Genomic DNA, 72089 nt, shown 5'->3' with positions numbered 1-72089 from the left:
CAACTGTCTGATATCTATTGAAAACTTACTATAAATTATTATAAATGTAATAATGCAGGTAGGTTGAAAATTTAAAAAAAAAATAAAGATATGTGAAAAATAATCAAAATAATTTGAGTGTCTATATTAGTGTTAAATAATATAGTAAAATTAAGAACAAACAACATACCAGATAAAAAAAGAATTTCTTTTAAAATGAAAGGATTAATATATCAAGAACATGTATATTACTCCTTATAGGAATGCGGACAGTGCCTCATTTGGAGTTTCTTCTTCCTGCCAAGGAAGGTGTAAGCCACCTGAGAAATTAAAGTCTATAATAATTATTAAAGAACAAAAGATAAAGTCAAAAAGATAGTTTTAAAAGAGGAGTTCCTGATAGGTCCAGCCCACACAGAAGAGGGAGCTGAACAACTAGAAAATGGCTCCCATGGTTCATTTAAGGGGTGCATCAAAGGTGGGGGTATGGTTTTAAGGGTGGAGTTTTGCTTCCTGATGTCTTGGAATCAACAGGTTGATTGGCATCTTGGCAGGTCATACCCTTCTCAGAGGCACTGTGCAGCTACAGCAGGTCACCCCATCTCCGGTGCTGTGTGGGATTTTGGGGAGAGCTGAGGGAGAAGTTCACCTGCATCAGGTGGTCTATCCCTGTCGGGGTGCCTCAGGAAGTTCCCAATGCCAGACCTAGCCCCTCACTGGCTGCAATGCACAACACAGTGCACATACAACTCACACATGGCTCTCAATAACTCCTAAATATGCAATGCATCAAAGAACAGAGCTCTAAAATATGTGAAGGCAAAATTTCAAGAATTAGAAGAAACAGACAAATTCATAATTATTCTTGGAGACTCATTCAATGCTTGATGCCAAAACTAGAAAGAAAATTCACATGGATATATAAAAACTGAAAAGTAACATTTTCTTACAGGTTTTATAAAAAAAGTATAGAAAAAAGTATAGAGAAATGTACCCACCTAGGGGAGAGTATGCTTCTTTTAAATTATACAAAATAGGCAACATCCTGGATTATAAATCATATTTTAGCATACCAGTATTACAATTTAAAATAAAATCATAGAATCCTGGTTCACAACAAAATAAATATGTAATGCACATACATTTTTCAAGTGTTATAAATTCATATAAGAAGAAAAATTTACATATTTACCAAGACTGATACAAGATCCAAATAGAAAGCAACCATGTTATCATGTTCTTGAACAGGAGTACTTAATATGCAGATCATCCCTAAAATAATTTTGTAGATTTAGTGAAAATCCAAATAAATTATCTTGCAATTTTGGGAATATTAGAGTCATTCCATAGTTTATCTAGATTTATAACTGTGGAACATAATTAAGAGATTACAAATCAAGTATGGAAATCCAGGCCTATAATTCTTTTTTTAAAACACTGTTTGAAAACATGGTTCCTATCTATTCAAGTCTTGTTTGCTTTTTCATAAATGTAAGATTTTTATATAAATTTACAATGTTTTAAATGGGTATGTGTATTGTGTATTTATTCTATTGTGAGCCAAATTTTCCAGAAATGGACATCATGTTAAAACATTAACTCTGGCCAGTTGATTACTCCTAAAAGTGAAACATTTTCTCCTTGGCATCATGATGACTCATTCTCCTATTTTTTTCTTACTTATCTCTTTATCTAGTCTCTTTAGTATATTTATAGTGTTCTAATTCATCTTTAATCTTAGTTCCATGTAATCTTATAGCTTCACTGCCATTGATATACTGACAAATAAAACAACAAAAAAATAACATTTATCAGCCTGTTTAAGACCTAATTGTCACAATTTATAATAATGTAATTATTGACTAGTATTTGCTCCTATTCCTTTTCATTAATTATAATGTTTTTAAAATCAGTATATGTTCAACTATAAATACTTCGTCACAGCAAGTTTAAATAAAGCACAGAGAAGAGACTGAATTTAAGTATAAATTGTCACATGCAAACTGAAATTCAGTATAGTGATATCAAATACTAATTGAAGATTGCAATGGAAGTCATGACAGCATTTGAAATTACCTGTCAAAATACTAGATTTAAAAAAAAGAATTGACAAATTACCACACTTTGGCACATCATAATCTACCCCATGCCAATAAATTGTGGGCTACACATCAAGCTGTGTATTGGTATTGGTCTGATAACAAAAGATAACAAAAATCTGACAACTGTTCTACAGTTATCAAAACAGCTGCACCCATTTATTTATGTACTAAGAGCACTTTCAGGCTACAATGGCAGAATTCAGCTGTCAAAAGAGACCTTATGAATCACAAAGCATAAATATTTGTCATTTGGCTGTTTAAAGACAAAGTTTGCAAATTCCTCTGTTACATGAAAAAAACTTTAGGCAAAACTCAGAAAAAAAAAAACAATCTTTTTGTGAATGAGAAGTAGCCACCATAAAGGAAGATGAAAGAAGATAGTGAATAGAAATTAATATATCAATGACTTAAAGAAAGCCAGAGGAAGATCTTATTTTAGGAAATAGTGGATATCAACATCAGGTAAGCTCTGCAAGTATAAGCAGTGTTCACTGAATCAATCAACATTCTGTCATTCAATACCATAGAGACAGCCAGTATAATGCAATGGATAAAGGAGATGGCCATTAATTGATTCCTGCTTCACTAGGGTAGATGTGACTGAAATTGCATTTAAAATGAGTTGAGAAGAAATTATATTCAATTTAATCACATTTTAACTTGATTTTCTCATCTTAAAAAATGTGGGAGAGGGTACCAATAACAATGCCTTTGGACAGTCATAGAAATAATAAAATTCTTTTCAAGGATATGTTATAGTGTCTAACATTATAAATTTTCTTAATAAAAGTTCATTAATAGCCTAGCATGATAGTGTGTGCTTATAATCTATCTGCTAGGGAGGCTAAAGTGGAAATTTCACTTGAGCTCACAGTCGGAGATCAGTCAGAGCAACATAGAAACATCCATCCCCCAAAAAGTTATTGTTTCTTTTTTTCTTTCTCCTCCTCCTTCTCCCCCTCTTCTTCTCCTCCTCTTCCTCCTCCTTTTTTATTATTGTTATTAATATTTATCTAAAGTGAGTAAAATGTGACAAAATGCCTGATACCATACAAACACTAATTGCAAAAGAAAAAACTGCATTAAATAATATTTTTACATAAAATGCATAGCATATATTTTGTTTTTTTCAGACTAATGTGTATTCAACAATTCAAATTTCTTTTTATAATGTGTCATATCTACTTATTAATTAATATTAAGGGACACTACTTAATATGCTCCAAGAGACTCATCTCATAGAAAAAGATATCCAAACACTACAGGTTTAAGGTTGGTAAAAATCATACAACTCACATGGACTGTGGAAGCAAGTAGGGGTTTCCATCCTCATATCAAACGAAGTAGACTTAAAGCTAAAGTTAATCAAATGGTATAAAAAAGAACACTACATACTGCTCAAGGGAACCATACACCAACAAAACATAACAATAATAAATATATATGCCCCAAACAATGGAGCAACTACGTGCATGAAACAAACACTTCTCAAGTTCAAGAGTCAAATAGACCACAACATGATAATTCTAGGTGACTTTAATGCACCTCTTCCACCACTGAATAGATCTTCCAAACAAAAGCTGAACAAAGAAACTATAAATCTCAATAATACAATCAATAACTTATTCTTAACTGACATATATAGAGTATTACATCCTTCAATAAGCAAATACACTTTCTTCTCAGCAGCACATGGATCCTTCTCCAAAAGAGACCATATATTATTCCACAAAGCAACTTTTAGTACATACAAAAAAGTAGAGATACTACCCTACATTCTATGAGATAATAATGGAAAGAAACTAGAAATCAATGATAAAATAAAAAATAAAAGCTACTCCAACAACTGGAGACTAAATAATATGCTACTGAATGAACAATGGGTTGCAAAAGTTATCAAGGAGGAGATTTAAAAATTCTTGGAGGTAAATGAGAACACTGATAAAACATATGAAATTTCAGGGACACTATGAAGGCATTACTAAGAGGAAAGTTCATTGCATGAAGTTCATTCCTTAAAAGAAGAAAAAGTCAATAAATAAATGACCTAACATTACAGCTCAAAAAAAAAAAGAAAAAAAGAAAAAGAAGAAAAAACACACCAAAAGCAGTAGAAGACAGGAAATAATTTAAATAAGAGCTGAATAAATGAAATTGAAACAAAAGAAACAATTGAAAACATTGACAAAACAAAAATTTGATTCTTTAGAAAAATAAACAAAATTGACAAAACTTTAGCCATGCTAACAAAAAGAAGGACTAAGAAAACTCAAATTAGTAACATACATGATGAAAAAGGAAATATCACAACAGATACTACAGCAATATGAAAGGTAATTTGAAATTATTTTGAAAACTTGTACTCCAATAAAATAGAAAATATTAAAGGCATCGACAAACTTCTAGAGCTATATGATTTTTACTAATTAAATCAGGATGATACACAATTTAAACAGATCAAATTCAAGCAATGAAATAGAAGATGCCATAAGAAGCTTACCAACCAAGAAAAGCTTAGGACTGAATTGGTACACATCAGAGTTCTACAATACCATTAAAGAAAAACTAATACCAATACTCTTCAATTTATTTCAGTATATAGAAAAAGAGGGAGCACTTTCAAACTCGTTCTATGAGGTCAATATCACCCTGATTCCAAAACCAGGCAAAGAAACACCAAAGGAAAAAACTTCAGATCAATATCAATGAACATAGATGCCAAAATTCTCAATAAAATTCTGGCAAATAAAATACAAAAACATATCAAAAAGATCATGCACCACAGTCAAGTGGGGTTTATCCCAGGGACACAAGGTTGGTTCAACATACAGAAATCAATAAATGTAATTCATCACATCAATAGACTTAAAGATAAAAAGCTTATGATCATCTCAATAGATGCAAATAAAGCATTTGACAAAATACAGCATCTCTTCATATTGAAGACACTAGAAAAACTAGGGATGACAGGAACATATCTGAACATCACAAAATATATCTATGCTAAGCCCTAAGCCAACATCATTCTAAATGGAGAAAAATTGAAGGCATTCCCTCTAAAAACCCGAACAAGACAGGGATGCTGTCTTTCACCACTTCTATTTAACATAATTCTTGAAATATTGGCCTAAGCAATTAGGCAGGTGAAATAAATTAAAGGGATAGAGAGACGAAAAGAAGAACTCAAATTGGCACTATTTGTTGATGATATAGTTCTATATCTAGAATACCCCCAAAATTCCACCAGAAAACTTCTAGAACTAATACATGAATTCAGCAAAGTAGCAGGATATAAAATAAAAAACCCATAAATCAGAGGCATTCCTGTATACTAGTGACAAATCCTCTGAAAAGTAAACAAGGAAAACTATTTTCTTTACAATAGCCTTAAAAATATTGGGAATCAACTTAATGAAAGAGGTGAAAGACTTCCACAATAAAAACTACAAAACACTAAAGAAAAAAAAAACAATGAAGAACTTAGAAGATGGAAAGATCTACCTTGTTCTTGGAGAGGCAGAATTGATATTGTCAAAAGGACCACACTACCAAAAGCACTATTGTAGGAGTTCTCTCTTTGGGATTGGGGTCTAACTTCATGATTATGACATGCTTGGTAACTAGGAAGTTTCTGTCCAAAGACACAGAATGCCTGGCTGCTAGGAAGTTTCTGAGCAAGACAAGGAATACCTGGCTACTGGGAAACTCCTATGCAAAAGCATACAATGCCTGGCTGCGATAGCTATGTTCTTCATGAGTTACCCTATTTCCCAGGCTTGAAATGCCCAGAAATTTCCCCTTGAAGCTATAAGGATAACTAGGCAGGTGCACTACCTTGTTTCCATGGTAATTTCCTTAGAGGAAGGGGTCATGTGTTTGTATTAAACTGGACCTTATCTCAGTTAGATAGCATTCAGGGTTAAAGGGCTACTAGTTAGAATGTAGTCATGGTAATGGGCAATATGTAATTTGCGGGGGTGGTTAATAAACATGGCAGCAGAGAGGAGCAGCTATCTTTGTCTGACTGCTTCTACAATGTGTGCGTGTTTCTGTCCTTTGTTTGCCTCTTCACAGGTATTCTTTATACACTATGCAGATTTAATGCAATTGCAATCAAAATCCCAATGACATTCCTCATAGAAAAAAAAATCAGCATAAAATTTATCTGGAAAAATAAGAGACCCAGAATAGCTAAAGCAATCCTTAGCAAGAAAAGTGAAGCAGATGGCATCACCTTAAACTATACTAGAGACCTTAAACTATACTACAGAGCAATACTAACAAAAACAGCATGATATTGGCACCAAAATAGAATTGTAGACCAATAGTAAAGAATAGAGGACACACATACAAACCCACATAATTACAGTTATCTTATATTAGACAAAGGTGCAAAAAAACATATATTGGAGAAAAGATAGCCTCTTTAACAAATGGTGCTGGGAAAACTTGAAATCCATATGCAACAAAATAAAATTAAAACCCTATTTCTCACTATCCACAAAACTCAACTCAAAGTGAATCAAATACCTAGGAATTAAACCAGAGATATTGTGCCTAATAGAAAAAGTAGGCCCAAATCTCCATCATGTCAAATTAGGCATGGACTTGCTTAATAAGACACCTATAATGCAAGGACTAAAATCAAGAATTTGGATTTTAATGCGATGGATTCAAACTAAAAACTTCTTCTTAGCAAAAGAAGCAATCAGTGAGGTAAATGGAGATTCTACATTTTGGAAACAAATTTTTACTACACACACATTGGATACAGTGCTAATCTACAGGATATATAAAAAACTAAAAAATCTAAACACCAAAAAAAATTACCCAATCAATAAATGGGCTGAGGGACCGAACAGGCATTTCTCAGAAGACAATATACAATCAATCAACAAATAAGTGAAAAAATGTTCAATATCTTTAGCAATTAGAGAAATGCAAATCAAAACTACTCTAAGATTTCATTTCACTCCAGTCAGAATGGCAGCTGTTAAGAATACAAACAACAATAAGTGCTGGTGAGGATATGGGGGGAAAGGCACACTTATACATTGCTGGTGGGACTGCAAATTGGTGAAGGCAATATGGAAAGCAATATGGAGATTCCTTGGAAAACTGGGAATGGAACCACCATTTGACCCAGCTATCCCACTACTCAGTCTATACCCAAAAGACTTAAAAACAGCATACTACAGGGACACATCCACATTAACGTTTATAGCAAAACAATTTACAATAGCTATACTGTGGAAGAAACCTAAATGCTCTTCAATAGATGAATGGATAAAGAAAATGTGGTATGTATACAAAATGGAATATTATCCAGCATTAAAAGAGGACAAAATTATGGCATTTTCAGTTGAATGGATAGAGTTGGAGAATATTATACTAAGTTAGCCAATCCCAAAAAAACCAAATGTCAAATATTTTCTCTGATATAAGTAGCCTGATTCATAATGTGTTTGCGGCAGGGAACATGGGAGGATTTGACAAACACTAGATAGGGCAAAGGGATGGGAGGGAAAGGGAGGGGGCATGAGAGTAGGAAAAATGGTGGAATGAGATGGACATCATTACCTAATTACATGTATGAAGACATGAATGGTATGACTCTACTGTGTTTACAACCAGAGATATGAAAAATTGTGCTTTAAAAGTGTAATATGAATTGCAATGCATTCTGCTGTCATATAAAGCAAATTAGAATAAATTTTTAAAATGCTAAAAAAAAGAAAAGAATAGGGAGCTTTTTGACTTTTTTCATATTGTTCTCATATGGGAAGATACATTTGGAAATAATATTTTAGTACTTCAATATTAAAGAGCATTTAATCTCAATAGTTTGGCACTGGGTTTTAATAAAACTATCAGTCACAATCTGTCTATGCAAGGGCATAGTAGGGAATGTTGCAAATGCAACACCATAAAAATAAATAAATAAATAGATAGATAAATAGATAAATAACGAGCCTCTTACCTGTGCAGTTGAAATGGTCTACCTTCCTGGCACATAAATGTGTTCACCAGCATGGAAGCTTTTAGGTCCCTGTTGTTTGGGGGTTTTAATGAGATTCCATTGCATGGGCAAGATTGATGAAGTCACTGGCCTTTCGTGATTTAGCTCAATCTCCAGGCATCTGCTCTTGCTGGAGATCAGAAGGTAGAGCAATAAGTTCCAACTCTCTAATCACAGGGTTGGCTCCTCTGGCAACTAGTTCTCATCTTAAGTTAACTAAGGGCCCAACAAGAGTCATCTAAGAATAAAACAAAAAAATGTGTGCCTTTTCATAAGTAGTATTGATCTACTCTGTTCTTACTACCAGAGAACATGTACAATTAAACATACTCTAGGTTCAATTGGCCTATTTTTATGCATGCCTTGAATTTATCAACTCTTGCTAATGAAAAGTTATAGAAGTTAAATAGCTGTAAAATTAATAAAGACAAAACATTATATTTCAGTTATTCATTATTTTTAGACTCTCTCTTCAATGTCTATTTTAATTTCAAAGGAAAATAACACTGATTTGTGAAGAAGTGCTGAGTTTCCTTTGATTCATGGAAATGCATACAAACCAAAAATCTAATATACTAGTAGCATAATTTAAGTGTTAAACTTATCATAATTGTAAGCATTTATAATGTACTTTATTTTTATTATGGTGATTAATATAAAAAATTATTTTAAGTGCATCTTGGATATTTTAAATGCTATTTAATAAACAAATACAAAAATATAATATATTCAGACAACAGCTCTTTTTTACTTTTTGAAAGCCTCAAAACATAATATATGTTTAGGTATTAAGTTGGGACTTTAAAATTATCTTATACTTTTAAACAAGTATGTGATCAACTTTTAGTCTCCCTCAAGGGATTACATTGCTCTGCAAAAAAGTTAAAACATGTACTAATTATTTAAATTTACATGTTCAATACTTAACTTAGTTTGAGCAATTGGTTTTTTAAGCATTCATTCTTAATATTTTAGAATAGCTGTCTATCTATATTATCTACACTAATTAACACATACCCCATTACTAAGAACACTTTGAAATACTTTATATTTATTCCACATTTTTTCTAAATGTGTAAACAATTTGCATATAATTCTGATTTCCATGTTCTATAAATAAATTGCTTTTCAATATTGTTAACTTAATTAAATAATGTCAATTCCTCTTTCCTAAGTCACAGCAATCAACAGTTCTCCCCACAGACTAGAACTGAAATGTTTCTACAAATCCTATTCAAAATCTGAGTTACAAAGTTAAGATTTTTCTTTTTAAATTGGAACTTCACAAGTATAAATAATGTCTTCCAAATAGTTATGGGTGAGTATTTTTCAATACTCCTTAGATGAGAATTGAAGAAAATAAATTATTTCCATAGGTAAACATTTTTGCCTATTCCAGTCTCTGATATTGAGGTCAATCATGATGTTTTGTGTTAGAATGGAAAAAAATAATAATCAGAGCATTTTCTATAATCATTTCAGGACACTGAGTGGAATCAATGACCAGACTGGTCCTTTGTAAATGTGCTAACAATCAGACCTCCCTAAACACAAGTTAAAAGTATTTGCTAGAAGAAAGATATCCAGAAAATGCTGACTGAAATATTTTTGGTTAATGTCATTAATCTTTCTAATTGGCTTATTGCCCCACAATGGGAATGCATGCATTTATGGGACACAGCTGGATAAGAGCATGGGTGGGTTTACATAAGCATTTTTCTATGTAGTTAGTGGATTGTAATATTGAATAGTCTCAACACCGAATTGACTTTATGAACAATTGTTTCATGTGTATTGAATGAAACTTATCCTTTAATCTGAAACCAAAACCTGATTTAATGAAGCAGAAAAAAGGATCTTGAAAGCTATAGGAGGTACTATGGGCATCTTTCAGGAAAGGCGTCTGCATCTGGTGCTGGCCTCTATTCTTTCAGTCATTATTACAGTTGAAAGAGACTTTTTAGCAGTCTGTTTTGACATTTAAATTTTTGTGGCAAAATATATATATATATATATATATATATATATATATATATATATATATATATATACAGCAGTAAACCTAATTATCTGCCAGTAACAAAGAACATGATAGATGATGTGAAGCAAGTACCTGCACAACTATGTATGCTTATGTAAACTTGTTTAGGGTGGGACTACAAAAAGATTCAAAAAAGAGTAGCTAGACATCTACAAATGATGCTGGATTTGGGAAAGGATCGTACAAAAATGGCATCAGCCAGTTTCAACTCTTAAAGTTTCCTAAGAGCAATTGCTTTCATTATGAATAATATATTTTACAAAGGAAAATCTTGCCAGGTGCAATGGATCATGCCTGTAATCCCAGCAGCTTGGGAGGCTGAGGCAGGACAAGAGTTCAAATCTAGCCTCAGCAACTTAGTGAAGTCCTAAGCAACTCAGTGTGACCTGTCTTTAATAAATTATTAAAAAGGGCTGGGGATGTGGTTGGGTGGTTAACTGCCCCTGGGTTCAATCTCTGGTACCAAGGGAAAAAAAGAGGAAAATATTTAAGCGGAAAACTAAAGTTATCCCTTTGATAAAATCATAGAATATATAAAGGATTTACCAAAGAGCCAAAATATGTTTTCCCATCATCCCCTATAAGGAACCTGGAAATTTTGTGATGATCTGGTAGATGATATGAATAGATGATGATAAGAGTTTTAGGGAATATTTTTTAAGATTTTCATGTGAGTTTAAAGTATGATGAATAGAAAAGGAGATCATGATGATTAATTTTTTAGAGTGTGACTACATTTTAGTTGTATTTTTTTAATATTTATTTTTTTAATACTTATTTTTTAGTTGTAGTTGTACATAATACTTTTATTTTATTTATTTATTTATATGTGGTGATGAGGACCAAACCCAGGGCCTCTCACGTGCTAGGCAAGCACTCTACCACTGAGCCACTACCCCAGCCCTTTAGTTTTATTTTTAATTAACCAATAATTGTATATATTTATGTTGTAAAATGATGTTTCAATGCATGCATACATTGTACAATAATCAAATCAAAGTGATGTTCTTTTTTGTGTCTACAAGGAAGGTATTTTTCCGATGAGGCTAACATTTAAATTTGTGACCTTTGGATAAGGCAGATTACCCTCCCTAATGGGGGTGTCCCTCATTTAATCAATGAAAGACAGGAATAGAACACAAAGACCAATGTCCTCAAACAAGAGGAAATTCTTCAGCCTTCCAACCTTCAGACTGGAACAACAAGCTTGATCCTCCTCATCTCCAACCTGCCAACCCACCCTACAGATTTTGGACCCCATAAAATAATTAACTGAGCCAATTCCTTAATATAAATTTATGCCTATGGATATACACATTTAATTGTTTCTATTTTCTGGATAAACCCTGACTAATACAGGGAGAATGCTTACTAAATTATCCCCAACTGAAACTTGGAGGGAACAGAGATGCTATGGTGATGGGTATTAAAGTCATAATCAAGCCAGGAATAAAATATGTGATGGAAGAAGGTACTCTGTGGTTCTGTGTCTTGTGACCATTTTGCTCCATTATATAATTGTAATGAACAGTATTTACCATTGAGCATGGGGTCTCCTCCTGTATCCTTCTCACTGTGATATCAACTAATTCTTCCCTGGGTAAATTTTAATTGGGCATTTTAAATGAGATCCCTTGGAACTTCCCAAGGCTTCCTTTGTAGTAAATATTAAGAAATTTTGAGAGAGCAGTAAGAGATGATTGCTTTGATTAAGAAAATGGATAAAGCGAGAGTTTGCTTTTCACTAAGCCCCATTTCAATAATCATGCATGTGGATATATAGGCGAATTATGTCAATTAAAAAAAAAACAATAAGAGAGAGAAATGCTCCAAAGAGTGATTATATTTGTTTGGGAATAAAATAGAATGCAGTGGCAATATTTGTACCATAGTAAACTAGTAATATATTCAAAGAGGTTGAGGTAAGGAGAAGCCTATAAAAGTAAAATTACGAGGATCACATAATATAATTTAAAACAATAATACCTGGCCTAAAGGATTAATAAAAAGAATGATTCCAGACCAGTCTTGAACAGAGAATTGCTGAACTGATGTTCTTGCAGAAGTGCTTTTCTGTGTAAGGTTGTGGTATCCTTGCTGCAAGTTCTGGTCAGTATTTTTTATGCGACTGATTATGGTGATGATGTGTGAGAACCCTTCCTCTATAAACTTCTGGAGTTTTTAATTCATGATTTTGTAATACTGACATAAATTATTTCATTTTTATACTGAAATGTTCACAATTCATTCATAAAGATGAAGAGTAAATATTTGGTCTGCTGGGCTGCTATAATAAAGTACCAGATTTGAAATAGCTTTAAAATCAGAAATTTGTTTTCATAGCTCTGGAGGCTGGAAAACCCAGGTTCAAGTTCCAGTCAGGATTTGGATTCTGGTAAGTGCTTTTTTCTTGACTTGCAAATGGCTGCTGTGTCCTCACAGGATCCTTCTGTATGCATCTGTAAAGATCAAATTCTTCTGTCTCTTCTTATAAGGACATCAATCCTATCAGACTAAGACCCCACCCTTAACACCTCACTTAATCATTACTAACTTCTCCTGGATGCTGTTTCCAAACACAGCCACATGGGGAGTTTGGCTTCAATACAAGAATGGAGAGAGGCTGCAATTCATAGCAAAAGACTCCAAGAAGTAAACCAGGTGATGCTTTCGATTGCTTCAGTCATGCATCCTATTTTAAAACTGTTGTCAGGCTAAGGGTAGTTGGTGTACTACAGGAAACTTGGTGAATGTGTTCTTTTCCTTTTTTTAATCTCAGTATCCACTAGGGCACAATTTGCAGTTTCCTTGAATGACATTTAATATACATGTATGATTTTCCCTGAGCATATTTGAACTCATCCAAGTGTGGAAAAAAATGGGTATCTCAGAATTCCAATTTGGTAAGATTTAAAATTAATGTTTTGCAATATTTTGTGTCATAGACTGATCATATGATGGCAGCCTTCTTAGGAAGTAGTATAAGGGAAGTGAAATAACCTAGACACCCATGTTCACAGAGGCAAACACTTAAGTTAGGACTTCACAACAGTAAAAGCATTTTCATTACCAAGTTTCAGAGAAATTCCTATAATTTTTACTTGTCCAACTCTACAGCTTCATTGGAATGGACACATGTAAAACTCTGGCTGGACAAATGTTAAGGAATTTTTAAAATATATTTTAACTGATACATAAAAACATGAAAATTATACATATTCATGGGATATCGTATAACATTTCAATATATACATATTATAATATATTTAAGTTAGTTTAAACATATCTACCCCATCAAACATTTATCATTTATTTATGGTGAAAACTTTCAATATCCTTTCTACTAGATTTTGGAAATGGATACATAATTGTGATCTATATTCACCCTGCTGTGTATTAGCACCACAGAACTTCTTGTTCTTATCTATCTATAACTTTGTACCTACTGATCAACATTTTCCCCATCATTTTCACCACCAAACCCTCCCATGTTTCTGGTGACCACTATCCTACTCTTAAATTCTAATTTTTTGTGCTCCTCAACTTTCTGGGCCTAGCTTATTTCACATAATGTATTCCAATCCGTCTTCAAGTGTTAAGCTGTACATCTTCACAAATCAATTTCCACTCATATAGTGCCCATGTATGTGAGCACTAAAAGATGACAAATCCATAGCTACTAGGGAAATTCATACTTTCCTTCATGTTTCTGCTTAAATGGTATTTCCTCCAGATGAACTTTCCAGAGCTATTTATCCAGAATATCTTTCCTTTCTCCAAATCCCCATTGTCTTTTGTACTCATATGAGAACTTCAAATTAATGTTAATCTTCTTGTTCCATGAGACATGAAAAATGCTATACACCCACAGCAACCCATTCTGTATAATACTCATAATAAAAGATTGAATTATCAGAATTCAGTAATAGCTTCAAAACTCTTACTCTTCTTATTTAAATAGGATAAACTTGGTCACCTTGGCAAGTTAGTTGAGAAGAATTATCTTTATTTATCTTGTGAATTTAGAAAGTCAAGCATTACTGTTCTTGTTATTATTACCCACTTTTATTCTCTGAACAAAGAAGTTGCCCTATTCTGTCTTCTACTTGAAAAAGACCAGAAACACATATTTAACTTTAAGGAAAAAAAATGCCCTTTCAAAGAATAATATAAGCAATTGTTCTCCCTGTCACAAGCTTGTGTCTTTTCTATTATGTAGCACTTTGGTAATTATTTGGGATAATAATGGATTCGAGATATTACATTTTAACCTAGCATCATGAAAGACACGTAAGTAAGTAGGATAAAAAAATATTGATAATTTAACATCCAAATACTTTTCAACTCAAAACAGCAAGAGTTTCCTATCCAAAAGAGAATAAATTTTGTCCTAAATAACTTTTGAGATCTTTGAGAATTTGACATATTTCAAAGCCCATTTCAAATCATCAGTAATGTTATTAATTTTAACAATTTTCCTTGAAACTAACCATTATTCCTTATATGAAATATTGTGCACTTAGATCTATTCTGGTGGATTGTTCTTAAAAATCACGACAAGTAAATGTTATCATAGGTAGCTTTATGTTGCTGGGTGAGTTATTCCAATTCAATACAAAAGAAGAAAATAGAATAAGCATCATGCTTTTATTTCTTTTACATATATGTAAATTTTAATTTCTCAACCTGGAGGAGAATATTGATACATACATACTTAATATTAGATATAAAAGGGCAAATAGAAAACAAATACAAGATTGAGAACTCCATATTGTCTTATCTCCCATTTTTTGTTAAGAGTCCTAAGTGGTACACATGTCATTCCAGATAGATTTTACATTTCTTCTGTAATTGACTGCTCTGCTCATGTAAATTTTTGCCTTTTGGGAGAACTCTATTGCAGAGTTCTAAGACCATACTCCAAAGCATCCATGATCACTAGCTCTCTGGACTGAAATGTAGGTTGTTATTAATCCAGGTCACCCTGACCTCTTAGGTTGAATAACAAACTATTTGGTCACATATCGGTTCTAGTTGTTCTTACCAAATTGAGGGAGAATTTACTCTAAATTTCACCTAAACATGTGGTTAAACTCCCCTAAATGATACTTTTTTTTGTATCTTATTTTTGTTGTTGCTGTTTCCTAAAGTGGTGATACTACTGTACTATTAAGCATGATTAAATCTGTCCTCTTTCCTAAAAAGTGCAAGATAATTCTCCTTAGATAACATTGCACATTTTAATATTGTAATTTATACTTACAAATACACACAGGAAACACAAGGCCCAGAGTCTTAGAAACAGAGAGTTGAGGTCTTACTTCTTTTCCAGTCCTTGTCCCAATGTTTAAATTCCCCTTTATTGATACTCATACCAAAATGGTTAGAAGGCATAATCATGAAGTAGTTAAATCCAGGTTCAGAAGGAGGTCCTGTCAGTTCAAATGCAGCATATATTTCTTGTTAACATTTTGAGGCACATTCCTAGAAATTTAGGGGCCTAAATGCCCTTATTAGAAAATCTACATAATAAAAGATCAAACTTATAAAAATGACTTTTGACATAAAATGTGGTAAATCTGACATAATGCTCAATTAAATTGTATTATTTCCACTATCTCTAGGTTTAAGATGAAATCTAGTATTTACCATGCTTTTATATAAATTATCAATGAAATTTTTAATTGATCTGGTCATGGTGGTCCATGCCTATAATCCCAGTAACTTGGGAGGCTGAGAAAGGAGGATCACAAATTCAAGGCCAGCCTCAGCAAATTAGCAAGGCCCCAAGCAACATAATGAGACCCAGTCTCAAACTAAAAACTTTTACAAAAGGGAGGGAGATGTGGCACAGTACTTAAGTGCCCTGGGTTCAACTTCTAGTACCCCCCCAAAAAAAATTAATTAAATTTCCAACAGTGAGTTTTGTACTTTATTAGGCATCACCATTCCTTAAGAAGCTAAAAAGATAGAAAATGCCCCATGCTGTGCTTGGCATTATTAACTTGCCAGGATCAGCTAGGATGGTTTCATAGAATGAATTCAGCTCAAACATATTGCAACTCTGCAGGCTGCAGCACAAATCCTCCAGGTAGGATATGTGTGTACATTAAATGCCAGCAAGGTAACTGCCCACTTCCAATAGATTGGGTTATGGTAAAATCACTGGAGGCAGGGAAGATTGAAAAAACACATTCTAAAGATTCACTATAAGAGAATTTCAAGCAGGGACACTGGCTACTTGGAAATCACGTGTTTTGGTAGACCAATGGAGCAGGCAATTGCCATTGGAACCAAATGTTTCAAAGCTGATGAAAAAAGAAACAGCTTGCAAGAATAATAGGTTACACCAGGCATAACTCTTAGGAGACCAGTGAAGTGAGGAGCAAAACCAGGGCATGACATAGGTTATAAAGTCAAATGGACTGGACTCATTTTTAAGCATGATGTTACAAGTTACAGTCTTATGGCCCATTACAATTAGCAAAGAAATTCCTAACACTTACCCATTGGACCCTTATAATAATACTGAGAGTTACATGGGTAGCATTCTTATTTTGGAAATTGGGAAATGAAAGGTCAGAGAATTCAAGTTTGATGCTTAATCCAAAAGATATTAAGCAACCAAACTATGTCTAAAAATAGATTTAAAAATTTGTTCTTTAAGATTGTTTTTGTTACTCCAACTTTTATTTCAGGTAAGAAGAATAACTGAGTATGACTCTGATGATGAATGATACAGATAAGAAAAAGTAATAAAGACAGACAGAAAAAAATCAAGGCACCCAGAAAAGTGATAACTTAAAGTGTCTCAAAGTGAATCTTCATATATATTACCCTTAGTCAATGGAAATGATTTTATTTCAGCAAATAAAATAAATTAACCTACAATAAAATTGTCTCTACAGCTACCATACAAATGGTGTTGCTTATTTTTGACCAATTCAATTTCAAGAGTAGTCATTACATGATAATTAGGATGCTTAGTGCAATTTATGAATGGTTCAATCATGTTTACTTGTATAATTTATATGTTTGTCTATTATTTTTGTAAGAATCCTATTTTAACCCTTATATACAGTATATATATTATACTCTCTCTCTCTCTCTCTCTCTCTATATATATATATATATATATATATATATATATATGCCGTGTATAACCCTTATGTATGGATATTTCTTCTCTCATCTGAGAAATCATTTATAGTAGCTCTGTGTTCATAATCTTTGGACTGTATGCACAAGGGGCTATATACAGTCCCATAAACATTCACCAAAACAGGGCAGTGTTCCCAGATGTGTTCTATACTGTGGATATAAATTTCTTCCAGAATAAAAGTAATTATCAGTAATTTTCTGAACCATACCATTTAACTGCTGGAAAGAAAAACAACACAACTTTAGTCAAGTTTAGATTCAGCTTAAAGAGATAAACTTAATTGAGTTATTAACATACCTTACCAGGAATCAAACAACAGTTTTCTTTTTATTTCTCCTCAGCATGAACAGAGCTATAGCTTATGGAGCAGATTTTTTCCCCCTCTCTTCCTATTCCATCTCCTAGTAGAACCTTGACTTGCTCTTTTACCTGCCAAAGTGACAATCTGCCATTCTGAGAAATGTGAAGAGTTCTTTTAAAGTGTATTTTAAGTTTTTGAATGCAGATTTACAGATTGGATCATCTTTAAGGTTTGGAGAATTAATATGTAATCTATCACAAATATTTGGTTCAGTATCATTAAGTTAAATGAATTGACATTGTACTTCTTACAATTTTCTTTACTGCCATGATATTGCTTATTTTTATGGTTTGGATATGAGGAGTCTCCCAAAAGCTCATGTGTGAGTCAATGCAAGAAAGTCTAACCTAATCAGTGCCTTAATTCATGGATAGGGATTAACTGGTTGGTAACTGTAGGCCGGCAGGGTGTAGTTGAAGGAGCTAGGTTACCGGGAGTGTAACTTTGCGGTATATATTTTGTCCCTGGTGAGCCTGGAGTGCTCTTCCTGCTTCCTGGTGCCACCTGCAGGACTAATGTCCTACACCACACCTTTCTGCCATCATGTTCTCTCACCTCAAGCTTAGTTTGTCCTCTGAAACTGTGAGTACCAAGTAAACTTTTCTTCCTCTAAAATTGCTCTTGTCAGGTCTTTCTGTTACAGTGACAGAAAAGCTGAACAAAACTCTTATCATGGCAGAGTAACACTTTCAAAATAGACTTACAGATTTCTGATTGTCCTTTCAAAGCTAAAGCTCAAGTGTTTTTGATTATAAAATGGATACAGTCTCCTAAATATCTCCATAGAAAAGAGCTCTTAGCTTCATTTGTAGCAACTGTAGACTGGATAGAATTTCAGTGCAACTGTGTCCTTTATTTTTTCCATTTCTCTTTCCTACACCATATGGCACATATCATATACCTCTATAGGATTGCTACTTCTTTGTTTATAGGAATTTTGATGAAAAACAATAAAACTAATTTTAAATGTCAAGAATTTTCATTGATACCTTTCCACACTTTTTTGCACTCTTTCTTCCCTCTTCTGAATTGTGAGATCATAGATGCTGCATTTTATAATTAATTTTTCAATTTATTTTGTATGCTCAAAACTGTTTTCAGATTGATTTTTGACATTGTATTTATATTACACATTAATTTAGGAAAATAAGCATTATTTCACTCATCATTCTTCCCCTACAGGAATATAAAGAATCTAAGACTTTATTACAATGTCTTATGTTCTGAAGGCTTTATTTTATCTCTCAATTATTTAAAAAAATATATGTTCCAATTTACTTTTGTTAAAGTTTATCCTTAAGCATTTAAAATATTATTTTTAGTGTAAATAGAATATATTTTTACTTATCGTTTTAGTCAGCTTTTTTGCTGCTGTGATTAAAGGACCCAACTAGGAAAGGTTTATTTGGGGACTTACAGTTTCAGAAGTTTCAGGCCATAAGAGGCTGGCGCCATCCCTCAGGGCTTAAGGTGAGGTAGGAGGGCTCAAGGTGAGGTAGGAGGGCTCAAGGTGAGGTAGGAGGGAGGGCTCAAGGTGAGGTAGGAGGGAGGGCTCAAGGTGAGGTAGGAGGGCTCAAGGTGAGGTAGGACATTATGGCAGAAGAGTGAGGCAGAGGTAAGCAGCTCACAGGATGATCAGAGAGCAGAGAGAGAGAGACTCCACTAGCCAGATACATATATATAGTATATACCCCCAAAACACACCCCCAATTCCCACCTCCTTCAGCCACAACCTACCATTTCAGTTACTACTCAATGAATCCCTATCAGGGGATTAATTCAGTGATTGGGTTAAGGCTCTCACCACCTAATCATTTCTGTTCTGAACCCTCTCACATTGTTTCACATGTGAGCTTTTGGGGAGCATCACATCTAAACCATAACACTTACATTTTTTTATTGGTTGTTTCATGACTTTTAAATAATTGTTTTTAAGAGTTGTCTGTGCCCTTAGTTTTATTAATTTGTTTATTTCATTAAGTTTTCTAAGCAATTCTATAAGGCATTTATATATTATATTATATACTATATATATAATATATATATTATATATTACATATATTCTGAAAGTTCTAATAAACTTTCAGACATACACACCCATATGTATGTATGTGTGTATGTGATATATAAATATGAATATTTATTAGAACTTTCAGAACAATTTTAAGTAATAATGGCCCCCCAAATTTTATATCTGTCAAATTCCTAACTACAGTGGGAATGTCCATAGATTTTCCCAGGAAAAATGTTGCCTATTGTCATTAAATAAGATTTTATTCATTCTAAAACATTTAATTAGAATCAACTATTTGCCAGTTACTAAGCAGAGCACATGGGATAGGGTAACTTCTGAAGAAAAAAAAAATCCAAGAATAAATAGTCAATTGGACAGAACTTCACTTCTCCTCAGAACAATGTTAGGTGGGCTAGCAGTCAGTCATTAATCATCATTCACATGTGACTTCAAAGTCCCTCTGAAGATTGAAACCATGTCATGTAACCTGGAAGTTATCAGAGCAAAGAGTAGTGGTACTAGGAAGTTTTAAGAGGCTAGGTCTTGAAATGGTGCATCATTTTGCTTACATTCTGAGGAGTATAGTTCCATCACAGTTTTCACACTTTACTGTGGGGCAGTTGGATGGCCAGTAATAATAGACTATGAACTTGGAGAGCAGTTATCAGATTCTTCCACAGAAGCCAATAAAGGGACCACCAGAAGTGATGCTGTGTGAATTTGCGACTAAGTCTTAAAGGGTACAATTTCACCTATGTCTTTTTCTTCCTCTTTTTCCTGTGTCACTCAGGTCATATGGAAAGATCACAAGTAGATAGTCTGGCTGATTACTGGCTTTCTCAGCTGACAGCCAGCATTTTTCTTAAATTACTCACTTCACCCATAACTTCTAAAAATTATTTTTGAAATGTTTAATTTCACTTCAGCATAAAACTTTTGAACCTTTGAAACAATTTTGGCAATAAGACCTTGTATTACCACCCAATTTTCAATTTGAGTTTCAAATACACACTTCTGCAAGTGTTAAATGAAGTCATACTCATAAGATCTTTTGGTTAGTTTACTTAAACATGGTAGGCACTTAGTAGTTACTACCAATAATATTAATGTAGAGTAATCCTCAAAATACATACAGACTTAACTCCAGGATTGTTTCCCTATTTAAGAACTATATGTTCAAATTCCTGAAACATAAACTTTATGGAATGACAATAAAAACATTTTGATAAAGTTGTGAAATACATATATCATTCTAATGTTACCGTCTTTTGTATATCAACATTTTAAACCTCAGAGCCAATTTCAAGTTTCCTCTTTATGAGAAGCCTACTGGCATAATTTATGCTTATAGTAAAAATAAAATTATATTTATTTGGTACATATTTGAAAAAAATTGACAGTAAACTTAAATGTTTCTCCAACCGAGATAGAATCAGTTTGAACAGAAAGAAGCAACTCTTAGACAATAAGTCATTAGATCCAACATTGGGTCTCAAAGGGTCAATAAAATCTTAAAAGATAAACTTTCCAACTGAGAATTGTTTTTGAAAATTCAATGATAAAATCTCAAATGTCAGACCATTCCAATGTCAAGACACAAACAAAAAAAAAAAGTCTGTTTTATTAAAGTATGACAGATTCCACGTGGTGTCAGCTGAATAATCTCCAGAATATCACCGTCCTCTAGCATGGTGACCTTTCTCTCTCAGAAATCTTTCATAGAATGTTTTTAAAAAACACTTCCATCTGTCTTGAAGCCCCTGACATATTTTTTCTACAGTTTTTTTGTACTCCTTGTTCCATGCAGATGAATTAAAATGCAACTGGGCCTATGTAATCTAATAACAATGAGATGAAGTATGCATTCGTGTGAGGGATCCAAAGAGTTGCCTACATAGGAGGTAAACATCTGGTAGCTTGGAGGCAATAAAAAATAAGATATATTCCATATATGTACAATATGTCAAAATATACTCTACTGTCATGTATATCTAAAAAGAACAATTTTTTTAAAAAATAGAATGAAGTAGAGAGAATAAAATCATGGCATTTGCAGGTAAATGGATGGAGTTAGAGAAGATAATGCCAAGTGAAGTTAGCCAATCCCAAACAACCAAATGCCAAATGTTTTCTTTGATATAAGGAGGCTGATTCATAGTGAGAGAAGGAAGGGAGCATGGGAGGAATAGATGAACTCTAGATAGGACAGAAGGGTTGGAGGGGAAAGGAGGGGGCATAGGGTTAGAAATGATGGTGGAAGGTGAAGATCATTATTATCTAAAGTACATGTATGAAGACACAAATCGGTTTGAATATACTTTCTATACAATCAGAGATATGAAAAATGGTGCTCTATATGTGTAATAAGAATTGCATTCTGTTGTCATATATATATAAAAAATAGAAGAAATTTTTAAAAAGTGAACTCACCAAAAAAGAGAAAGTTTCTCAACATATGAGACTAATATATGTATAAAAGAGTCTCATATATATATATATATATATATATATATATATATATAATCAGCAAATCTTCCCTTGTATTCAGGAGTTCCTCATCAGTAATTTCAATGATTTTTTTTTCTTCCTCCTTCTCATTTTGCTCTCTTGGCATATAATTGACAAAGTATAAACACTATGAGCAGCTTATATTGAAAGAGTCCAACTAGATAACTGGTGCTATATGTACATACTCATGAAATCATGATCACAATTAATGTAGGGAGTACATCCATCACTCTAATTTCTACAGGTGCCTTTGTGATTGCTTCTTCCTTCCTGTGACTCTTACTGCCTGGCTTTCCTGAAATTCACTGGTAGATTTCCCGTCCGTGTAGATTAGTTGTCATTTTCTAAAAATTTTTATAAATGAAATCATATATCACATACTATTTTTATGGACTTCTTTCACTCAGCATAATTATTGAGGTTCTTTTATATTGCATTTATCAATAGTCCTATTCTTTGATTAATAAATGTATTCCATTGCATTGATATATTTTAATTTGTGAATCCATTCACCAATTGGACATCATTTCTTATTTTAGCTGCTGTACATGCAAGTTTCTATATTTTTATACACCTTAATTTACTTTAAGCAAAAACTAGAGTAGAATGGTAAGATCACAAACAGGTGTTTGTCTTAAGTTTTAAAGGAATTGTTGTGCTTGCTCAACTTCTCTGTACTGTTTTTCATTTCCAACAGATGTTTATATGAAAATTCCAATTCCTTCATATCTTCAGATATATTGGTAGGATTAGCCTTTATGGTTGTTACATATAGTGATATCTCATTGTGGTTCTAACTGCATTTCCCTCAGTACTTATGGTATTTATGTGCTTATTTGTTATTGCTATATTTTCTTAGGTTAAATCTCACTGCAAATATTTTTTCCAATTTTAAGTAGATCACACATTTCTTTGTTTTGGCACTATGAGAATTTATTATATTTGGATACAAGTCCCTGTTTTCTCTTATATTACAAATATTATTTAGCTATTCTGCATCATTTTCCACATGAATATTAGATAAGCTAATCAATTTTCTGAGATTTTATTTTGGCTTCTGTTGAATCTACAAATTAATTCAGAGAATTAACATTTTAGTAATTTGAATCATCCAACCCATGAATACTGCATCTCTCAATTTATGTTGTCTTCATTTCTCTCTTCCATGATTTTTGGTTCCCAGTTTGCATACTTTGGACATTTTTGTCAAATTATTCTAATGTATTTAATATTTTGGTACTATGGTAAATTATGTTTTTTAAGCTATCTATATCCTCACAGATTTTCTATCATTTTATCAATTATTGGGAAAGGAATTTGAGATTTTCCTTATGTACCCTTATATAACTCAAAATGAATCAAAGACTTAAATGTAAGAGTGAAAACTATAAAATTATTAGAAGAAAACATGAAAGGAAAAATTTTTATTTATTAGTGATTTCTTAGATATAACACAAAAACCCAGGCAGCAAAACAAAAGAATAGGTAAATTTTAGAATTAAAATTTCTCAACAACTAAAGACATCATTATCAAAGGGAAAAATCATACACATGGGAAAATTAGTGTATATAACATATAAGGAAATACTATAGATCAAAAATAACTAAATAAACAACCAAATTTAAAAGTGGTTAAAAAAAAGTGAAGAGACATTTCTCCAAAGAAGATATACAAATGGTCAATAACCTATTTGAAGAGATGTTCAGCATCACTAATAACTAAGGAAAAGCAAATCAAAACCCAATGAGATGCCATTTTAAACCCACTAGAATAATTTTTAAAAATTCCAGAAAAGAACAAGTGTTTATGAAGATGCTGAGAAACTGGGGCATTTTTATTGTGTAGGTAGAAAGGCAAAATTATGTAGCCAATATAGAAAATAATGTATTAGTCTCTCAAAAATCTTGAAAACAAAATGACTATATGGTCTGGGAATTCTTGTTCTGAATATATCCAAAAGAATTAAAAGCAGGGGCACAAATACAATATTTCTAATTGCATGACTCACAGTAGCTAAACTAGGAAGCAAATCTGGTTTCTATTGACAGATGAATTGATAAATAATATTTAACTTTAAAGGGAAGAAAAATTAATGTGAACATTAAGTATCATGCTAACTGAAGTCAGTCACAAAAGACAAATATGGAGTAATTCAACTTATGAGGTAGCTTTGGTAATGGAATTCAGAAATGCTTGTACTAATAGATGTTTCTGTGTCTCATGGTGGTGGTGATTTTTAACCCTCACTCCTTCAATGTATGCCCCAAATCGATATAATAAATTTGAAGAAAAATGCTAAGGAAAGTTCATAAACCCTTATTTTCGCTTAAGTGTGGTAGATGAAACCAAATTAGGTTTTTCTTTCTTTCTACTTCTGATTTTCTTGTTAGGCTAATCTGTTTCTGCTGTAGTGTGCTTGTTCTGTTCTTTCTCATAACTTTGCTGGTTCTCACTCCATCTCTGTGAAAAGACTCATGCTTCTGCTTGATTTAATGCCTTTATGTAAAAACAACGTGATGTTTATGGCAGCAGGCAAACTTTTAGTTCCTTGTTAATTTTCCAAGAAAGTTATATTAGAACTAAAAAGGAAAGTAAGCAAAGCAGAGAAAGGAACCATTCTTTTTTTTTTTTTTTTTTTTTTAGGATTGAACCCAGCAGCACTCTACCACTGAACTAAATCCCTATCCTTTTGTATTTCAAGGGCCAAAATTGCTTGAGACTGGTATCAAACTTGAGATCCTCCTGCCTCAGCATCCTACATCTCTACAATTACAGGTGTGTGCCAATTGCCAGGCAAAATCATTCAATTCTAGGATGTAAAAAATCAATCATCTTGTAGATCCTGCTTCATGAAGCCAAGGGAACTTCTTCTCTGTTGAATATTTTCCACCATAGTAATTTTAGGAAGTACACCCTTCTTCACTGTTTCTCTGGTGGAATGTAAATGTCGCTGGCCTACACCCAATCCTATAAGCTTTCCAGAAATCATCGGTTACACAAAGCAGAACAACCAAGACCCTCATTCCTATTAGCTAGTATGATATGTCAAGATCATTGTATTGTCATGAGCAAACAATGCTTAATCAGAACACACATATTAGTCATTTTAAACAAAAGACAGCTAATAATAAAACAAAATATGTAGTCTTTTTGTCTGAAAACTATGTACTGCTTGTCATCCACACCCTTTGGATCATTTCTTTATTTTATAGTTATTTTCTTAGAGTAATGTTACCCTGTTTCTTTAATGTGGGCCAAAGTTTCAAGCCTAAAAATGACGCTGACATTTTAGCATTTTTATTAGGGAAAATCATCTATATATGAAATTATTCAGGAAAATAATCTCTTATTTTATACCAACTGTGTTAAAGGGAAAAAAATGATACCAAATGAACAACAAAATCTCAAAAGTAATCCATTTACCTGCTTATTTTCTTAACCACATATTCAGAGTTCTCTTTGATTAAGAGCAGTTACATATAAAATTGTCTCTCTGGATTTTTCCTTTGTACTATTTCTGTTTATATCTATTTTGTACCTACTTATATGCAAATTTGGCAACAAAAAGTATATGCACATATTTAATGTTACACACACACACATATTGCATTGGAAAAATGAAAATAAAAACTTCACTTGATTAATGTGTATAAAGTCAGAAGAACAACATATGATGGAGAAAAAACATTCATCCATGCCAAAAATGTTAGTAATGGATCTTAGATAATCAAATGCACTAATAATAAATACATTAAAATATCTTCTGAGTATATTGCAGATATTTTTTCTATATGTGTTAAAAAATAAAAGACTAACTTTTCCATAATCAAAAAATCTAATTAAGAGGAATCTTGCAAATTTGCTTTTCCTTGATTGGTCTACAATTAGAAATGTGTTTCTTAATTGGATTTATGTTCTGAACTTTATTTTGATTATCTTTCTCTGTACATTTTAGAAATATGTGAGAGCTAAAATGAGGTTGCTCTGACATTTAGGAATTTTGTTTGCTTGTGTGTTTCTTCTCTAAAAGCCATATGCTAGATGATTTCATTTTACCGGTAACATGTGGCCCATGAAAATTGCTGTGACCTTTTTCTACCACTAAATTTCCTAGCTAGGCAAAAAAAACTATTGCACACTGAGAAAGCACAATATTTCTCAGCTGAATAGTGGAAAAAGTAGAAAAGTAGAGGTTAAATGAAATAGTTTTTATTTTATCAATAATGCCAAACCCAATGTCTACATTATCAGAACACTGTCGATCAGGGGTGTTAAAGAGTATTAATCAGCACATTGTAGGTCATAAGATATATTTTCAGGTACTATGAAACTTTTTTTAAGAGTTATAATTTAATCAACAGGAAGACAGAAATTTAGAAAACTATTCAAGATGCAAAAATCAACAGGTATACTAAATATTACATTTATATTTTAAAAACCTGCTGACGTTTGCTATTACATCTGACATTTAAGACATTCAAAAATTAAACCCTTTTTTTAAAAATCGGTGTATGATGCCTGTGTTCAATTTCCTCTGGCTGCTATAACTGACAGCCATGAACCAAGTGGACTAGAAAAAAACAAAATTTATTCTGTCACAATTCTGGAGGCAGTCATCTGAAGTCAAAGTGTCTGCAGAGCCACACAGTCTTCCAAGGCTCTAGGGCAGAATCTTCTTCTGCTTGGTCCAGTTTGTAGTGGTACTGGGTTTTCTGTGAACTGTGGTTATAATATACCATTATTCATCTTCATCTTCATGTGTCGTTCTCTTTATTGATGCCTTTTCATCCTCTGTATCTCATAAATATCCTTGCCCCTAGATTTAAGGCTCACTCAGATAATCCGGGATGATCACATCTCAACATCCTTAATTTAACATCTGCAGGGACCTTTTTCCAAATTAGATTACATTTACAAGGTTCTGGAGATTAGGATATTGACATTTCTTTTGGGGAGGCATGATTTTACACACTACTCATGTATGCAGATGCTTTTTTCCTATAATAAAACCTCAAATCAAAGTTATATTTATATAAAATCTAGATTACATCATGCATTCTGCAGGCTTCATATAGAAATATATAAATATATCTATCTTTCTTATTAACTTCATTTAAAGAATAAGTTCCCTGTCATCCCTTGATTTTTTTCTTTATTTATTTTATTCATTTTTTATGTATATATGACAGCAGAATGCATTACAATTCCTATTGCACATATAGAGCACAATTTTTTCATATCTCTGGTTGTATACAAAGTATATTCACACCAATTCGTGTCTTCATACTTGAACTTTGGATAATAATGATCATCACATTCCACCATCATTAATAACCCCATGCCCTGCTTTTCCTTCCAATCCCTTTGCCCTATCTACAGTTTGTCTATTCCTCCCATGCTCCCCCTCCCTATCCCACTATGAATAAGCCTCCTTATATCAAGTGGTTATTATTATTATTTTGGGGGGCTACCAGGAATTGAGCCCAGGCGCACTCGACCACTGAGCCACATCCCTAGCCCTATTTTGTATTTTATTTAGAGACTGGGTCTCACTGAATTGCCTAGTGCCTGTTGTTGCTGAGGTTGGCTTTGAACTCATGATTCTCCTGCCTCAGCCTCCTGAGACACTGGGATTACAGACATGTACTATAGAAACCTGGCTTGAAGGTGGTTATTTTAATAGCATTATGAACTTTTGTGTTTAAGCACAGTTGATGTCATTAATCCACTACATTTATCTAATTTGAAATTCAAATTATCTCATCTTTGGCCTAGAATTGTTAAGTGAATTCCTGATTCTATTTGACATGACCCTAGTATTCTTTTATAGACTCCTCACAATGTGGTATGAGAAGGTGTCCCAGGCTTAAACGTTTCCCCCAGTAATGTTGGTTTACTTTGCTAAGTATTTAAAGACAGGAACACAGATGCTAGTGTGGCTCATTGTTCTGAGGTGCTCATTGTTTGATCTCTTTGGTAGATGAAGCTAGAATTCATGTTTGTGTGTATATAAAATACCTTATAAATATGCATTATTACTTTCAATTCAAATTAAAGGTTATAGACATTCTAACTAACCACTTTCTCTGCTACATCTGTATTTCCTTAATTCCACCTGAAGAACCCTGTGAGTCTTCTTAAGGACAACAAAAAAACAACATTGAAACAGCCCATAATCACCACTCTAGATTTTCAGAATGCCAATATCAATTCTACCACCAATGTGCACACTAAGGGCATTTTCAAAGATTCATTTGCATATGCTCTCCCAATTCACCTCCCATTAAAATAATTTCATAGTATCTATGAATATATCTATGTGAACATAAAGCCAGAGCATATACTCTCCCTCTTACTTCTCATTTAGTTTAATAAATAATGATACAATTAATGTTTGAAAATTATCCTTTTGCTGTTATCTGTTTAGTTATATTGATTTTCAACCTCACTCTGGTTGATTATCTAAGGATGGTAATAGAACAACATTAACTGAACTGAGATTTGACTGTTAATAATAAGTTGTTGAAGCTCTTTACACATAAAAACTGATTCATTTAAATTAAAAAATGCTTGTTTCACATTTTATTTCCTTAACTGTTTTATTTAAATTTTTGTTAGTTATTTTTACTTATACTTAACATTAAGATTTCATTTTGACATAATTATAAAAGCCATGAATATAATTTGGTCTAATTTAGTCCTAATACTTCCCATTTTTCTTCCTTCCTCCCTCTCCATGTTTTCTTCCCTCTATTCTACTGATCTTTCTGCTATTTTACCTACAGTTCTGTTTTTAATTAGTATCTTGTGGATACACATGATGGCGAGATTCACTGTGGTATATTTGTATACCTACATAGAAAGTTTAGGTTAGATTCATTTCACTATTCTTCCCTTCTCCCATCCCTCTTCTCTCCTACTCAGTCCCCTTCTCTACTCCTCTGACACTTCTATTTTGATTGAATTCAACTCCCTTTTCTTTTTTTTTCTTACTCCATTTTGTTCTGACTTTAAGCGTTCTTGTTAAATTCTAATAATAATCAAGTTTTATTATATGTAAAAAAATATTTTTTTCTTTTCTTTTGAAATCAAGAAAAGAATTGGCCTTTCTAAGCCAATACTTTTTGGTATGTAATATATTCAGATTAAATTTTATTTTATTTCCAGAAAGTTTTCTTGAAATATAGATTTTAACGTTACATAGTAACCTTACTTTGGTTGTAGGCAATTCCCTATTTTTTATTATAATAAACTCTTTGTATCACTTTTTTTAAATCTTCTTCTTATGTTATTTGCCCTTTTTTAAATATGGGGATTTGAAGAGACTGAATATTATGCAGCTGCCACTGCCATCTTCTCAGAATCCCACCATGACTTCCAACTTTCACTTTACATTGTATTTTTGCAATTCAATATCCACAACACTTGTATCTTTGCTCTATTATTCAGTCTCAAATATGATATACATTTATACCTCTATGATATCCAATAGCATTAAAATCCCTGAACTATTCTTTATACCAATGTCCCATTATTTTAACATCATTTCCGTCTCTTGGATTTGTTTGAGGAAAAGTTACACTCTATAAGGAAAAGACAGTCAGAGATAAGGAAATGTATGGGGATACTAGGAAATACCAAAGTAATAAGAATGTTCATGATAATTCCTAAGTATTATCTACATAGAGAAAATTGTGTGTGTGTGTGTGTGTGTGTGTGTGTGTGTGTGTGTTTTCCTAGTGAAGTTTGGACAAAGCAGAAGAAACCTACATAGTCTCAAGAAGGAAGGTAGAAAATGTGTTAATTCCTCGAACACAACATAATTCCCATTGGATAAGTTTCAAATGGTTTGCAGCAGGTGTTATAGAAGACAGAAATAGATCCAGGGAAATGGGCTAATGTAACATGTGGTAATAAAAGGAAAACTCCCAGATTTTGTTCGTAATTATTCTCTCCTTTTTCTGCAAGAAATTCATTTCACTCTTCTCTTTGCTATGCCTCTTGTGGAGGAAACACATCCTATGTTACTGGGTTTTGGCATGGTGGTTTGACATCTTGACCAATGATTTCTGAGCCCATATGATATACAATATGTCCTAGTGAAAGTTTAAAATCCAGCACAAGCTATAGGATGGAAACATGAAAAGAATAAGAAAAATAAGAAAACAAATAATCCAATCAATAAATGGGCCAAGGACCTTAACAGACACTTCTTAGAGAAGGATATACAATTAACCAATAAATACACGAAAAAATGCTCACCATCTCTAGCAATCAGAGAAATGCAAATTAAAACCACCTCAAGATACCATCTCACTCCAGTAATAATGGCAGCCATTATGAAGTCAAACAACAAGTTCTGGAGAGGATGTGGGGAAAAGGGTACACTTATACATTGCTGATGGGACTGCAAATTGGTGCAGCCAATCTTGAAAACAGTATGGAGATTCCTTGGAAATCTGGGAATGGAACCACCATTTGACCCAGCTAGTCCCCTTCTAGGACTATTCCCAAAGACCTAAAAGGACCATACTACAGGGATACACCTACATCAATGTCCATAGCAGCACAATTCACAATAGCTAGACTGTGGAACCAACCTATATGCCCTTCAATAGATGAATGGATAAAAAAATGTGGCATTTATACACAATAGAATATTAGTCAGCACCAAAAAATAACAAAATCAGGGCATTTGCAGGGAAATGGATGGCATTAGAGCAGATTATGCTAAGTGAAGCTAGTCAATCCCTAAAAAACAAATGCTGAATGTCTTCTTTGATAAAAGGAGGGCAACTCAAAACAGAGCAGGGAGGAAGAGCATGAGAAGAAGATTACCATTAAACAGGGATGAGAGGTAGGAGAGAATGGGAGAGAGAAGGGAAATTGCATGAAAATGGAAGGAGACCCTCATTGTTATACAAAATTACATATAAGAGGATGTGAGGGGAAAGGAAAAAAACGAGAGAGAGAGAAATGAATTACAGTAGATGGGGTAGAGAGAGAAGATGGGAGGGGAGGGAGGATAGTAGGAGATAGGAAGGACAGCAAAATACAACAGACACTAGTATGGCAGTATGTATAAATGTGAATGTGTAACTAATGTGATCCTGCAATCTGTACACGTGGTAAAAATGGGAGTTCATAACCCCCTTGAATCAAATGTATGAAATGTGATATGTCAAGAGCATTGTAATGTTTTGAGCAACCAATAAAAAAATTATATAGGTCTCTCCTTTCAGGCTGCTGGAAGGAGAAAATATCTGGTAAGAAATATAGTCTTTACAAGTGTCACACTGTTTTACTCAGCTTTATGTTGCTGTGACAAAATATCTGAAATAATCAACTTACAAGGAGGAAAGCTTGACTTTCACTCATGGTTTCAAAAACTTCTAGACTATGGTCACTTAGTCCTTTTGCTTGGATCTGTGACAGTACAGTATATCATGGTGGGAAGGTGTGATGAAGAAGGGCTGTTCAGATCATGGTGTCTGGGAACAATAGAGAGACAGAGGAAGGGCTCCAGTCCCAATATTCTTTGCAAGATTATGTCCTGATGACCCACTTTCCTTCTACTAGAATCCATATTTTAAAGTTTCTACCACTTCTAAGTTGGCACGGGATAGGAACTAAGCCTTAACACAGGGAACTTTGAGGGATACTCTAGATCCAAACTATAGCACACAGCCTGCCTTAAATTGAGAAATTAATGCCTCATAATGTAAGTCATTGATATTTGAAGATTGTTAATAAAGTTGACTCATATAGATGCTAGTGAAAAGGCAGTATTATTTACCCACATTGTAGCTCCCAAGCTCAGATTTCTAGAAACAAAACCATACAACTATTTAAGGTCAAGATCAGTTCTACAAGCTGAAGGAAAAAAAGACCGTGGAAGAAAGGCAGGAACTCCCATTTGTTAACAGTGGAGGAAAATGGCAGTTTCTAGTAAAAGAGCTTTGAAATCTCCCCCTGTTTTTTTTTTTTTTTTATTCTGCAGACTTGGACTTCTGTCAAATAGAAAAAGTTAACTATATCAGTTTTCTGGAGTAGGGAATATCTAATAGCAATGATCAATTTATTTTTTCCAAAAAAGATATGTATTTAATATCCCATTTTTTAAAAAAAAGAATTAAACCAGAGACACTGTATCTATTAGATGAAAAAATAGGTCCAAATCTCCATCATGACAGATTGGGCCCCAACTTCCTTAATAAGACTCCTTTAGCACAATAATTAATATCAAGAATTCATAAATGGGATGGATTCAAACTAAAAAGCTTCTTCTCAGCAAAAGAAACAATCAGTGAAGTGAATATAGAGCCTATTAATCAGGAACAAATTCTTACCAATGCATGTCAGATAGAGCACTAATCTCTAGAATACATAAAGAGCTCAAAAATCTTAACACCAAAAATACAAATAATCCAATTAACAAATGTGCCAAGGAACTGAACAGATACTTTTCAGAAGAAGATATACAATCAATTAACAAATATATAAAAAAAATGTTCAACATTTCTAGCAATTAGAGAAATGCAAATCAAAATTACTCTAAGATTTCATCTCATTCCAGTCATAATGGCAGCTATTAAGAATACAAACAACAATAAATGTTGGCAAAGATGTGGGGAATATATTGCTGGTACTAGAACCTTTAAGATATGGATCCATAGAAGGAAAGTGGGTCATATATTGCTGATGGGACTGCAAATTGGTGCAACCAATATGGAAATTGGAAATGGAAGTTCCATTTGACATAGCTATCCCATTCCTCAGTCTATGTCCAAAACAACTAAAAACAGCACACTACAGGGGCACAGCCACATCAATATTTATAGTAGCACAATTCACAATAGCTAAACTATAGAAGCAACCTAGATGCCCTTAAGTAGATGAATGGATAAAGAAAATGTGGTATATATACACAATAGAATATTATTTACCATTAAAAGAGAATAAAATCATGGCAATTGCAGGTAAATGGATGGAGCTGGAGAATATAATGCTAAGTAAAAATAGCCAATCTCAAAAAACAAAATGAGAATGATTTTTCTGATTTAAGAATACTAATTCAATATGCCAGGGGTGAGTGGGTGGGAAGATTAAATGAACTCTAGATAGGACAAAGGGGAAAAGAGGAGGGAGGAGAAGAGAGGGGGTATAGGGATAGGAAAGATGGTGGAATGTGATGGTCATCATTACCCTAAGTATATGTATGAAGACATGAAGGATGTGACTCTACTTTGTGTACAATTATAGATATGAAAAAATTGTGCTCTATATGTGTAATATGAATTGTAATGCATTCTGTTGTTATATATAACAAATTAAAATTTAAAAAATAAATAAGAACAAAGAGAAGGAGATTCAGTGTCTTTTGTGTTCTTTATTTCACCTGACATTAACAACTCCTGTTGGTTTAGGGACAAAACTTTGCCTAAGATATCTTTAAACTACAGTTCACATTTCTACAACTTGACTCAATAAGAATTTCTCCTCTGTAATTATTTTTATAATTTCAGAAACAAGTATGTTATAAATAATAATTGTGCTGGATACCATGGCTCATGCCTGTAATCCCAATGGTTAGGGAGGCTGAGGCAGGAAGATTGGGAGTTCAAAGCTATCATCAGCATTTGTGAGGCACTAAGCAACTCAGTGAGACCCTGTCTCTGAATAAAATACAGAATAGGGCTAGGGATGTGGCTCAGCAGTAGAGTGTCTCTGAGTTTGATCCCTGGTACTCCCCTACCAAAAATAATAATTACCATGATTTTCAGAAACATTCATTTTATGACAGTCTCAAAAAATTGTTTGAAGAAAAAAATATTCTTTTTTCATATTTTTTACTTGAGAAAATAAATGCATTTGGAGATTTAGGCAATATTCATTAACTGAACAACTGATGGCAGAATGTTTACTTGCCCTAAAATTTAAATGACTGTATTCTTTCACTGAAAGAAGATGTTTCAAAGCAGATTAAACTATTTTTCCATTCTACTCACTGACTTAAATGCAATGCATATAAACAATAATTTTATAAATATCCATTGTTACCATGTTAGATAACAATATTACTGATAAATTAATAAGGTGTATCAACACTATAAGTAAATGAGAAAAGACTGATTACAAAGATATTTTATATTTTCAAGTCAAGAGAAGGGAGAAAGAGAGAAATTGAAAATTATGTTAGTGCCATTCTTTTTCTTTATTTCAGTTGAGTTTTAAACCTTAAAGCTTCAATCTAAAAGGCACTCTATTCACACTTATTAGCATGCAAAATGTTATCTAATACATATCAAAATTATATCTACTCCTTGGAAATTTCATCAATAGCACAGTGGATATGCAAGCATATTGGAGAACACCTTCAGGCTATGTCCTTTGATTCATGTTTTTGTGACTGTTCAGCATCACCACCAACTGGTATCTCTTGTAGGTAAGTTTAGTTTTTAATTTTAGAAGTTCATAGATAGATTCCAAAAAATAACTGTCAATGTATTTAGGACCATATTTTCCCTCACTAATATTTGGAGAAGAGTTTTCAGAAGGAATCTAAATATAAAGTTTTATTCAACTGGACTAGGCCATCTGTGGAAAGAAACAACACTGGGTTCTCCAATTCATCACTCTCATTACACTTAAGAGGGAATCCCATACCTACTCTCTTCACATTTTGGGGAAACCTGTATTTTGGTAGTTTGAAGAAAATTAACATATATCTAGACCTAGTGAAATATTAGCAATTACTAATAGTTATTTTGAATTTGGAGCATTATGGAATTAGTACTTTGATGTGTTTTAATGTTTCCTTGCCTTAGTCAAAGTATTTATTTTGGCAATAAATATAATTTTAACAAAAAGTAAAAATATAACCCAAGAAATGGAAATAGTTTTAACAAAGGGAAATGTACACTAAAGAATATATATATCTTTGCTAAAGCATTTTCATGTATGAGTTTTAGGAAGGTTTAATTTGCATTACAATAAAATCTTGCTTCATTTAGAAAATTCAACTATTGATACCTAGCAAAAAAACTAAATAAATCAAGGAAAGAGAAGGAGATGAGAAGAGAGAGCCATGAACCTATATTGGAGAGTAAATATGATGTAAGAGATGGGAACACAATTTTCATCTTTAAGTTGTGGTTCTTAAGGATCAAGGTACTTATCCTAAGTTAAGCTTTTCATTATGTTGATGAATTAATGTTAAAGCATATCTCCAACTGCTTCATCTAATGCTGAACAACAACAACAAAAAAACTATCTTAACCAATCCCTCTTTAAAGAGGATGTCTATTGCCACATTATATTTGTTGTCAAATAGTTCCTTCATAAGAAAATCTGTAGGGAGTTTTGGATCAAATGAAAATTGGCTTTGTCTGATCTCTTTAGTACTTAACCTTATGCCTTTGTTGATCCTCCACATGGGTGGGTTCCAATGATGTCAAGAATATTTTCCAAGCCTATTGTCAAACTCTTCATTTCTGTACCTACTAGTATCTTCCTCCTTTGGCATTACCCAACGAAAGACTAAATTTTAGTGAAATCAGCATTTTTTTAAAGTACTTATGGCTAATCTTAATACTAGAAAACATGGCAATACAGCCTAAATTTTTCCTTGGCATCTCCTGGTGTTATAGGCCAGGCAGCATGGGCAATGACCAAACAGACTCCATTTTACCCTAAGATCTATATCATGTAAGAAATGCTTCTCCCATGGGAACACTCTGCCTCTATCAATAGTGGCTTAACATAGCATATTTGGCAACACAAAATGGCAATTCTTGTAAAATTTAAAATTGTTCTCTCTTTGGTTCCCATTTTTCTTGTGCAATGTACCCTGTCAGAGATTAAGTGTCAAGATGTTAATAACCATTCTCTAACTTGTACTCAACTAGGGTCATTTTGACCCACTTCCCTTCTGCTTGCTTGCTGCTATGCCAACCTGAAGTCCCGTGGGAAATACCAATATACTCATTGCATTGTTTCACCAACTGCTCAATTCAGCTTCTGTACCCCTGCTTGCTTGCAGCTATATCAACCTGGATGTGGTTTTTGCCTTTGAAGACCCTGAAATGCTCAGGCTTGAGGCTGTTCCTTGCAGAGACAATTATGGGTCCTGTGGAGAGCAGTCACCAGCCAGCTAAATAAAGACTCTCCAATTCCAATAAAATGGATGTGGTATGTTTTCTGAGTAGTCTGCCCCATAACACTAGGACCATAATGTAGCTGCATATTCTTGACATACAGGAAGTGGTACTGCTGAGATTCAAACATAAGCAGCCTAAGTAAACTTTTTAAACAAGGGAAATTCTATTTCAATTGTCTTTATTTCTTTTTTTTTCTTTTGTCTTTCTTGCAATGGTGCTTTTACCATTGAGTTACTTTCCCTGTTCTTTTTATATTTTATTTTGAGCAGGGTCTTGTTAAAGTGCTTAGGCTAGCCTCTTGAATTGCTTGCCTCAGCCTCCCAAGTTGCTGGAATTCATGAGCTGGGTTCCATCTGTCTTTTTAAAAAATGTTCAGACCTAGTTATTCCTGAACCCAACTCACAAAGGGTCAACATAGATGGTTTGGTACAGCTACACAAAGTGTGTTTTCAGCACACTTCATTTCCCTAGGATGCCATTTATTTTAGGTGAAGAATACTAACAAACAAACGAGATGCTTTACTTTTGAAATATTGCTTTTGAAGTCTAATCAATAATAATGTAGACAACTAGAAAATACTAATTCTAAATCTTTTATTATTTAAATCTGTAAAATTGACAGTTTTCTTCCATATTTGTGTCAGTGTACTAGACTCACACAGTAAAAATTAATAAAATATATTTTCCAATTTTTTTTAAATAAGCAGTTACTAGGTTATGAAGGACAGGTTTTTATTTCATATTTAGGTTAATGGAGAACCTACTGAGAGAATTTAAGTGAGAATACATAGTGCAATTTAATTTCTACTTTTAACCATGTGAAGAATTTAAAGTGAAGAGTGATTTCATGACAATGCCTATGGTTAGGAAATAAGATTAGAAAGCTCATCTAAAGTCAAGGTGGGGACTGGGATAGAAGTAGTAATTGATGATGGAGATAAGTGAACAAATTTTAGGGTTATGCAAATGTAGAAATGATATATTTAATGAGTGGCTATATAGCTCAAAAAAGGAACCAAGAATATAATTTCTAAGTACCTGATTCTAATTACTAATTGAAGGATGCTATTCATTGTTGTAAGAAAGACTGAGGGAGGAATGAGTTTAAGTTGCATATGGAAAAATTCACTTTATTTTTAATCTGGTCATTTTAAGATGCCTATAGAACTTTAGAATAAACATTCCAATAGACAGAATTGTAGTAGAACTAAAGATCAGGTGATCGATTTGGGTTGAAGATTTTCTTTAAATAACTCATTCAAACCTCATCCAAGGGAAATCTTTCCTCACCATATTTCCACTGTTGAGATGTACACTCACTAAAATTTCTTATATCATTTAGGGACATAGAAATCACATTCGCTATTTAAATGGTTAGAATATAATGTAGGGAATTGCTATGTGGTTTCTGAAGAACTGAAAGTACAAATACAGCAACTGAAAGAAGGAGCTATCACTCCAGAGCTGTAGGGACAAAGAGGCTGCTTCAGGTTGATCAGAATCTACACATCCACACCTTGTGGGAAGATGTACTTAAAAGCTTAGAGGATGATATCCATATGGGAGGTCCTGGATCTCTGAAAGAAATGGTATTGCCCTGTTAGTTTCTAAATCTCTGATAGATGTTGTTATGGCAAAATCTGGAAATGTGAAGATAGCTGGAAACTGGAATCTGTTGTTGCTAAAAACAATTCCTGGTGCCTAGGATGTGCTGGAATTTTCTAACAGGATTAGTAAACAGAAACAATTGACTTCCTCTCATAATACCATCAACTTCCCCCTTTAGTGCCCCCAATTAGTAAAAGCTGAAAGAGATATGATTTACAATGAGTAACTGTGGTCATCCAAATTGCTGCTCAAGAATCAGAGACTAAAAGGATGGGTTCAGAGAATAGGTTAATAGAAAAAATTAGCCGTATAATGTCCTATGTTTTCCCTTCATTGCATTTACAATAATTTTCAATTGGGTAGTTTGCAATAACATGTGCTTGTATATGAGGTCCATGGGGATAAATGATAAAAAGTACTCGTCATTGTGAGATCAGGCAAGGCGGTCAGGGACCAAAGGAGGCAGATTTAAAAAGGCCACCTAAAAATTTGTTCCCAGAATATAGGCTCCCTATTTATCTCTCTTATTGTTTCTCTTGCTGAGAAAAAAACTTTTTAGTTTAAGTAAGTCGCATTTGTTGATTACTCTTGTTATTAACTCTTGTGCTATGGGTGTCCTATTAAGGAATTTGGAGCCCGACCCCACAATATGTAGACAAAAGCCAACTTTTTCTTCTATCAGACACAGAGTCTGATTTGATATCAAGCTCCTTGATCCATTTTGAGTTAACTTTTGTGCATGGCCAGAGAAAGAGATTCAGTTTCATTTTGTTGCATATGGATTTCCAGTTTTCCCAACACCATTTGTTGAAGATGCTATCCTTCCTCCATTGCATGCTTTTAGCCCCTTTATCAAATATAAGATAGTTGTAACTTTGTGGATTAGTCTCTGTGTCCTCTATTCTATACCATTGGTCCACCCGCCTGTTTTGGTACCAGTACCATGCTGTTTTTGTCATTATTGCTCTGTAATATAGTTTGAGATCTGGTATCACTATACCGCCTGATTCACACTTCCTGCTTAGAATTGCTTTTACTATTCTGGGTCTTTTATTTTTCCATATGAATTTCATGACTGCTTTCTCTATTTCTACAAGAAATGCCATTGGGATTTTGATTGGCATTGCATTAAACCTATAGAGAACTTTTGGTAATATCGCCATTTTGATAATGTTAGTTCTGCCTATCCATGAACAGGGTATATTTTTCCATCTTCTAAGATCTTCTTTACTTCTCTCTTTAGGGTTCAGTAGTTTTCATTGTATACTCCTCACACTTCAGATAGAGCCCTAATATCCAGAGTATACAAAGAACTCAAAAAATTAGACAATAAGATAACAAATAACCCAATCAACAAATGGGCCAAGGACCTGAACAGACACTTCTCAGAGGAGGATATACAATCAATCAACAAGTACATGAAAAAATGCTCACCATCTCTAGCAGTCAGAGAAATGCAAATCAAAAGCACCCTAAGATACCATCTCACTCCAATAAGATTGGCAGCCATTATGAAGTCAAACAGCAACAAGTGCTGGCGAGGATGTGGAGAAAAGGGTACACTTGTACATTGCTGGTGGGACTGAAAATTGGTGCGGCCAATTTGGAAAGCAGTATGGAGATTCCTGGGAAAGCTGGGAATGGAACCACCATTTGACCCTGCTATTGCCCTTCTCGGACTATTCCCTGAAGACCTTAAAAGAGCATGCTACAGGGATGCTGCCATATCGATGTTCATAGCAGCACAATTCACAATAGCTAGACTGTGGAACCAACCCAGATGCCCTTCAATAGATGAATGGATAAAAAAATGTGGCATTTATACACCATGGAATATTGTGCAGCACTAAAAAATGACTAAATCATGGAATTTGCAGGGAAATGGATGGCACTAGAGCAGATTATGCTTAGTGAAGCTAGCCAATCCCTAAAAAAAAAAATACCAAATGTCTTCTTTGATATAATGAGAGCAACTATGAACAGAGCAGGGAGGAAGAGCAAGAGAAAAAGATTAACATTAAACAGAGACATGAGATGGGAGGGAAAGGGAGAGAAAAGGGAAATTGAATGGAAATGAAGGGAGACCCTCATTGCTATACAAAATTACATATAAGAGGTTGTGAGGGGAATGGGAAAATAAACAAGGAGAGAAATGAATTTCAGTAGATGGAGTAGAGAGAGAAGATGTGAGGGAAGGGGAGGGGGGATAGTAGGGGATAGGAAAGGTAGCAGAATACAACAATTACTAATAGGGCATTATGTAAAATTGTGGATGTGTAACCAACGTGATTCTGCAATCTGAATTTGGGGTAAAATTGGGAGTTCATAACCCACTTCAATCTAATGTATGAAATATGATATGTCAAGAGCTTTGTAATGTTGTGAACAACCAATAAAAAAAATAAAATAAAATAAAATAAAAAGGCCACCTAATGAAGCTTTATTTGAAATATCACCCCTGGGCAGAACTCCATCAGACCAACAGAGTGGACAGGAGAAGGGACAGAGGAGAAACCGCGTTGGAGCTTGACCCAACTGAACTTTTATGGGGCTTACAGCAGGAAGGGAAGGGCTTGGGAAAGGAAAAGATGTTTTTAGAGTCCCTTGTCCCGCTGCAGTTGGTCGGGGAAGCTGGCTGAAATCCAGGATTGGTCAGGAGACCCTGCTGATTGACAGGCTCCTGCTAATTGATGTTTCTTTCCCGTGCTGGCTGCTTTGTCCTAAGTCACAGCCACCGACCTGACAGTCATCATTTCTCAACTGTAACAGAGCAAGGGGGTTATGTTCCTTTTTAACCATGTACCCCAATACTTGTTACTTAGTAAGTGTTCATCATTTATTAAATGGAAATGAAATTGGAATCACAAAATCATTGGCACCTGTTTAATAATTCAGTGCAAAAATATGATTTGGACTGAAGTTAGGACTTACATAAGTAATAAAAGCAAAATTTACAGTATGCCTTTTTTTCATTATATGTCAGGGGTGGCAAATACCCATATATTTCTTGTGTTTTTAAGTTAAACTGTTGTGAAATAAAGAAAAATTAGATATACCACTAAACAACTTTTTGAATGAATAGTAACAAAATGTATGTTTGGCTATAAATAATTATCTTTGCAATTCTTATATTATAGAACCTCTGTTGAAGTACCACAACCAGAAAGAAGTCTAGCTGGGCAAAAAAGAGACAGTCCACACAGTGTAGTACAACCCTCCTTCTTCCTAACAGCAGCTCTGTATATTTACATACCAGAATAAGTAAGAGGTATATGTGACCTGGTACATATCTAATGATAATCTTATAATTGTGTTTTCCTTTACTATAGAATTTAGGTCATTAAACCTTTAAAAACTGGATTTATGTACTCTATTATTAAAATAGGCCATAAATTATTATAATTTTTCAAAAAATATCATTCTATTGAAAAATATTCCCCATTGGAAACAAACTTATGGCTAAGAATGATTTGTGGAGATAATTAGATACTTAATTAAGTTTACTTCAGGTAATCAGTCCCTGCTCAGCACATAGTGGGGAATCGTAAGACTTCACAAACTCATGGTGCAGTACCAATGTACAATGTTTTTAAATAATGAGTGGGAAAATTACAAGTGTCCTGTAATATTTATACATTTTTATTAGAATATTAAAAATATTGTCAATGATTAATGTAGGAGGGGATTGAAAAAGATAGTAAGTGGTACACTGTAATTTAAAACTTTAGAAACATTGAAAAAAAAGTTTTATTTCTTTGGGAAAAATACTGATCAAGAGCAGTTTGAACATTGCTTCTGTCTTGCTGTGTAACGAAGGATACAGAGTGAACATCTTTCCTATGCCTTGGGGAATTGTCATAATGCTTGCCAAGTTTGGATTAGCTTCTCACATTTTATCCTTTACACGTTCAGTGTCGTGAAATATTCCAAGTTTCTTTAATGTGAAGTGATTTTTAAGACATCACTTTGGGACATCTTTATGCTTTTTTTCATCAAGGCTTTGCTCACTTATGTCAATCTGTTCACTCTCACTGGGTTGCTTTGACCACAATGGACCTTGAATCTTTCCAAAAAAATAGCAGTGCAAGAATTGCCATGGTTAAGTCATTCTTCTTTAATTCCACTGAAGGTTATTTTGAATTTTACCCCAACTTCATCCCTGTTCATTTCCCTGTCATGATTTGGCTGGTTCTGTCTACAAAACCATAGCATCTTAAAATGGTTACTGGAAGACAAAGAGATGCAACCATATACACCGCATATCAGATGAATGGTGCAGAAATCACCAGCAGATTTTGGGAGAAGTGATATAATTTAAAATAGGGTAACATGGACTTCTCCCAGGAGGGAGAAGGGGGACATAGCTGGTACCCTGGTATCCCCAGAAGTGAAGTGTTCTGCCCTTTTTATAGTCCTAGGCTTCCTTTGTTCTCCTGCCCTCTTCCCTTTATCTTTTTCCTTCCTGCATATGTGACTAGTGACTAGGCATTTGACTAGGCCTAGGAAAATACTCATGGGATGGCAGAAAGGTGGGAACAGGTGGACTGAAAGGGGAAGGGCAGGTGGAGCAACCAAGTACACATTAAATAACAACTTTAGAGCTTCCTGTAGGGAGGGGCAATTTCTGGGACAGGTTATCTTAGCAACAGGTTGGAACAGGGGGAGGTTCTTCAGAAGGGTGGAGGAAGGGCTTTGAAGGAATTATCATTTCAATGCTTCAGGGGACAGTCTCCAACTTGCAGGACTCAGAATTGGCCTCCTTGGTCAACCTGACTGGATTCACCTGTCTATGCTAACTGCCTGTCTAATTCTGGCTTCAATACTATGGAATGTACATCAAAATGAAATTGATTTTTATTATCTCTCTTAAGATTTTAATAAGAAAATTATTGGCAACATAAAATTTCACAAAAGCAATACTCTGTGATTTACATGAATGTTATTAATTAGTGATTGATAATCTATTATTTGTGGGCAAATCCTGGCCTGATTCTTGTATTTGCACACACAGTTTCTTGGAACACAGCTACATCAACTTGCTCACCTGTTGCCTGAGATTGCTCTAGCACGGTCCTAGCAAGGTTGAGAAGTTGTGATATAGACAGTGTGACCCTCAAAGCTCAAAATATTTAAAATCTGAGTTTTATTAATGAAGTTTGCTGACTACTACTTGATTTTTCAGTCCCTTACATACTAAGTATAAAAATGTACCCTGATTTACCTGATTCCTTTAAAAATAACAGTCTGGTATATGGATTTAGTCTATTGTACAGATATATCATAATTTTTATCTTTTTTTTCATTCTAATTGACTCAGAATAACTTATGGCTTCTTCTCTTTTTATTGTAACTATTAGTACATATTATTGTATAAAGAATGGTTTTATATGACTACTACTTTAAATAGTGGGAGACAGAAAACCTAAATATATTACAGAGCACATGTTTTTTCCCACTGAAGAAAAGTTTTGTTTATTTTTTAATTTTACATACTGATTCATCTTTTTTCTGAACTCAGGACTTAGGGTTTTTTTTTGTTTTTGTTTTATTTTTTGTTATGCATGACAAATTGGCATGATTATACACACATAGAATATACCTTATTCTATTTAGGATCCTACTCTTGTGATTATACATGATGTGGAGTTACCCTGATAATGAATACAAATACAAGGCTAGAAAAATTATGACCCATTAATTCTACTGTCTTTTCTATTCCTCTCCATGATCTCTTCTCTTCTTTCCCCCTTTGTCTAATTCAATAGATTTCTGTTATTCCCCTCACCAACTTTCCTTTTTTTAGGGTTAGCATTCACAAAACAGAAAAAAGAAAGAACTTCTGTGAAGAAGCTTTTCATTTAATGATTATTGATTTTACTTCTTGTGATTTTAGTCTTGTTGAGGAAGTTGGTTCCCAAGCTGACATGTTGGAGAGTTGTGTATATTTTTCTTCTAGTAAGTGCAGGGTCTCAGGTCTAAGTCCTTGATCCACTTAGAGTTGAGTTTTGTGCAGGGTGAGATAAAAGGGTTCAATTTCATTCTTTTACATATGGATTTCCAGTTGTCCCAGCACCATTTATTGAACAGACTAGCTTTACTCCAATTTACATTTATGGAGCTTTTGTCTAGGATGAGATAACTGCGTTTATGTGGGTTGTCAGGGTACAATTTTGAAAAAATGATTTAATGTCAATTCCAATAGGCAGTAAACGTGACATGACTAAAACCAAAACAAAACAAAAAGCTGTTTCCAGAGAGACTACACTTGCTTATCAATGTTAGCTAGTAGAATATCATCCCAAGGGGTTTCAGGCCATTAATTGATTGTAAGTTTCCTTTATTATGAAATGATGTTTCTAAAGGAAAATTGAGAGAGCCAATTAGAAGCAGCTAACAACTCAAATTAAAAAAATAAAAATCTAAGTTATTTAGTATTCTGACTACCTGCTTCTCAAATTAGTCTGAATACAGAATGAGAGATCTGTGATGAATGCTTATTTTGCTAGTATAGAGGCATTCAGAGATTTGAGTACATTACCAATTACAGATATAAAGACCATATCTTAATTTTATGATTTTCAACTTTGGATAGAAAAATCTGTATTTCAGAATTTGAAACATTAGATAAGCACTTAAATTTCTTAAGAATAAAACACAGCCTTTGCTTAAGACACATTTTAAAATTAATAGTTTCTATATCATTTTCTTATCAGTCAAAAGAATGTGCCAGATAGAAAATTATTTGAATTCAATTTACCTGAAACTTTTTTAATATTAAGATAAGTGAAGCAATATATAAGTTTTCTCATTTACCTCCTGTTCCAATTCACCTCATTATTTTCATGTCTCTACACCATTTTAAAAAGCCAGATATTTGATTAAATGAGAAAAGGAAAGTGAAAAATTCTGTTGACATAAAACACCCAATTATATTATAAGAAGTTTCTGATCCCATCCAGTCAGATATGAACAATGAAGGTGGAGATAGGATGTCCTGGGAGGAAGAGAAGGAAAGGAAAATTCAGCTGTTCAAGATATTCAGACTTTGATGGCTTATCATGCATCCAGTGGACATAGTGTGGTTCATGAATAGTTGGGATTATTCAATTTTATTTTTATATTAATGAACTATTCCTTCTTGCCTTTCCAGATACTGCAGAGAATAATTATGAGATCAAGCTAATTTTAATTTACTCTCAATTTAAATCACATTCCTTGTCCTTGTTATTATACAAATGCCCTGTTCAGAATTCTGGCTTTGTCTGAGCTTGGCTCTGAATTGTTAGGGCAAGAATTATGAGCCCCACACTTGGGCCTCAGTATGAATCAGAGATGAATCATGGAGTCATTAATTTAATAACTTAACCATTCAATTTTTTAAAAGGACATAGATTTAATATTCTTGAAGAGAATTATCTTCTTGAGAAAGCAAAGATTAAAATGGATTATTTTAGAAACTATATTAAGTGTTGGTAACCTTATAGAACTTTGTGCTATATTGCTCATGAAAAGTATGATTTCTTTAGAATGAATTTTGTACCAGGTTCTGTACAAGTCTTTAAGAATGCAAAGATAAATAAACAAATAAAAAGTTCTCCTCAGCAGCTTTCAATCCAATTAAGGAAACAGACACTCAGAATGTTAATACTTTACAAAAAAAATATTATTTAAATACAGGAATTCAAGGAGGAGAGTGGTGGTTTCAGATATAAGGTTTCCATAGCTCCTCATATTGTCTAATAGTCTTATACTATCCTTAGGTTCTTTCTCTGGGTAAACCTGTCCATCAAATACTAGAGGAGGCTAATTAGTCCCCCATCCTGTTTGTGCCTGCAGCTCAACCAGCAAGATGCCTAAAGTTTCCAGTCTTCTAGTACTTTGAGGTGGTTGATTAAACAACATATTATATAAGCAGGAATATAAGGTGCCACGAGGGAAAATGAAAGGGCAGGGAGTTAGCTTCCCTTAGGATGAATTTTGCTCAAGATAAGCAGGAGATGAGGATGGGATCTTTCATTTCCTACCAGACTCACCAATGTAAACTTCTTCAAAGAACGCCATTCATTTGGCTCTCCTGAGAAGTCCTATGTAATGAGCAAACACACTTGTTGTGTGACCTGTTGTGCCATTCCCCGAATCATAGTGACATAGCAGCCATCCAGGTAACATGTAATTTCAAATCACATCATATCAAGTATTCGCACCTTAACTCTTGTCTTAGATTCTGTTTCTAGGATAACATGAGCATCCATATGGTTCTACACAATATAACCTAATCAGGGAATTATATGGTAATATTGCTGATTAATCTGAAGGCATTACTGACTTGAGTGGAAGAGGAGCTGGAGTTGCTTCTACAAAATCAAGATGAGAATAAATATACATATATTTATTTATTTATTTATTTATTCATTTATTTATACTCAAAGATGGTTAACTGTCAAATGACACTTCTGTCTGGAATCATCCATGAAGGATGGTGTTGGAAGGAAAACCCATTACTTTAAAGGGAAATGATTAGAGTACAGAGCCATGAGAAAACTTGGCCACTTACTTCATATGGAGAGGAACAAATCTAAAGTATACTATCCATTAACTCCTGAGCAGTGGTGAACTACTGTGCTCATCTTCACACTCCTAGAAGACATAAAATTTGAAGAAGAAAGATAAAATGGAGCCTGAGATGGAATTATGGAAATGAAATTATGGAAATGAACTTAATGTGTGAGTATCATTTATTTCCACATTATGGCCAACAAAAGAGCATGTATTTCAAAGTAGGTTCTGAAAAAAAAAAACAAGTGGAAGATATGACAAGTTATATCAAGCAACTTCCTCACCAGCCACTCCAGTGCTAACAGAAAGGTCGTACAAACAGAATGTGCAAGATGGCAAGAGGAAAGTTATGCGTTGGCTTAGCAATGCAATTTGCTTATGTCCCTTTATTAGAAATGTTCTGTTTCTCCAGGTCAAACATCTAATGCATCAGCAGCAGACATAAATACTGACCATTAAATATGGTACCATTCCTTTTGTGAGCAAGCCATCACTTGCCAGCCAGATGATAATTTCTAATTTCTGTCATCAGAGGTGAAAAAGGGATGATTGTTTACCTTTATATAACTTGATAAAATCTCCAGACATAAATTTTCTCCCTTTCCTATAGCACCATTACCAGCACTATCCTCCTAGGTCTTATCTACCTGCACGGGGCCACACATACTCCTCAGTCCAATGGACTTATATTACCAAAAAAAAAAAAAAAGTAATCACAGGCTTATGACCAAGATTTTGTTTTTTCTCCAATGATCAGATTCCTTTTATTTACTATACTCTTGGTAGAGACTATTAAATATTTGGTCAAGTTACCAAAAGTGGGAATGAAAAAAACTGTTGTTGGGTTAAAAGAGGATGTCTTCTACTTGAACTCAAAATATGGGATTGAACTAATTATAAATGCATGTTACTATATTGCTTACTGCTAGGAGACATTGGACAGGGAATCAACAACTGTGATTAGGAAAGTTACTCCCACTATTGTATCAGACCACATTCTTTACTCACTGGTAGAATTTTTATTCCTCTTTTAGAAAACCATGGCATCTTCTGGATAATAATATCTAGTTCCAAGGAAGATAAAATCTCCTCCTGAGGACATAATAAAAGTTATACTGAACAGAAGTGTGGCTATTTCTGTTCATTTTTAGATCCTCATGCTATAGAACACACACACACACACACAAATGATTTGCATCATCACTGGCTTGAGTGGAAGAGGAGCTAGAGTTGCTTCTATACAATGAAGTTGAGAATAAATATGTCTGGAACTCAGAAAATTCATTGGTTCTTCTCTCTGTATTTCCATATTTGGTAAAGACCATCAATACAATGAGAGGAGGGGAAAATGATTAGTTCTAAATAAATAAATAAAAGAGTTCTTCATTAAGAATAAAAATATGTATAACATAAATCTGATCATCTAAAAATGTTAGCAAACATGAGGGCAATCTAAAATGGGTAGAGGAGAAGGAAGAATATGAGTATTAATTGCAATGGAAACACCAGGTATGGCAGCTCTAAAGTCTGTTATAATTGGAGGGCATGAGGGCAATTGAGTCCTGCAAAAATGTAAACTGTACCAGATAAAGATTACATTCTTTTGCACTTCCCTTTATTGCCTCTGCATTTTTGAGTGCACCTTCCACCTCATGGACAACGTCATCACAACCATGACTAAGTATCTCTGGGACAGTAAAGCACAGCCAACCAGACACACTCCATGTTTTGTTTCATTTCCAGATGTTCTTTCCACTTTCAAATTTGAATGAAATGCAATAACAAAGATCTTATCTGTTGAATACAATAATAAATAACCATTTAAGTGACCAAACAATACAAATTGTGTATCAGGGAAATGGTATACTGTAAAATTAAACTGATAAAATTAAAATGACATACAATTAAATTTCATGGTATGAATTTTAATCAACTCAAAATAAGTAGTTTAGCAGTGAAATCATTCTTCCTTTTTCTATACTTTAAAAGACAGTCACAACTACAGTATCTCTTAAGCTTGGCATGCCAAGTAAATGTACCAGCAGGTGACCTGATATTATTATTGTAGCTTATTGAAAAGAATTAGTCTAGGATATAGAACAGGTTTTCATACTGCTTCTTAACTTTCCTTGTTTTAATTTATTTTTTACTTAATGTTCTGTTTTGTATGAGTACTTTCATCCTTGCCATAGGTTTAGAGAGCGAAGACTCATAGTCTGTGGCTGAATTTTTATTAAGGAATTAAAATTAATAATAGATGTTTATGTAGAAGTTAAAATTATAGACTTTTAAAGAGAGTCATATGAATGAAATTTCATTATCTTGTCAGTAATATATCCCTGGGTGTCTCATGTGAGGTTTTATGATCTATATTTTTCTCTACTATAAAACTGTGTTAATACATTAGAAAGAGGATAGTACTAAAAAATGTGTATCAAACACTGTTTTGGTTTGTTTGTGCTGCTATAACAACATACCATGACATGGGTAATTTATAACAACAGAAATTTATTTCTCATACTTTTGAAGGCTGAGAAGTCCAGGGCAAAATCATCAATATTGGTGTGTCTGGTGAGGGAAACTCTTTGCTTCCAAGATAGAACTATGTTGCTACATTATCACATGGTAGAAAGCAGAAGGGCCAGACAACCATCACTATGTGAAGCCTTTTTTATAAAGGCATCCTCATAGCTAGTCCACCTCCTAAAAGACTCCATTCCTTAGTACTATTGCATTGGATATTAAATTTCAAAATTCACATTTTGAAGAACACATAAACATTCAAGTATAGCAAGTATCTTTTTAAACAATTTCATGTAGTCTACATAAAACATTTATGATTAGTAAATACCCACTCTTCATTAAGATTCATATGATTGAACAAGAGCCTTCAGTACTGCAATACCTGACTGAAATTAAACCTGATTTGTGTTAATGGTGGGCACTTGAGCCGAACTAAAATGACCAGTTTAATCTCAGGCATTTGTAAGCTAAAACCAAGAAAACTTCAGTCTAGAGAATGGAAAGTGTAACACATAAAAGTCAAAAGATTTCATTGACTATATTTCCTGTCATGAAAAATAAGTTTCTATGGGTTGAGAGAATCTTATATGAGAATAGGATCCAAGGTAAGAGACTGACACAGATGCCTGATAATTACTGTTGCAGTTTCTAGTCATCGATGGGGTCTATGTCTACTTTCCCATTAAGGGGGCCTCTATCATCAGGACTGATTTGATTTTTTGAGCCAATAAATTTTAATTTTTGCTTTATTTGTCTCAAATTTGACTTCACTTAATTCTGAAAAAAATAAACCACAAAAGCATTGAGTATAACTCTTTACATAACAGCACTCCATAAACAGCACTGCACATATTTGCAGAAGAGTAAATTCATTTAAAAAAGTAAAAGGCAAAATTTTCAAAACTTCTTTACAGCATATATAATATTCCTATATAACTCCTTAAAATAGAAACCCTGGTCTATTAACTACATCTCAATAGAATAACTTGTGAGAGTAATCCCCTTAAGGGAAGAAATAGCTGACAATGGAATAAAATGAGAAATATGGGCATTGATTTTATATCAGATCTCTCTTCAACCTTTACTGAGTGGCTACATTAAAGTGGAAAGGAGAAAAACAAAAGAAAAAAGAAAAAAGAAGAAGAAAAAAATCCCAAGGCATTTTATGAAGAACAAAAAAAAATTAAAAAGAAATTCTCAGGCCCACTGGCTCATAATTCATCATTTCATATGTCAGTTTCAAGTTTCAAAGAAATGCTCAGCTGGAGCTCTGGCAACAAATATTTTGTACAGTGAAAGCATCCTTCTGGGGCTAAATGGATATGCGATATGACTACAATCTTCTATGTCTTCAGTGACATTTGGATTGTTTCCCTCAAGATTGATACTCAAATAAATGTTTATGAATAAATGTATTCAGAAAAATTGACGACTATTTGACATATTTCCATATTGAAGATATAGCAGCACGTATTGAATCTTCTTTGTATGTTTTATTCTGTACTAAAAGATAACCAGGGATTTTTTTTAAAGACATTCTTAAAGTGTGGTACAGAAAAATGTAGCAAATTTTACTGCCCTAGTTTACTAGGAGATAGATGCATATATCTCAAGATGGGAAGATATTAGCAAATACCTGGTTTACATGGCAACAGCTATAGACTCCATTGAGCTCTTAACCATAAGCTTTCAGCACATTCACTCACAAGGAATGATTAAGAGACAGCTACTCAGTCATCTGTGTAGATGACTACTGGAACCCAAGCAAACGTACACATTAATGCACATGCCACCCAATATAGAAAATTTTGGTAATTTAAATTCGACTAAATCAGATGGAAAAAAACTATACAAAAAGTAAGTGAAAACTCCCAAATGTGAAAAGATAGTACAGTGTTGAAGAAAGTATTCAAAGAAGATATGGCAAGAAGAAATCTTCAGAGGCTGACACACCTTCTCATGTTTCTTATGCGGATCCCGAATCACTGAGATCATTTCTATCAGTCCTTAAGCATCTTATTTGCACCTACTCATTTCTTCTTTCCCTACTAAGCCCTTTTACTTGTTTTCTTGAACACTATGACCAGCCTTACTCTGTCTGGATTCTTTCCCTTGTCTTAACCTCAACTAGTCATGATACCTAAAATGGTCTCAGAATGAGGCTGTTTCATTTGCACCAGACACAGTCCTGAGCCTGAAGATGGACTCTCCCACCTCTTCTTGACCACACATTGCTCGTTCTATCAATTCTCTGCTTTCAGTTGCTGTCCACCAACACCACAATTATAACATATCACACATCTCTCCTTCCGGTCATTCTTTTACAAAAGGTGGAAGTAATACATTTCTTTTCTTTCTCACCCAGATACCCCTGGGTCCTCACATTTGGACATGTTTCCTATTGCTATAAATGATTCACCTAACACTGTGGCCTCTGAGCTGGGAGCTCCTCCCAGGAGCTTATTCCTTCCTCTCTCCACTCTATTTTCAACTTCCTTGCTTGCTTCCTATGCTTGAGAGTCCTTGGTCTCTGCTCCATACTTCAAATAGAAAATGTTTTCATACATTTTGAAGACTTTCTCTGGCTGTAGGACAGTAGCCAAGTGACGGACTTTAATAACACCATGCTTTACAGACTCCTTGAACTGTCATTAGAAGGGATATTATTCTGAGTTACGATCATGACAGATGGATACAGAAGCACTCTAGGCAATACTACTGGCCAAGATTTAGTCCTTGCCTTTTTCTTCATTCTCAGATCCAACACTCATGGCAACATCACATTCCTCCTCAGCTTACACATCCTAGTTTGTTAGATTCTTCATTTTGAATTTTCCTTGGAGTGCTGTTCAAGTCAGACATATATCCTTGCATTCTCTGGCATTAGTCAAACCTTCTGTATATGGTTATTAAGTTTCTACTGTTTCTGGGTTGCTGAATTCTTATTTTTGGTTTTGATTCTTGATCCTTCCAAGTCTACAGCCCCATTCTGGTCCAAGCTCACATTAAGACCTACTGTTGTCTTGGGTTCTCTCACTCCCACTATTTCTGGATTTAAACTTTTGCCATTAATATGTGGAGATTAAAATTTGTGGTTTATTAAAGTTCAGAAATAAAGAGAGTATCTCCACTTTATGTTTTCCTCTTCAGTTTGATAGAGATCTGCTTGACTCTAATATCTTTAGGAATGTTCATGTGTCCTATTTAGTTAATACTTTAGCCTGAATGTGTGTCTATTTCTTTGCCTTTGGAGATACTTCTATTACAGTTATTTCTCAGATTTTATGTTTAATTTTTAAATTAATATTTTTAATTCTTATATATACTGATACTTAGGTTTTCTTAGTTTAATTAGTTTTCTTATAAATGTGATTTGAAGATACTAACAAACTACTCAAACTTAACTTTACATACAATGCAATAGTTTTCTTTTCCTTCAAATTTTAAGGTTATCTTGTATGTTCAATATTTTATGCGATATACATATTATCCTAAATTGCATTGTCCATTTCTATAACTCTGAAATTGCAATGTATTTTTTTAATCTTTGTGTTTTCTGGGAGAGAAGGGTTTTTTTTTTTGTTGTTGTTGTTTGTTTGTTTGTTTTATGGAAATAAATGTCTTGCATTGAAAATGAATCAATTTTAAGGACACAACTCCATTGGATTGACGATATACACAACAATATGAATTGCACCATAATCTAGATGTGGAACATTTCTATTCCCTCAGAACATATCCCTGTCTCCCCCTTCAAGTCAATCTATACCACACCAGGAAAGACACAGCTGATTTTTATTACTCTAAATTAGTTTGATTTTTTTTATTTAAATATAATCTTATAGTATGCACTCTTTGGTATCTTCCCTTCACCAAAAATATTTTCACATTCCTTTGAAGTTAGTTTACATATCAGAAGAGTAATATCTAATCTATAACAATTTATAGTTTGTCTAAACTGTTGATGGGTATTTTTTGTGTTTTTTCAATATCAATATATAGGCCATTATAATACACTTGCTGTGATGATTTTTATGAAAACTGTTGACACATGTAAATGTTCTTTCCAGTTTGGTAGATACCTAAATGTAGAATTTTCTTAGTCTCTTTTTTAAACGTAAGAAAATGTTGTGGTGTGAACTGAGAAATACAATCAATAAGAGTGTAATTTATAGGTTATAGATTAGTAAAAAATATAGATTTATAAATATAAGATTTTGATAAGAGAGATAAGACAATTATAAAGCAAGAACTGTCATAGGCAGGCCTAAGACTTCATTTTGCTGCCTTCTATAAAAAAACTGCTACAAGAGCTGTTTCTGAGAAACTGAAATGAAAGCTGTTTTCTTATAATATATTGTTTTCTGTACTTTTTACCCACATAATGTACTCAACCCAGGATATGGTGGTCTTGGTGACCCAAGACTTTGAAGTAGATTCTCGCCCCTGCTAACCACCTGCTGGAGCTCAGGAAACGGTTGCCTATAACCCCTGTTCAAACCCAAGATGTGATTTTTAGTTGCTGTGCTAATTGCTGTCTTAGTTTCTGTGACTGACTTGCATAATGCTAAGGAAAGTTCCTGAGCTGTGTTTTTTGTCCTAGAATTCCTAACACACAGGCCAAGAAATGGCTGTTCTCCCATAGAGTTTCAGTCTCTATGGGTGGGTGACAGTCCCTGGCAAAGTAAATAAAGCTCTCTTTGATTTTAATTCAGACTTAGAGTGTTTTCTGAAGTGGCTCCTCATACTAAAAACATTTATGTCACTCTGACCTTTGGGTTCAAGTATAATAAAGAAAGATATTAACAAGAACTAGGGAGTATGAAAAAGGAAAGTTCAATACTGATTAGCCCGTAAAGTATCTAGCTGTGCTAATCTTAGGGATTATTCTGAAATCAATTAAGAAACATTGCAGAATTTTAAGCATTTCCTGATTAAAATTATATTAATGACATATAAAGATCATTTCAATTATATCATCAGGGAAGGATTCTCTGAGAAATGATATCCAAGCTGAAACTTGGAAGGTAAAGAAGGAGTCTATCAAGCAATAAACATTCTATTGGGGAAAACATTCTAGCCTAAGAAAAAAATAAGCTCAATATTTAAATGAATCTTTAAATGTGGGGGATCATAAATAAATCATAGTGGATGAAGTAGGACAACCCAGTGAGACTATATGCAAGGTATGGTTCTAAACAAGGCCAAATAACTTCAGATCTGGAGGTCAGGTTGAGGAAAAAATCCAAATTTTTTTTCTAAATATGGTTTAAAATAACTGAAAAAAAGCAAAAATGTAAACTTATTTTTTTATGTTTAAAAAAATTAATTAGGCCTTTGGGTGAAGTATATTTGATATATTCTTAATCTGTAAATATATTAGAATGTGTTAAATTAAAGTCTGTATGAATTAAATATATTATCCTGTATAATAGAATTTATATATATGCAAATAGTATATAAATACATTGGAATGTTATATTATAATTTATGCAAATGAACTATATTATAAATATCTTACATTCTATATTTAAATATATATACATTAATGTATATGTGGGCAAGTGTGCATGTATATGTATTCTGCACTCTGTATTAGTACTACCACTACTATTAACTACATCTGAGAACTATTCTAAGAATTGAGATTCTGCCCAAGAGAGTGACAGTTTTAAGAGATGGTCACAGAATCAAAAGAGAGTGAGTAGAGAAGCCAAAGAAATCAGAGGTAGAGAATTTTTTAAAATTTTAAGTGATATTTAACACTCATCAAATATGCTAAAAGGATGTCCAAAAAGGTTCAAACAATAAGAGTAATCTATGAATCTGTCAATATAGGAACCTTTAATGTGCTCAGGGAGATGGGTTTCTTGAAAAAATAGAGGCAATCATACTCCTCATAACAGACTTTTAGCAGCTCTTTATAATAAACTGTAGACTGAAGTTTGAATGTTTTTAAAGTATAGGTTATAAAGACATTTTCTTCAAAATAACTGACGCAATGTAAATTAGAAGAGATGACTTCACTTAACATTTTGGTCAACAGTCTCCTTAATTTCCTTGGGATTCTGTCCAGAATTTCATTACATCATTCATTGGGGCAGAAGCCACAGATGAATGGCAAAGCCCTCAATTTTCAACAAGCTCCAAGAGTGTTATCAATAGCTGTATGTACAAAGTATGTCTGATTAAAAACCAGTATTCTCCTCAACTAAAAGAGATACATTACCTGTCTTTCTTAAAAGAGCACTAATAAATCAAGCCTTTTTTAACTGCTAAGCTTAAAAGAATTGTATTATGTTTATTTAAGAAATACAGCATGGTGTTATGGGATGCATATAAGAAGTAAAAAGTGAAGCAAACTGACATTTCTACAGATATAATATACCACATGGGGTCTAAAATTATAGTGTATTTGGGATTCATGATTAGCAAGTACATTTTAACTGTTTTTGACACACAAACAAACAAAAGGGGATAATGAAATTAAGTCATTCAACATTGTTTAAAGTTGACTTAAAAATAGATATGAAAACCTTATCAGTTAAAATAGATATAATTATATTTTTGAATAATTGGAATAGGTATAATTTAGTATTAGTTAGGACCTAGGTGTGGACCATCTCAAAATAATCAAATTTAAGTCATTAACAAAAATATGATATTATTAAAATTATTGACTAACAGCTAAATATTTTTGAGAAATTTCTGTGTGTGCCTGGTTCTAAGTTAGTGTGTGTGTGTGTATGTGTGTGTATGTATATGTGTGTGTGTGTGTGTGTATCATTTCTAAATGTTATAAGATATCTATTTTGGATGAAGATGCATGAAGTTGGCATTAAGTTAATTTTTAATGCAGAAAGAAAGCTTACAGAGTAAAATTTAACAATAAAACAGGATTTTACCAAACAACTTTCTATCATGGCCTAATCAAGATGACAAAAAAAAAAAAACTAACCAAACTAATTTTTCCTTCACTTAACTCTGTCTTAATGTGTGTTCCAAGTGCCTATGCAAGTGGAACATTTGTGCTTTTAGTTTCTCTTTTTGTAAATTCACTTGGAAACAAATATAGTATTTGATATATTTTATATGCACCTTTACTAATCATAATTGTATTAATTGAATGCAATTATTATGACCTGTTCCATATACTTGTTTTCCCTTGGTATTTCTATATACATAACTATTTTCCATTAAACAGTAATTGGAAGAGGTTTATGTGACAGAATTTGGGAAAGGTGATTGCAAGGAGAAAGGAGATTCAAAACAATGAACAGGAGAGGAGGAAGTGACTCATTTATTTTCCACTCCTACCATCACTTCCTGTCACACGCTTCTCTTTGACTAATAAATGTGGGTGTCAACAATACCACTGGTGAGTAGGAAGAAATGGAAATATTCTCAAGGTAAATATCATCCTCATAAGTCTCAAACTCTAGGCAGGTAGCAATTTTGCCCTGAATTATTATTAAGGCAGTAGAGGAAAATTTCACTCGAGAGAATTGTTTTGCCTCACTTTGTACATGTAGAGAATCAGCCAGAACTATGAGAGTATATTATTAAAAAAAAATTGTTCAGTCCAGGAGGATTTCTCTCCTACAGATATGTTCAATGTTATGCCAGGTGTGAATGCATTTATCTGATTAATGTGCTACTAATCATATGAAAAATCAGCATAATAAAGAAAGAGTTTTACAAGTTGATCTAAATAGAATCCTGTCTCTTGATCTAAACACAATTTTAAACTTTTCTTTATATGAATATTTTAAGAACATATTTTTTTCTTCAAGAATCTTTTATAAGTCTCAACACTTTAGCAAAAATAGTTCCTAAGTAATTCCTAAAGTCTAAAAATGATGGGTTTTTTGAAATAACTGTTTTTTTTAATCAAATGTTTCTAAACTATTTTGAAAAAAAAAATCACTTTTCCTCAAAAAACATTGCTTGTCCTAAAAAGTAAAATTTATTCCTGTTCTGATGAGAATTCGAAGGTCTTTAATTCAAGGCATTTTTTGTTAAAAAATAAAAAATAAATAACAAATTTGTTACAGATAACAGAAAAGAAAATACTACTAATCTCCATTTCAAAAAATTTATTTAAAATATGGTATAAAAATAAAAAAATGCAACCAAGATTTACATAGCATAGGCTGGCTGATAAATCTTCAGTAGGTAATTAATTATAGAATATGAGATTATAGTTTCAGAGATCATAGTAATATTATCTGGAATCTTTTAAATGAATAAAAAACATACATTTTATGTGACTAAAATTTTGGTATTAGTGCTGATAAATCAAAAGAACATAAATATAAATATTAAATTTATTTTAAATATCTTAAAATACTAATGCAAATGTCAGACTTTTCAAAATTTAGGTTCTATGCTCAAAAGAAGGAAAAAACTTAATACAACTTTGAGAATTTGATGGAATTTTGATCCTGACATCAAACAAAAAACGTTACAAAAGCTTTTCAGCCTAGGTCACCTGGAAATGGAATTAAACCATTTCTCTCATTTATTTATTAAAATCTTACACATGGGGTAGCATGAAATGCTAAAAGAGGGCTGACAGTTTTTGATAGAACAATCTTCCTCTCTCTCTTTTTTTTTTTATGCTCTTCCTCTGGGATAATCAGTTTTCTGTGTTTCTATAATGGCCAGAATTAGTTTAAGAAAGAAAATTTAAAAACAGAATCAACAACAAAAAAGGAAAACCAGATAACAGAAACCCTACTCGAGTTTATTTCATTTGAGCTGATGTGGATTTCAGACATTGTTATATTTTAAATCTTCCCAGATAATTCTACATCATATTTGTTTATAGGCATATTTTATATAACAATATACAATTATATTACTTACAACCAGTGATGACAATAGTTTCCTCTTTGCAACTTTTTGTATCTCATTACCTTCCCTTTTCTAATTGCTTTCTCCAACACAGTCAGACAAAATTAGTATGGCATTTAAGATCATTATCTTTTCTGCTGATTATGATGGAGATATTTCTAGTGTTTTGCCATTAAGCCTGGATTTGTTTCAGAATATGTGTTTACTATATTAATATCAATTTTATTATTTTTTAAAATGATATTTGATGCATTTTAAATGGAGAAAATAATAATGGGACTAATCTGCTGCTAGAGTTTAATTGAGATAGTGAAGAACAACAATTTGGCAAGGTTCTTTATAAACAACTCTAGAAAATATATGTAAGAAAATAACTTAACATATTTGATATAATTATTTGAAATTCATATAAAGTATTACCTTAGGAAAATATATGAATTTTTTAATCTTCAAAATAATTCTACCCCATACCAATTATTGCAGTATTTTATTTCTCCTCATCACTGTATGAGATATGAATATTTTCTTTTTCTGAACATGTGACTAAACTCAGTTGTTCTTTTGGTGATCTATTTCAGATTGTTTTAATTGTGTATAAAAATCAATATATAGTAATTATATCTTTAGAGATGTAAAAGAATAATGTAATTAATAATAAATCCATGAGAAAATGTAAAACTTCAAAAATACATTAATCTTCCTATTCCACCTAAAAGGTAGGAACTAAAGTAAAGAGCTAAGAAACATTTTTAAAAGGCCAACATCATCCCAATAAACTGTATTTATTTGGGTTTGTTTTTGTCTTTTATTCTGTACCATTAGTCTTCGTGTCTGTTTTGGTGCCAATACCAATAGTATACTATAGTATTACTATAGTTCTGTAGAATAATTTAAGGTCTGGTATTGTGATACTTCCTGTTTCACTTTTCTTTTCACACTAATGCCCTTTTCAGTCCTTCTGCTGATTACAAAGGACTACATCACTGTGTCCCAGGTTCTTCTGGCCAGAGTTAGTGCCTGCTTTTCTGTCTATCTATCCTTGCCTTTCATTTTCTAAAAGGTATAACCTAATTCTATTTCCTATGAGTTTTCCAAGACTTTATCTGCTCTGAGGTGGATTACTTCGGCTATTCTGAGCCTTTTATTACTCCAAAGGAATTTTGTGACTGCTTTTTCTATTTCTATGAAGAGTGCCATTGTAATTTTAATAGGAATTGCATGAAATCTACGTAAAGCTTTTGGTAGTATGGCCATTTTGACAATATTAATTCTGCCTATCGAAGACCATGGGAGATCTTCTGTCTTCTAAGGTCTTCTTCAATTTCTTTCTATAGTTTCTGTAGTTTTCATTGTAGAGATCTTTCATCTCTTTTGTTAGATTGATTCCTTTTTTTTGGTTGAAGCTATTATGAATATGATAGTTTTTCTAATTTCTATTTCAGTTGATTCATCATTGATGTATAGGAATACAATTGATTTATGGGTGTTGATTTTATATACGGCTACTTTGCTGAATTCATTTATGAGTTCCAAAATTTTCTGGTGGAATTTTTGTATCTTCTAAATATAGAATCATATCATTGACAAATAGGGAAAGTTTGAGTTCTTTTTTTTTCTAACTTGTATACCTTTATTTTTTTGTTTTTCCTAATTGTTCTAGCTAGAGTTTCAAGGACTATGCCAAATAGCAATTGTGAAAGAGGGTATTCTTGTCTTGTTCCAGTTTTTGGAGGGAATGCTTTCAATTTTTCTCCATTTAGAATGACCATCTATCTTTACTTTAGATAGTAGAAAACTATATAAAGATATGTTGTTGCATTTTAAAACTTAAAAATTAATATCTAAGCTTAACTAATATTAAAATCATATTTTGTATCCAGCGCTAAAATTGATTTCTTACTATGAAAATATAAACTTTTATGATGATTTAAGTATAAGGTAATATACATCTAAGAAATATGCCATAAAAACATGGTATGAAAGCATACTTTATTTAAATCTCTTGTGATATATAAATATAAGGATGATTTTAGGAAGTCTTGTAAAGTATCATTCAGAATTTTAACAATAAGTAATGGTCTAAATGAGGTCACATAGCTACCAAGCTAACACAGTGGATCCAAGATAACTTACTAGCCCAAGACAACTCCAGAACTGAACTTTCAACTCCTCAGCTTGCTGCCTGATTGCCTAATTCAGAATCAGTAATTAATGATTCCCCTCAGTTTCTTCAGTGAATGACCAAGACTTATTCTTACATATGCTTCTAGTTACTTATCTCTACACTGCTGTTTACAGCACCAGCTTTTGAAAGGGTCTGTCCTTACTATTAAACATTCTTACCACTGTTTAAAATTTTCGCAAGGGACAGACAGCCCTTAACTCCAAGTGGAGATGTCTAAAGCTCTAGAGTTTCTCAATTTGATTGTTTAAATTCATAAAATTTCTATACAGAAGGTGTCCTTGATGGGCCTTCCCCATACATAGAAGTACTAAACAATAATTAGTTAGACACTTCAAAAGACATCAAAAAGTTTATAAAGTACATGTAAATTGCTGATTATGGGTTTAACAGGTGTTGACTTCTGGTACCATCTCTACATTCCAGTGAGAAATGGGAATTGCAGAATCAATAGCATAAGTTTTTAACCCAAATAAGTAGGCTACTGTGAAAGCTAACTAAATACCTAAGGTTGTACTTAGGCACGTAAGCAACTGTCTTAGAATTTTGTGGTGGTTCTAAGGCAATGGTTGAGATTTCAATAACAACAGTCACACAGGGTCACACTATAGGTCCTACCATAAACCTCAAATATCTGCACCTGTCTTATCTTCACTCTCCTCCATAGGAGCTCTTTTTATATGGTCATTTATAATTTGCTGCTAATTGCAATGAATAATTTTTAATATTTAGTTTCATTTTAATACTCTGTAGCTCCTGACATTTTATAACACTCTTCTTCTTAAAGTTCTCTCCCATCTTGGCTTTGTTGATAGATTGATTTAAGACATTTTAATACATAAATTGTTGATATTATCTTTAACATAAGTAGCTCCTCCTTATCCATAGTCTGCTGTGTCAGTTGCCTTCAGTCAACATTACATCATCATAAGAAGGGTGAGTACAATTCAATATTTTGAGAGAGAAAGAGGGGAGGACTACATTCACATAACATTTATTATAGTATAATTTTAAATTTTAAATCTATATTTTATTACTAGTTATTATCAATTTTATATTGATCCTGATTTATAAGCTAAACTTTATCATAAATATTTATGCATAGGGAAAATCACAATATATAGATATAGTTTGACACTCTCTGCATTTCAGGCTTGCACTAGGGGGTCTTAGAACATATTTCTTGCAAGTAAAAGGGTACTCACTAAAAGGGCCCTCTATTCATCATCAGTGTCATCATCAACAGAACTATTATAGTTATTACTATAAATGACTAGTTTTTGTACTATTTCTAGGCAACCTAAAAACTTCCTACATTCTAGAATATTCATGTCACACCAAAATACGCCCATTGTTCTCTTTAACATTTAACACATTAAGAAATAATGAGGATTAGAGGTGAGGAATTGGACTGGTATCATCCACAAGTTTAGAGATGATACTCAGCAAAGAAAATAATTCAAAAGGGAAAGTGAAAATGAAAATGGGTATTTGTTCCTTGTGGGATTAGACTTTTGTAGATTTATTTTTTCTGAAAGAGTTATCTTAATTCTTTCTGAACTTGGCTTCTCAAAATTTACATTCTTAATTGAGTACCATTACATCATATTTCAAACCTGATAGGAAAGCACATACACTTCAAATAACCCACGGGTATCGCCAATTCCCTTACATTTACTTAAGCACTGAATTTCTGCACCTGCAACTCAGATATGCACAGCAGGACAGCTCTTTGCTTAATTTAGCATGGAAACTGGCAGCCAGAATCACACATGGAAAAAAAAATGAATCTTATACAAACATATACATGAATTATCCATGAAGAAAATGGTAGTCTAAGGGGAAGTCGAATTTTCATTTTACCTTTTTCATTTTAATTGAATATGGTAGAAGGTGAAAAATTTGAGTTAAGGAGTTTTTAAGAATTTCAGCAAATTGGGGCTGGGGCAGTAACTCAGTAAGCAGAGCATCTGCTTCACACATGTGAGGCTCTGGGTTTGATCCTCAGCACTACATGAAAATAAATAAATAAAATAAAGGCATCCTTTCCATCTATAACTACAAAAAAAAAGGAAAGAAAGAAAGAAAAAAAGAAGAATGCCAGCAAATGATCTTAAAGTACAGTGTATTTCAGCAAAAAATTTTAATCTAATAAAGTGCAGTGCAGTTAGCTTAGAAATGCACATATAAAGAATGTTTACTTCATAGTCATAGTAAATCCCTGAAACAGTGGACTGTCTATAATTGGGGTTTAAAGGGGTGAGCTTATGCATGATGAACCTTGGAGGTAGAAGGAGAGATCAGATTGTGCACATGCAGACAAGGTAACTGTCACATCTCATTTGGAAAATGTAAATTCACGTTCATGTTTATCTCCACTTCTTATTCAGGTTTGACTGAAGCTCCAAAATAGAAGCTTTTTTTTTCTTGCCTAGAGATGGGTTTCCAAATACAAATTTTCACTAGAGGTTAGGTCTGACACCTTAGGGTTATGATGCATAGAACATCCTAATAAATATACACGAAGGCTCTTTCCCTAGAGAGATGTGGAGGTTCAGTGATTTATAACCATGTAAAGAAATACCTTGTTACTGACACTTCCCCTTGTAAAAGGGCAGTCCTGAACAACAATGTGGTCTATTTGGGAAGAATTCTGGTCTAAAATTGGAGAGCGAATCCCCAAACTCTTCTTCCTTTAATATTAATAAATTCCAGCCCAATTATTCTACCTATCCTCAGTATTGAGTCTTCTCTCTGGTTTCTGTACCCATGGAAAATGAAAACATTGGCATGTGATGCAAAACTCTCCATAGATTATTTTACTGTGAACATGAAAATTTTCATGTAGTCAAGGAAAGCCTCCTGTGTAGGTAATCTGAGTTAGACATCTGAAGAAATGAACAATAAGCTATTCACACACCTTGAGTAACAGCATTCAAGGCAAGAAACAGAAACTACTAAGCCTCCAAATAAGAACAAAATTGGGACACTCAAGGGGCAGGAGGAATTTCAATGTGACTAAAGTGGAATGAAGAAATGTTACAGGGGTAGGAAATGGAGCATAGAGGTTAACAGAGAAAAATAGGGTCCTGTGTTAGCTAAGATGATGCAAATCAGACTCTATAGAGAGAACTGAAATATCCATAACATAATAAAAGTCCAACCCTACGTTTTTCTGATGGGCCAATTCGGGGCAGGGAAGGGAGGTTGGAGTTGTCACTGCTCCATAAAGTCTTTGAGGGATCCAGAAAAAGTCCCATCTTTAACACAAGACTTCCTGATAGACCCAACCTGATTTTTTCTTAAAATTGGGAGCCATCTTGCCACAAAGCCATGAAAAGCTAATTTTGGCTTTACTATAAATTATTGCAAATTCTGAACCTGCTTGGAATGCCTGCCTCACCCATGCCTTGAACTCACCCATGCCTGGCTCTCTGACCAGATAGCAGCCCTCTCTGAAACTTTAGTGAGGCCTCAAAAATCTTGGCCTTCCCTGGCCAGATAACGACTCTCTCTGAGGCTCCAATGACCTTCATAAATTCTGATGCCAGGGCCAGCAAAAATGTTATGCTCGTCAAAGTTTTGTTATCTGTAAGCCCCCTTTGTTAACTTTCTGGGCTATAAAGCTGGGTTGCTGGAAAGCTGCAGGGCTGTCATGTTCCATGGTTTGGGGAGGGAGAGGCACCCAGCTGGTTGAAATAATAAGCTTGCTTCAATTTGATTTTAATTGGAGTCAGTGGTCTTTTCTTGTATCCTGGTCTAACATTCCAAGGTCATTTTCTGCTAAAATTCCTACCCCTAGAACACATTGATAAAGCCACACATCTTTGAAAGGGAACCTGAGGTGTGCCATATAGCTGTCTTCTCAAAGATTCAGCTTGCAGGAATAATTAGGCTCTTTCTATCAAAGCCATATAGACCCAGGTAAGGGAAGGTGCTTTCATTATAAGTATGGTGGAAAGACCTGGAAGAAATTTAAACCAGGAAAATGACATGTTAATGTAATATAGGTCAACAAGTTAGAACCAGAATTAACCTTTTTTCTTTAAAAAAATGGTAAGAGGTTAGACTACATTATAGTACTAGCTAGGAAGCTAACAAAATATGTTTAGGTTTGGCTGTATTTAGCTAATGATTTTACACAGGATGTAATTTCAACAGGAAGTTCCCAAGGCTAGGTGATATGCTCTCCTCTTTTGATGATCTTTTTGCTATCCTCTGTTTATCACTATTACTGCACTTAAAACACTTCATTTTTCTTAACCATCAGTTTATGTGCCTGCTTCCTCTATTACATATCGAACACTATCAGGGCAAAGACTGCATCTTCATAACCCTGGGCTATATTACACTGCCTGATGAATTGGAGCACACAATCAATTATTTTTTTATTGAATCAAATGAAGAAACTTGCCTATGGACACAACACAATTACAATGTCAGAGTCAGTATTGGAATCCTGATGTGTCTTATTATAAAACCTAGCCTTTTCCCACTATTTCATGTTCCAGCAATTTATATATTTCAAAAGAAAAAGGCAAACTTGTATTTAATCTAGCTAGTTGATGCCCTGGGGTCTCTAATCTGGAAATTAAAATTTGCAATGTAATTTAGAAACTCAGACAATTTTTTGTTAGATGGATATTTCTGTGTAGTTTATTCTGTTTGGAACAAATTTCTGGATGGAATTCAGGGGAGTGATAAATGAGATCTAAGTGTTTAAAAGACAGTACTGGTCTGTCTTGATATGTAGAATGTATTGATCTGTATTAATATATAGAATATCAGAATTTAGCCCCAAATGTAAAAGCACAGAGGATTGATTAATACTGATATTCATTGGTTGATTCACCAATTCATTCCAGAAATATTGACGATGAATGAAGAATTGCTCTATCTTCCGAAGGTACAGCAGTGAAAAAAAATTTAAATATTCTGTGATGATGAAATATGCTTTCTTCTACACACCAAATTTGATTTTAAACATCTAAAGGAAGTCCACACCAATAAAATGACAAAAACATGACAGAAGATAAAGAGAAAATTATATCTAAGGAAAGAAAGATGTTTAGTCCTAAATAGTTATGATACCAATGGGCCTAGAAAGAGAAGAAAGCTTCTGCTTTATTCAGGACTATTCAGGGAGTAGGCAAAAATAATACTATTCATTAAAGGTCTTCAGTGTTTGAAACTGAGTGGAACTGGAGAAAAAGAGTCTTAGGTCTTAGGAACTGATCAGCTGAACTTAAGTTCTTATTTCAGCTAATGCTTACAAAACTGAAGGAGATATATAGAAGCAAATAGTAGAGAATTCTGGGGAAAATGGAGGTTGTTTTGGAGTCTCTACTCATGCAAGGAAGCCAGGGAAAACATTCATCCACAAACAATACTTCCCTGTTCATCATGAAGCATGGAAAATATCCTTAAATAATGTCATGATTAATCAGCAACAGTTTGTTGGTACTTTGCCCATGTTTCTCTAGTCAGAAGCTTGGTTGATAAACTTGAACCTTAACGTTTATGTTTTCTCTTCAGAAACTGTTTCCACAAGGAATTCTAAATTGTTCTCCAAGAATGCTCAAGGCATTTGGTTTTATTCCATCTTAATTCTGACCTCATTGTATTCTTCAGGTATTCTTTAGTTAAAAAAAAAATTTAGTCTTTACTTTCCTGTGTTTATATATAACATTTTCTTTATTCCTTTTATATTTATCTAATTAGATTTTCTATTTTAATTAGCAAGAGTCAGTATTAGCCAAAGTTGTCAATCTTAACCATAAACCTTATTCAAATGATCTAATAGATATATTTTCTCCCAATTAATTTCACAAAAGTATTATCATCTTTATGCCTGATTATAAATCATGATCTGAGACCTAACATCAAGATTAGCTGTTGGATATGGTCAACAGACCAGTACTAAAGTAATTGACCATGGCTATATAAGATTTTAGGACAAATATTTTGCTGAAACAAAGGAAAATCTGCAGAGATACATTATTCTGCAGGGGCTTCAGACTTTCCAAGAAAAAATAACAAAGGAAAAGCATGGCTCAAATAAAATTAAATATGAATACATGCCAGTGATTTCTGTTTATTCTTGAGAAAAACACATTATATGTTTTATATGTGTTAATTTATATGTTTTAATTTAATTTTATATTATATGTTTTAATTTATCACACATTAAAAATGAAAGATGTACCCCTCAAAATTAATTAAAGTTTAATAAAAATCAGTAATTAGAAAATGATTTGTGAACATGCCTATTCATACTTAGTTTAACTGTTCCAAGAAGAATAATAGGTTATATATAGTCATAATTGGGCAGTTCAGTCCTAATTAGGAATCAAAAAGCTAAGAATACGTACAAAAAGGGAAAATAGACTAAAAGAAATTTAAATTATGACCAAAAAATATATTTTATAATAATTTAAGATTTTTTATATTTATGATCAAGATCAGAAAACTCAACATCAAAGATAATTTCCCCATTTTATGAATATGCAATGTAGTTTAAAAATATAGAAATAGTTTCCTTTACTATCGTCATCATACAGGCATCTAATGTTTCATATTAAGGAAATGCATGTTCATATCATTATGCAAATAAGTAATATCCAACAGTAATTAATTGAGCCAACAAGCAGGAGCTTAGAGAATCTAGTATGGTGTAAATATTTTAACATGGAAATATATTGTATATCATATGCATGTATTTATAATCCCAGCTCAGGCAGTATAATTTATATCATGTAGTCTCCAACCAATTATGATAGAATCACCTGAAGAACTTGTTAAAATTTCAGATATGGAAATCCTCTTTAGACTTGCTTTCCTCCTCTGAAATAAGGGGATTAAAAATAATAAGCCCCTGGATTAAATGAAAACACCTACATCCATCTTTTTGCAAACTACCAGATATCTAATTATTGTTATGGTTTGGGATGGGCAATTTATTTTATGCTCATAACAAAATTTTGAGGACCACATATAATGAGTAGTGCATGTTTAATCAACAGTTTTTAGTCAAGATAATCTTTTCTAGAACCATCAGGTAATAGGCACCTAGTCTTTATCTATAACATTAATTATTTAATGGAATACAACAAGAACAAAACATTAGAATTACACCAAATACCTGAAATATGATATCAGAAAGCATATGAATCATTTAATATGATTTTATTCTCATAAGGTATAAATAAAATTTGGGGAGTATAAAGAAAATATTGGTAAGGTGAATTTTACAAAAATTGATATTTTTGTCAAAAGATAAAATTAAGAAAATAAAAATTCAGTCATTTTATTCATACAATAAAATCAATTAATGAGATCTAGCAAGGTTTGTCACATCTTTTCTTTTGAGTCACTTCTGCCTAGTTCAGTTGAATATGAATATACTCATGCAAAAACTGGAGAAAATAAGTGAAATGATTGAGAGACGTGCAGCTAGACAAATACACTTTTCATGTACACACACATATACCACAGAGGGCTATTGTGTGGATCTGTAACACTGTGCTCTAGGTAGCTTTAGCCAAGGTAAGGTAGGCTTAATTATATTGCACTTATAACATTACCAAAGAATCAGAAACTTTTTAGTAATGTTTATACCTTAGTCATATAAAGTCTACTGTGAGTCTAGATGTCTCTCCAAAGCAGCTGTCTCTTCAATGTTCACTCATTGATTTGATGAGCTATTTGATTTCAAGGCACTCTAACTTTTACTAGGAGAGGAAGAAAGCATGATAATCATTAATAACTCTTAAATGTTTCCACTTAAAAATGTGAAATCAAATTCAGGTTCACATTTCATTGGTCAACATCCTAGGGATATGCATACAAAAGCAGAATAAAATCAGATATTTCAATGAGGTCTAGGTAGGTCTATAACAATATTTTATTTTGGGTATTTTTGCCTCCTCAATTGAATATGAGTACCCTGAAATAAATGCTAGTTTTAAAAATCCAGTTTTATGCTTTTTTCTTTTTAAATTTTATAATTACTAGTAGTACTACTAGTAGTTGTAGTAGTAGTAGTAGCAGTAGTAGTATACGGGGATTGAACCCAGTGGTGCTTAACCATTGAGCAACATCACCAGCCATTTTTTTAAATATTTTATTTTGAGACAGGGTCTCACTAAGTTGTTAGGGCCTCACCAAGCGTCTGGCTTTCAACTTGAGATCCCCCTGCTTCAGCCTCCTGAGCTGCTGGGATTACAGGAGTGTGCCAAGACACCCAGCTAATTTTAACCATTTCTGTATTAAGTCCTAAATGTAAATTATTTATCTATATATTAATAGTTTAGTGCCTTCTCATTTAATTATTCAACCAAGCTCAAGAGCAATGGTTTTGTTATTTCTAAATTCATAAAATGAAAGGTTTTCTTATAGGAGTTTAAATGTAGGGGTATGCAGCTTTTATGAGCATTGAATCTAAATCTGTCTCATTAAGTCATGCAGGAGATACATGATCATCTAAAAGTATTCAAATCCTCATTTTTTTCAATCATTAAACCCTCTTGGTGACCTCTCTTTTGGAATTGCAATGCTAAAAATTATTCCTAATTTTTTAATCAATGCTGCTCTTCCATTTCACTATTGGAGCTGGAATGTTGTTGGGAAGGCTATTAGGGTAGTCACATGGGAACAGATTGCAGAATTGCATCTTGAGTTGTCTGTGGAAACTAATATTGGATAATGCTTATTATATTTAAATGGTATTAAGCCTATTTTGAGTAGCCAAACAAGATGGAGTAAAATGACAAGTGGAAGTATCTCCAAAATCTGATTTCAAATACATCATTTTAGTGAAAATATAAAATATTACTCATCTATTTATATAGTTCTTAATATCATTACCCAAATTATTTTAATCATATGATATAGTAAATATAATGTTTTCCTTAAAACTACCTCAGAAAACTATTATCAGATGTTTTGATTACAATTAAAATATTCATTTATTTAGCTGACCAATGTTTTGGATGTCTGCTAATGCCCTGAACAATTTGATTTGCTGGAAGAAAGAGAAAACAAATATGGGGTTATTTTTATTTCTGAAGAGCTGTTTAGTAATTATGATTCTATAACAAATATCCAGAATAAAGAACAAACAAATCTAAGCAAATATAAGTACATGGTTTACTGCCATACTAGGAAGAATAAAAACGCAATTTTCCATATTTACTATGGATTAAATTTCATTTTACTCCAGTACTTAGTTGACTTCTGAAAGTGACTCATTCCCTTCTAATTTAAAGGATAAACTTTTGATTAATAGCTATGAAAGACACTGGCTGCAATTCTTAAAAGTTATTTATAAATTAATGTCCTTGTCTTCCTTTACTAATAAAGTAGTAAATCTAAAGTGCGTATCTTTTATTACTCCTTGCAGCTATAATTAGCCATGCAAAGTACTCAACAGAGATCCTATCTTCTTTAGGTGCTTTCCTGTTTTCTTCATTTAATTGAAATATGTTTCCAAACGTACACCAATCATCCCATGATCATGGCAGCGCAAGCCACAGACTAAAATTAATATAGTAGGAAGACAGAGGATCCCAAGTTGTCAATGCAGTGTATACTCACACTACCATCTCTGGATAACCTCCTTCAGAATTTCTTTACAAGAGAAATGTTAACCTATAATTAGCATAAGTCATAGAGGTAGGGTTTCCTGTAATTCAGAGCCAAATGGGAACATAATGATAGAGTGACTATCAGAAGACTGTTTCTAAAAATTCTTCTAGAGAAACTTTTATTTTGTCTAACTACTTCCATTGATTTTGGTAGGAGAAAATAAATATTTTATAAATCAAGATTGAACTTCTGACTTATTTTCCTGGCATTTCTCCTTTTCAAAATAAATTGAAAGGACAGAAAATATTCTCCACAATGTTGTTATGTAAATAAAAATAATATTCAAACTCCTGAGTTTGTAGTTGTGTTCCCATTGTTGGTTTACACAAAAAGCAACGTGCACATATGTGCATATATATTTAATTCACAGAGAAGGTTGGTATTTTTAAAAAGCAATTATGCACAGCATGGGGGAAATTAACCAGATGTCTTTTAAAAGATGCACAACACACATTTTAAAGAAAACATTCTAAAATATAGTGTTAAATCAGGGATATTTATTCATAATCCAGGTGCTGAGGGATTAGATCCAAATCTTAGTATTTGACTTATTATCACCCTTTTGTTGCATGAGGGATTATTTCTCTCTCATGGATTTACTGAATGAAAATTTGCCAGTTCAAACCATCTGTCACTTATCAAAGAAAAGATTATTATTTTTACTGAGAAGTTACTTGCAACAAATAAATACAAGTTATTAAAGATAGACTCCCAGTTTGTAATGAGCTTTTCAGATTGTGAGTCTCACTAACAGCATCTGATTGACCTTGCAACTATCAAGGGTCTAGATACTTTCTGCAAAATAGCATTTAGAAAAGTAAAGTTTCAGGTTTATTTTTGATAGTGACAGAAAAAACAAACATATTGTAATTGATTAAGGGTATTACATATTTCCTTTTCTGACTCTCTCATAATCTCTGATTTCCTGTTCTTATAAATTATCTCTTATTACGTATTCATCCATTAGCTCCAGAAAGGGATGGTCTTGCTTCCCAGTCATTACTCTGCTAGGAAGCTGGTGAAGAAATGAACCATTGGCTGGATTGAGTACAGCAAAGAGTGTTGGTCACTGCTGCCACTGTCAAAAGTGTGGTGTGACAAAAAGACTTGATTTATAGTCAAAATAAAGCATATCATTCTTTAAATATGAAATTATCTGTATTTGGGTTTATAAAAGTCTGCTACTTAAAAGATTATATATATACATTATAGTGAACAAATTTATTATTTTTTTCACTGAAAAGTTATTTGTAACCAAATGAAACATGAGTTACTAATAATAGGTTCTCAGTTTATGATACGCTTTTCAGACTCTTTGAGTTTCTTCCTATCAAATATATTTGTGTGTGTGACCATTATCTATTATAAACAGAGATTGAAGACTTGATAAAGGACTATGAAAAAGACTGTGAATAAGTTTATGAACTTTGACTCTGTTCGACTTTTGTATCTATGTGAATGATTGGTATAATAGTAACTCCCAGGGAAATGTTGATTATCCCGATTTAACAGTGCATACTGTTTGCACATAGTGTGCAAATTGAACATCACACACACATCACCCCCTTAGTGTGTGCAAATATTATATAGTCACCAAAATTTTTAAGTGCAGTATAGTAACTCACCAAAGTAAAATTTTAAGAGTGTCTCTACATGCCATCTCTTCAGACTCCTTGTTAAACATTTGACAAGATGATATCTCAAAGTAAAAGTTGCATTGATAACTTTAAGACAAATATGTAATAGTATTTTTGCTTAAAAGGGAACTAAAAAGACTCAAGAGAGTTCACTGTATTTTTTCCATATCGAACCTTTTTAGTTGCTTAAATTTTTAATCACCTACAACAGACATGAGAGTGGGTGGCAAGTTGTCAACCAAGAACTGTAATGAAGTAATTACTTTCTTTAAAATAAAGAACTGAATTGAAATAGACTGGAAGCAGTATCAATGATGGACATACATGGATATAACTGTAAAACAAAAATGCTCTTGAATCTCCACCCTCACTTTCAGGAGATCTGCTTTCTTATTAAAGAAAAATATCTCATATTCTTATTTCACCATCAATAAAACAGGAATTTCAGTACTTCCCAAGGTGTTTGTTGAAGAGTAAATGAGTAGGGGCTGGGGATGTGGCTCAAGCGGTAATGCACTCGCCTGGCACGCGTGGGGCGCTGGGTTCGATCCTCAGCACCACATAAAATAAAGAAGTTGTGTCCACCGAAAACTGAAAAATAAATATTAAAAAGATTCTCTCTCTCTCTCTCTCTAAAAAAAAAAAGAGTAAATGAGTAATAAATGCAAAGTTCCTGGTGAATACATATGTAAAATGGAAACTAAATCTCATTATTTTATATTTCATGCAGAATGAA

Source organism: Ictidomys tridecemlineatus, chromosome 9 (assembly GCF_052094955.1).
Source record: "Ictidomys tridecemlineatus isolate mIctTri1 chromosome 9, mIctTri1.hap1, whole genome shotgun sequence".
NCBI classification, from domain to species: Eukaryota; Metazoa; Chordata; class Mammalia; order Rodentia; family Sciuridae; genus Ictidomys; species Ictidomys tridecemlineatus.
The sequence above is the reverse complement of the archived record's forward strand: the minus strand, read 5'-3'. Positions refer to the sequence as shown.